Source organism: Salvelinus fontinalis, chromosome 13, assembly GCF_029448725.1.
Source record: "Salvelinus fontinalis isolate EN_2023a chromosome 13, ASM2944872v1, whole genome shotgun sequence".
NCBI classification, from domain to species: Eukaryota; Metazoa; Chordata; class Actinopteri; order Salmoniformes; family Salmonidae; genus Salvelinus; species Salvelinus fontinalis.
Window position 1 is genome coordinate 713,877 of NC_074677.1, and position 62,629 is coordinate 776,505.

The 62,629-nt window shown below is 51.5% G+C and overlaps 1 protein-coding gene across 4 annotated transcripts; it reads left to right on the forward strand.

Annotated features, from left to right (window-relative positions):
• The first annotated feature begins 15,554 nt into the window (after positions 1 to 15,554).
• mis18a (MIS18 kinetochore protein A) lies at positions 15,555 to 58,452 on the forward strand. Of its 4 annotated transcripts, XM_055941368.1 has the most exons (6): positions 15,555 to 15,857; positions 20,335 to 20,404; positions 31,346 to 31,468; positions 32,306 to 32,408; positions 36,674 to 36,794; positions 58,267 to 58,452. In XM_055941368.1, exons 1-5 carry the CDS (start codon positions 15,620 to 15,622, stop codon positions 36,749 to 36,751), a joined length of 612 nt encoding a protein of 203 aa, XP_055797343.1. In that variant the 5' UTR covers positions 15,555 to 15,619; the 3' UTR covers positions 36,752 to 36,794; positions 58,267 to 58,452. The 4 variants fall into 4 exon arrangements, with proteins under 4 accessions (XP_055797343.1, XP_055797342.1, XP_055797344.1 ...); XM_055941367.1 differs by lacking the exon at positions 58,267 to 58,452 and having other exon boundaries at positions 36,674 to 38,719; XM_055941369.1 differs by lacking the exon at positions 58,267 to 58,452 and having other exon boundaries at positions 32,327 to 32,408; positions 36,674 to 38,719.
• Positions 58,453 to 62,629: the final 4,177 nt, after the last annotated feature.

The following is a 62,629-nucleotide window of genomic DNA, read 5'->3' on the forward strand; positions in this document are numbered from 1 at the left end:
TAAACCAAATTCAACATGTTTCATTATTTATTTGAGGCTAAATTGATTTTATTGATGTATTATATTAAGTTAAAATAAGTGTTCATTCAGTATTGTTGTAAATGTCATTATTACAAATAAATTTCAAAAATCGTCCAATTAATCGGTATCGGCTTTTTTTGGTCCTCCAATAATCGGTATCGGCATTGAAAAATCATAATCGGTCGACCTCTAGTTTGGGGAATATGAATCAGGTTAACCGGGTATTTTCAACCATCCTTGCCCGGCTGTTTCCAGTGAACCCTGGATTTTACATACAGACTCGAGGACAATTTACCAATATCCCTTGGCCAGGGTATGTGTGTGTGTGTTATTTTATTGTCCCTTTTGTACTTTAACTATTTGCACATCATTATAACACTGTATATAGACAATTTGACATTTGAAATGTCTTTATTTTTTCTATACTTTTGTGAGTGTAATGTTTACTGTTTATTTTGTATTGTTTATTTCACTTTTGTTTTATCTATTTCACTTGCTTTGGCGATGTTAACATATGACAAACCTATGTTTCCCATGCAGAGTCAGCGCTCTCTCTCTCATTCAATTCAAGGCGCTCTCTCTCATTCAATTCAAGGCGCTCTCTCTCTCATTCAATTCAAGGCGCTCTCTCTCTCATTCAATTCAAGGCGCTCTCTCTCTCATTCAATTCAAGGCGCTCTCTCTCATTCAATTCAAGGAGCTCTCATTCAATTCAAGGCGCTCTCTCTCATTCAATTCAAGGCGCTCTCTCTCATTCAATTCAAGGCGCTCTCTCTCTCATTCAATTCAAGGCGCTCTCATTCAATTCAAGGCGCTCTCTCTCTCATTCAATTCAAGGCGCTCTCTCTCATTCAATTCAAGGAGCTCTCTCTCTCATTCAATTCAAGGCTCTCTCTCATTCAATTCAAAGGGCTCTCTCTCATTCAATTCGTTAATGTAAATAATGAAGAGTGCAGGGCTCAGATTGCAACCCTGGCGAAGGCCCCGCCCCTGGTTAAAGAATTCTGTTATTTTTTTTAACCAATTTTAATGCTGCACGTATTGCCAATATACATTGATTTAGTTATGTCATATGTTTTAACCCTACACCACTTACAGTCCTGTATGCCAAATAGAATGAAATGCTTTTTGGAAGTCGATAAAGCAAGCGTATATTTTATTTATCTATCAGGATGTGTAGGGTGTAATGTAAATATGATCAGTTGTGCGATGTTTTGGTATAAATCCAATTTGGCTTTTACTCAAGACATTGTGCTTATTAAGGAAGTTTAGAACTCTTACATTTATAATACTACAGAAAACCTTCCCCAGGTTACTGTTCACACAAATGCCTCTGTAATTGTTAGGGTCACATTTGTCTCCATTCTTAAAGATTGGGGTTATGAGTCCTTGATGTCAGGGAAATAACCTACACTCAGGATCAAATTAAACAGTTTTAGTATAGCCAATTTAAATGTTGCACTAGTGAGTTTGAGCATCTCATTTAGGATGCCATCAGGTCCGCATGCCTTTTTAAATTTGAGAGCCTGAAGTTTCTTATAGAGCTCCTGGTCAGTAATTGGGGAGTCCAGTGGATTTTGATTGTCCTTTATAGCTTTTTCATTCAACTTCTCATGAATTTGGCGTTCTGCGTTTGTGTCAATTGTAAAATGAGTCGTCCATATGTCACCATTTTGTATCGCTAATTCCTCTTTTTGAAAGTTTTTTAATTTTTTTCCTCCCAATTTTGCCAGAAGTTGTTGGTGTTTATGGACTCCTCAATTAGCATCAGCTGCTTTCTGTTGTACTGGGCTTTTTTGGTTCTGAGTGTAAGTTTATAGAGTTGTAAAGTCTCACAGTAATGAAGGCGTAATTCACCATTATTTGGGTCTCTGTGCTTTTGGTTGGATAGTGTTCTAAGTTTTTTCCTTATAATTTTACAATCTGCATCAAACCAGTTGTCATCTGTGATGTTTTGTTTTTTATCAATTTCAATTGTGCTTCTTTTGCCGTTTGCCTGAATATATAGTTGATGTTTTGTCCTGCTAGATTGATGCCTTCTTTACTGTGAGTGAATGTGCTAACCAGAAAGTTATCTAAGCGTGTTTGGATATTTTGGTTCCAGGTTGCTTTCTGGTATTCTTCTGTGCTGTTTTGGGCCAATCTGTATGAATGTCTGATGTTGTACAGCTTACTGGGCTGTGAATGTCTGGTTGTTTCCAGGTCTGTTCTTTTGAGGAACAACGTAATTTGGCTGTGATCAGACAGAGGTGTTAGTGGCTTGACAGTGAATGAGCTGAGAGAGAAAGGGTCAATGTCTGTGATCCTATAGTCCAGCCCAGCCTCACATTCAATTCGCGCATATATGTACAAAATGTATTTCAGCAGATTTCGTGCGTTTTTGTGCATTTTTGGGGTGGTTCAAGAAGATGGGCTGCCAGGATGATTTAGTGGGTTAGAAGATGTGCTGCCAGGATGATTTAGTGGGTTAGAAGATGTGCTGCCAGGATGATTTAGTGGGTTAGAAGACGGGCTGCTGAGTTTTGAACCATTTGGAGCTTATCGAGGGAGTCTGTGTTAGTGCCGGGGAGTAGTGAGTTGCAATAGTCTATTCAGGAGAAGAAGAAAGCATGGATGAGAGTTTCGGTCGGCAGAACAGGAGAGGGAGGGGGCTGACTGGCGAATTCGCCTAAGTGGAATAATTTGTTTTTTACAGTCTGACGGATGTGGTGGTTGAGGGATAGGCTCTTAAAGTAGACAAACATACATATTTCTGTCCAAATACCTTTCATAATTGCCACATACAACCTTTGGATTGCTGCCATTGAGGTCTGGTTCATCATACCACTGTGAGGACACAGTGCAGTTGACGACAAAATGTTACCCTTCTTCCTCTTGCTGAGGAGTAGCAAAGGGGTACACTCCTAACTTGTAGAACCTATGTACCTGGGATCATTGATGACAAAATAACTTCCAGAAACACAACAAATATCAGTCAAATAATGACATTTAGATTTACAGTCAAATAATGACATTTAGATTTACAGTCAAATGACAACAACAAATAAGTGCATAGGGCAGGAATGCATAAATATGTTTTAGAGGAAAACATAATAAAGCTTACCAGCTTGTTTGCTGCATTAATCAAGGTTGCAAATCTTCCATATTTAATAGTCTTAGTTGCCCATTCATCCGTAGCCTTCATTTTTTGGGCCTCTAACTTCATCTTCAGCTGTATTATTGCGCCACAGAACTTGCACTTCTTTGAGGCTACTCCTATTGATGTTTTACAGCTAGGACACAGCTTACGGCTGGAGCCAGGAGCCATTCTGCATGAAAGGTGGATATGAAAGTGTCAGAAAGAATAGCCCTATACACATCACTTTGACTGATGGAATGCACCAGGGAGGTCCACTCTGGCAATGGGCTTGAATTGACAAGGATAACTACAGATTGTGAGATGAAAAACTATACCAACAATAGCAATTAATAAAGAGAGTTTGGCCAACTAAGGAGCTGACGTTGAGTTCACATTAAACTCCAAGCCCTGACCCTTCTCAAACCCACTAAAGAAGTGCTGTGTGTGTGTTTGAAGGTGACATGGGTTTCAATGACTCAATCATATGGGTCAGATCTGATAATGGACCTCGCCTGGTAATAAAACTAAGCCTGAGGCTTTAACATGCCACACTGTAACTGTAACGGTCCTGACCTGTTTTATGTTGTTTTTTGTATGTGTTTAGGTCAGGGCATGTGTTTTGGGTGGGCAGTCTATGTTATCTGTTTCTATGTTGGTTTTGGTTGCCTGGTATGGCTCTTAATTAGAGGCAGGTGTTTTGCGTTCTCCTCTAATTAAGAGTCATATTTAGGTAGGGTGTTCTCACTGTTTGTGGGTGATTGTCTCCTGTGTCTGTGTCGATGTTACACCATACGGGATTGTTTCGGTTTGTTCGTGCGTTTTTGTAGTAAGTACTTGTTCGTTCGTTCTGCGTGTGTTATATCAGTTCGTCGTACTAAAGTCTGTCTATTTTCGTTTTGTTATTTTATTCAAGTATAGTTTGTTTCGTTTTGTCTTATAAATAAAATTCATCATGTATTCACAACCCGCTGCGCCTTGGCTCGATCACTACTCCTCCTCTTCTTATGAAGAGAGGAACGCCGTTACAGTAACGTAATGTGTCATACTAACTGTTGACTACTATTGTAACCAGGATGTAGGCTACCTGCCATTTTTTTATTTATTTTTATTTCACATTTATTTAACCAGGTAGGCAAATTGAGAACACGTTCTCATTTACAATTGCGACCTGGCCAAGATAAAGCAAAGCAGTTCGACACATACAACAACACATAGTTACACAAGGAATAAACAAACATACAGTCAATAATACAGTGAAAAATAAGTCTACATACAATATGAGCAAGTGAGGTGAGATAAGGGAGGTGAAGGCAAACAAAATATATGTATAAATAAATAAAAATATAAAAAGGCCATGGTGGTGAAGTAAATACAATATAGCAAGTAAAAAAAAAAAGTAGAGATAGTAGAGATAGAAAAAAGTAGAGATAGAAATAATGGGGTGCAAAGGAGCAAAATAAATAAATACAGTAGGTAAAGAGGTAGTTGTTTGGGCTAAATTGTAGATGGGTTATGTACAGGTGCAGTAATCTATGAGCTGCTCTGACAGCTGGTGCTTAAAGCTAGTGAGGGAGATAAGTGTTTCCAGTTTCAGAGATTTTTGTAGTTCGTTCCAGTCATTGGCAGCAGAGAACTGGAAGGAGAGGCGGCCAAAGGAAGAATTGGTTTTGGGGGTGACCAGAGAGATATACCTGCTGGAGCGCGTGCTACAGGTAGGTGCTGCTATGGTGACCAGCGAGCTGAGATAAGGGGGGACTTTACCTAGCAGGGTCTTGTAGATGACCTGGAGCCAGTGGGTTTGACGACGAGTATGAAGCGAGGGCCAGCCAACGAGAGTGTACAGGTCGCAGTGGTGAGTAGTATATGGGGCTTTGGTGACAAAACGGATGGCACTGTGATAGACTGCATCCAATTTATTGAGTAGGTTTTTGAAGGCTATTTTGTAAATGACATCACCGAAGTCGAGTATTGGTAGGATGGTCAGTTTGTTTTACAAGGGTATGTTTGGCAGCATGAGTGAAGGATGCTTTGTTGCGGAATAGGAAGCCAATTCTAGATTTAACTTTGGATTGGAGATGCTTGATGTGAGTCTGGAAGGAGAGTTTACAGTCTAACCAGACACCTAGGTATTTGTAGTTGTCCACATATTCTCAGGTGCACAGTGCAATGAGTGTCGTTAGTTGACAGATTAAACAATACTTGGGCCAGTGGGATTTGGTTGCTTATTTTAAAATACATAGCCTCAGGTGCACAGTGCAATGAGTGTCGTTAGTTGACAGATTAAACAATACTTGGGCCAGTGGGATTTGGTTGCTTATTTTAAAATACAATTTTTGAATAATCTTCTCCAGTTGGTTGGCATTTTAAAACTACAACCTGGTTTGTTTTTGAAAACACAAGAAATGGGAAGAAAGCTGAATTAAAAGAGAAAAAGTTTCCACTTACTTAAAATGCAGCCAGATGGATAGATCAAGAGACCTGTACAAAGAGGATGTATAGAAAGAAAGAGAGAGATAGAGAGACTTAAGGTGTAGATCTGAGTTGTCTGAATAGAAGGGTGGTAGGTGTGAAGGGTCTTTATTTGGAGCTGCAAAGTAAACAGAATAGAACAAGTTTAGAATTGTATTTCACAGCTGTATATGTAGGATACTTATTTTAATTTAAAAAAAAATGTAACTCAGCATTAAAATGTACTTAATTAGTAAGTGGATTATATCACAAAAAATACAGGTGGTGTACAAAAATGTAAAGAATGTGAATGATGGATAACAAGATGACCATTCACTGTGGATGGGAGCATTGCTGTCTGGTAGTCCCAATTCATCCATTGTTTGGAATTGTTTTCTCCACAAGATCTAAAACTGTCTAATTTAGAAAGACTTTGCAAAGACAAGTTGAACTAGCTCTAATAGGCAGGGGTGTCAAACTCATTCCACAGAGGGCCGAGTGTCTGCTGGTTTTTTGGGGGGTTTCATGTCAATGAACACCTGGACAACCTAACCAGGTGAGGGGAGTTCCTTAGTCGTTTGTGACCTTCATTTATCAATCAAGGGTGGAGCAAAAACCTGCAGACACTCAGACCTCCCATGGTAGGAGTTTGACACGTGGATTAAAGTAATTAACCACTCAAACTAGTTTAATCAGGTGTGTAGATGTTGCCCAGAACAAAACCCTGCGCCCACCATTGAACTCCATAGACTGTAGCCTAGCTCGCTAGCTAGCTAAAGCCAGCTGAACTGTTGAGTAGGCCTATAGCTAAGATTTTGATTGAAAACCTTGACAGATCAGTGAAAATGCATAGTGGTTTGAAAAATGTCGTAAAAAATCAATCTCCATAACATTACATACTATCGATTACAACCACATGGTTTATTTGCATACTTCACTTACCGGGAAAGAGAATGATCGCGTGGGAGGATCGGGTACGTTCCAAGTTGTCTTCTTTGTTGAAGTCATGGTGCGCATTTGTGTTGTAGGTCAAATTACACCGATTCTGCACAGAATAAGAATATACATTCAAACTACCTGGAAAAGCGTTTCTAAGATTAATTTAATTTGATATTCTTATATAAACTGAACAACACAGAAAGTAACCTCCCCTGCAGCCGATTGTGTTGACGAGCTGGAACGCGCTCCGCATTACGTTGGCTTGAAGTTGCATATGTACAGTACTGATCTTGGGTCAGTTTTCCGTTATATTCTCGTACGACTCGGGGAGAGAAACCCGCAAGGGTTTTGATCGGCCAACATGTTTTCTGACTGCAATGAGCGCAACACCCAAAAATATTAAGTGAAATCAAGCATAGAAAACAGTATTTGCCATTGATAATGTATTTAAATGTTCCCTGGCAAAGATCCCAAAGAGTGCCATTACTTGGAGTAATCTCTGAACGGTTTCATGTCTGCAGCAAATACATGCATCGGAAGAGTGGAGTGGAAGACTAAATACATTTCTGTCAATGGAAAAATCACCCATAAAATAAATCTGAAGACAGATGCAGATGTAGGCTATGTATGTAGGCTGCTATTACACATACTAATGCCTCGTTCAGGTACTATCGGAGTTCTCGGGGATTCCTAGTTCCGACTGGGAAGTTTCACTTGAATGACCCTCCAAATAGGAATTACAAGAGGGAAATTAGAAAATGATGTGGCCAATCTTATTGGTTTAAGAATTGTTCCGACTTGAAAAGAACTTGAAAACAATAATGTCGGAGTTACGACTTCCCATTGTCCAGTTTCCCAGGAGAATGTGAAGCCAGCATAATACTACATTCAAGTGCTAGTCGGTACTAGGAAACTGACTTGCTAACTGGTTGAACGCGTTAAGTGTAAGCCAACATAATTCATTATTTTTACATGAACCTGTTTAACATGTAATACATGCATTATGAAGAAAATTGTGTAATTTAAGCTCCACGAAATATGAAATGGGTTATGAATAAAATCGTGTATGGTTGCCTACATGAAAAAAAGGCGTTCTGATTACAAGTGCACCCGTATCCAAAGTCTTAAGCGAAATCAAGCACAGAAAACAGCATTGGCATTAATAAAACAATATTTCCCACGAATTAAGTCGCAGGTAAATGTGCATCTTTTCTCAAATTCTGTTCAGCCAGTCTAAAACATATAGGCATACAACGACACATTTTAAAACATGCTTAAACAAAGACAACATTTCTGTATATTCATGACGTTAAATTAGCCATTTAAGAAGAACAAAAAATGAAATATAAATTATCGCGTCTACATGGTTGTTGCAAAGGCTTGTGTCGCCTACTGGTTAAATTCGTGTCTTTTCGTACGAATTAAGTAGCACAGAAATTCGTGTATTTTCAAACGAATTTAACCAGCCCAAAAATGCACAAAAACGCACGAAATCTGCTGAAATACATTTTGTACATATATGCGCGAATTGAATGTGAGGCTGTGATCATATAGTCTACTGTACTGTGGCCAAGAGGTGAGCAGTAGGTGAATCTCCCCAAAGAGTCCCCCCGTAACCTACCATTGACAAAGTACAGACCCAGGCTTCTACAGAGCTGCAACAGATCCCTTCCGTTTTTGTTGACGGTGCTGTCACTGTTGTTTCTATGGGGGAGATTAAGGCAGTTAGAAACAGTATGGCCTGTAATAAAGCTGTCCCCTCGTGTGCTCGTTAGATCAGGTCGTGTTCCTGTGTGCTCGTTAGATCAGGTAGTGTTCCTGTGCACGCATTTGTGTCCCCACTGATGAGCACATTTCCCTGGGCCTGGAAATGGCATGTCTCTTCCTCAAGGGTGGGGAAGATCTCCTCTGAGTAATATGGGGATTCTGAGGGGGGGGATATATATTGCGCAAAGGAACATATTTTTCTGTCAGTACAAGTTCTTTTTTCAGTTTTAATCAAATGTGATATTTACCAATTTTGAGGGGGTCAATTAGATGTTGTAGTTCGGATTTGTACCAAATGATCAGTCCTCCAGAGTCTCTGCCTCTATTGACAGAGCTGTGTTTCTGTGACGGTACAATTACCTCTCTGTAACCTGTGGTACAGTGAGTGACAATGTCAGCCTTACACCATGTCTCCTGCAGAATGATGACGTCAACATCTTTAAGGTTTTTGTTGAACTCCAGTGCTAAACTCTTCAGTCCAAAGGTTGATGAGTTTAGGCCCTGAATGTTCCACATGCTAACTGATAGTGATTTCATGTTCCAAAAGAAAGAATAGCAGTCAGAAATACAGTAACTACTAACTAATAAGTTGTTAAGAGATAAACAGGATAACAGCTAACAATATTCCTTATTCATTGAACAAGTAAATTCTAGTACAATAGGTGTGTGTGTGCGTGTGTTTAGTGCAGATGTATTGGAGGAGCTGTTTAATCTCACTTAATCCTCCAGGTTTCTCCTGGGGTGGTGAGGGGCTGCAGCTTCTCTCTAGGAGTCTCTACAGTCTGTTCTCTGTGCTGCAGCCCCCTCTTGATGACAGACAACTCCTTTACCATCTCCTCCTTTACCTGCACCAGCTCTCTCCTCATGGTGGCCTTTACCTCCTCAAGAGCTGTGGTAAGACTCTCTCCTCATAGTGACCTTTACCTCCTCAAGAGCTGTGGTAAGGCTCTCTCCTCATGGTGACCTTTACCTCCTCAAGAGCTGTGGTAAGGCTCTCTCCTCGTGCTGTGGTAAGGCTCTCTCCTCACGGTGACCTTTACCTCCTCAAGAGCTGTGGTAAGGCTCTCTCCTCACGGTGACCTTTACCTCCTCAAGAGCTGTGGTAAGACTCTCTCCTCGTGCTGTGGTAAGGCTCTCTCCTCACGGTGACCTTTACCTCCTCAAGCGTTGTGGTAAGGCTCTCTCTCAGCTCCTGGACAGAGTTCTTCAGCTGGGTCCTGCACTGGTTGATCTGGTCCTGTAGAAGCTCTGTGTCTGGGCTGGTGGTGGTGTAGCTGGGGGGCTGCTCCTTCAGCTCAGTAACCCATACCTCTATCACAGCCAGCCTGTCTCTCAACAGGCTGATGGTAGTGTGGTCTTGGCTCTGGTGGTTGTAGGCAGGCAGGGAGGAGGATGGTCCTGCTGTTGGGGTGCCTGAGGTGAGGGGAGAGGTCGGGGTGCTGTCCTTTTCTTTTTTGCTTTCCGCTGTCTTCGTTAGGGGGGGGAAGTCCTGCACAACAGAGCTGAGTGCAGCCTCACTGCCCTGGACCATGACAGTGCCGTTCTGATACATATTTACAGTCAGAAACCTGTTTTCCTGGTCCTTATCGCTGTCCTCAAAAATGTGGATTTGCCTTCCCTTGCAGATGCCTTTCTTCGTGGTATAGCTGAAATGCCTGGTTCCATCTGTATGCCAGGCAGTAGTGTGGTCTGTGTAAAATAACAGGTTTGTAACAGTCCTGTTTTGTGAGCAGTCGGCAAACAAAGTTTCTGGGTTCTCCCTCAGAATTCTGTGTTTAAAATGGATTCTTCCCTTCTCTGATTTGATTTCTGCTGGGTATTCAAAAAAAAGGGGGGAAAGTCTCTGTCGCTGCTAGCGCTGCCTCAGTGGCCGTGTTGCTACGGTTACCACCAGTAAACAGTTAGAGCTAGACGGTAAGCTAGTTGACAGATTTGAATTTGGCTAGCTACCACGATGAAGATTGGTCTTTTAACTCACTCTCTGTCAATATTTTCCTCCAGTTAACCCACCGTTCCTAGGCCGTCATTGAAAATAAGAATGTGTTCTTAACTGACTTGCCTTGTTAAATAAAGGTGTAAAAAAAATTATATAAAAAAAATCGGGGTCCAAAAATAGCAATTTCCAATTGTTATGAAAACGTGAAATCGGCCCTAATTAATCGGCCATTCCGATTAATCGGTCGACCTCTAGTTCAGATGTCAGAGTGGGGTGGTGAGCCGTTCTGACCTTGAGCAGTGAGGCACAGTCCATAGTGATCTGTTGATTTATATTGTCCATCAACTGTCCTGGGAAGTCTTTTCAATATTGGTTGTTGGGAACACAGCCTGTGCCCGTTCTGCCACACTTCTCACTGCCCTAGATACATTTTCACCGTTGGCATGAAGGTGGTTTGTGCCAGTGTGGATGATGATGTTGTCGAGGGTGTCAATCCTGGTCTGACTGAGTAGCTGCATTGCACTGTCAGTTGTAGGACACCAGAACTTATACACCTGGTGTCTAGGGAATAATCTTTCCTGGACCAGGAACTGCCCATTTGAGTCAATAAGGATTGTAGTGGTGGGTGAATGTCTGGGTGGAGCAGACTGGTTTTCTGACCTGGTCTGGAACAGACTGGGAGGCTGGTAGGTTGATCTGGGCTGGAGCAGACTGGTTTTCTGACCTGGTCTGAAACAGACTGGGAGGCTGGTAGGTTGACCTGGGCTGGAGCAGACTGGTTTTCTGACCTGGTCTGAAACAGACTGGGAGGCTGGTAGGTTGACCTGGGCTGGAGCAGACAGGCTGGTGCAGTGTCATCAGGCTGTGTGGTGGAGACCATGCTGGTTATGCTGGTCTCAGGCTCTGCCTGTGTTGTACCAAGCTGGTAGACATGTTCTCTAGATGCAGAGGACATAATGACTAGCTGCTGGTTGAGGGCGGTCGATGTACCTCTCTCTCTGCTCAGGCTCCTCTCTCGTTGTGCTCAGATGGTCTCTGAGGTCATCATTTGTCTGACTCAGTTTTTGTCCATTCTGCTTTCTAGTTTAGCAATAGATGCTCTGCTCTCCTCCCTGAACTGTTTCATCTCTTCTTCTAGTTTCTGGACAGTTTCCTCCTCTTGAAGCTTGTTCTCTCTGAGTTCTATGACCTCTGCTTCGACTAGAGAGAGGGTGTTGTGGAAACGTTGCATAGCAGGTGTTCTTGGTGTTGTAGGCCTGTCCTTGGCTCTGTCTGCTGCAGGTGACGTAGGTAGAGGGACACTGAGGGCTTCTTGCTGGGTCACAGAAACCGTTTGGGGGTCTGTTTTTCTCCATCATCTCCCTCCTTGCCTTTCTCCTCAGCTTCTGAGATGAGTTCAGCCTCTACTTTTAGGCTAGCAAACCTATTCTCAAAAGCCTGGAGGCTTGAATCATTGCCTTGCATTAATACAGTTCCATTATTATATACGTTTACTGTTTGATATGTGTTGCTAAGGTCAGCTTCTTCAAAAATGCTGATCTGACATCCTTGGCTGATGCCTCTCTTTTCTTGAGAAAGGGAAATGGTTGCAAATAACCCTTTTCCATGTGTGCCCTCATGTGGTATTAAATATGACATTTGCTCTTGTTTTGCAACTGGTAAGATGTACAAACAGGCATTCATGGTGTAGGGGCTTCCTTTCCTCTTGACCGTAGCCACTGCCCTAGCCTGAAGCGGGGTTGTCTCTATAGGTCTCTATAGGTCTGGTCTCTATAGGTCTGGTCTCTATAGGTCTCTATAGGTCTGGTCTCTATAGGTCTGGTCTCTATAGGTCTGGTCTCTATAGGTCTGGTCTCTATAGGTGTAGGGGCTTCCTTTCCTCTTTACCATGGCCACTGCCCTAGCCTGAAGAGGGTTTGTTCCGTACGCATACAGTCCACACTCAAGGTTTCCAAACGGCCAAAACATTCAATGACATGCAGGGATATGGTGCAACAAAAATGTTTATTCTTCTTATATCTAACAAAAAAATGATTCTCCAATCAACTTAAAGCATAGATTACTTGATATGGAAAATACATAATATGACCTGTCTGTATGTATGTCTGTATGGTCAGAAAACTATATCGCTCCCGTGTCTAGCAAGGACTCCTCCCCCCGAAGGCCCAACTTCCTGCCTTCATCCTAATACACTTAACACAGTACAATGAATGGGAAAGAGGGGCGGCCAACAACTGAGTTAAACTAACAACAAATTAATATATCTCAATCAGTTAAATATAAATCATAAAGGTACGTACCTAATATTTCATCATATACATTAATATTCAATATATTTACACAAATGTACATGGAGCTCAGTATGTTCAGTCTTTTATACAAAAATGTCCAAATCGGCTCTAAAACTTGGTTCTGTCCCATCATCAAACCATGGTTCTGTCCCATCATCAAACCCAAACCTTGGTTCTGTCCCATCATCAAACCCAAACTTGGTTCTGTCCCATCAACAAACCCAAACCATGGTTCTGTCCCATCATCAAACCCAAACCATGGTTCTGTCCCATCAACAAACCTTGGTTCTGTCCCATCAACAAACCATGGTTCTGTCCCATCAACAAACCTTGGTTCTGTCCCATCAACAAACCATGGTTCTGTCCCATCAACAAACCATGGTTCTGTCCAATCAACAAACCATGGTTCTGTCCCATCAACAAACCATGGTTCTGTCCCATCAACAAACCTTGGTTCTGTCCCATCAACAAACCTTGGTTCTGTCCCATCAACAAACCTTGGTTCTGTCCCATCAACAAACCATGGTTCTGTCCCATCAACAAACCATGGTTCTGTCCCATCAACAAACCATGGTTCTGTCCCATCAACAAACCTTGGTTCTGTCCCATCAACAAACCATGGTTCTGTCCCATCAACAAACCATGGTTCTGTCCCATCAACAAACCTTGGTTCTGTCCCATCAACAAACCATGGTTCTGTCCCATCAACAAACCATGGTTCTGTCCCATCAACAAACCATGGTTCTGTCCCATCAACAAACCATGGTTCTGTCCCATCAACAAACCTTGGTTCTGTCCCATCAACAAACCCAAACCATGGTTCTGTCCCATCAACAAACCTTGGTTCTGTCCCATCAACAAACCATGGTTCTGTCCCATCAACAAACCATGGTTCTGTCCCATCAACAAACCATGGTTCTGTCCCATCAACAAACCTTGGTTCTGTCCCATCAACAAACCTTGGTTCTGTCCCATCAACAAACCTTGGTTCTGTCCCATCATCAAACTCAAACCTTGGTTCTGTCCCATCAACAAACCATGGTTCTGTCCCATCAACAAACCATGGTTCTGTCCCATCAACAAACCTTGGTTCTGTCCCATCAACAAACCTTGGTTCTGTCCCATCATCAAACCCAAACCATGGTTCTGTCCCATCAACAAACCTTGGTTCTGTCCCATCAACAAACCCAAACCATGGTTCTGTCCCATCAACAAACCTTGGTTCTGTCCCATCAACAAACCTTGGTTCTGTCCCATCATCAAACCATGGTTCTGTCCCATCAACAAACCCAAACCATGGTTCTGTCCCATCAACAAACCATGGTTCTGTCCCATCATCAAACCATGGTTCTGTCCCATCATCAAACCATGGTTCTGTCCCATCAACAAACCCAAACCTTGGTTCTGTCCCATCAACAAACCCAAACCATGGTTCTGTCCCATCAACAAACCCAAACCATGGTTCTGTCCCATCATCAAACCCAAACCATGGTTCTGTCCCATCATCAAACCCAAACCATGGTTCTGTCCCATCAACAAACCCAAACCTTGGTTCTGTCCCATCAACAAACCCAAACCTTGGTTCTGTCCCATCAACAAACCATGGTTCTGTCCCATCAACAGCTTTCTCCCTTTGGATGTCTGGTGGGTAAACAATTTCCATAGCAACGCTGGTGATGTTGGCTACAATGTTGCAACAGAGTCCTACCTTTTCCAAAACATATGTGTGTCTTGTGTTGTATCTAGTGTCTTTAGAGAACTGCATAGCTGTGTGCTCAATTCTATACACCTGTCAGCAACGGGTGTGGCTGAAATAGCCGAATCCACTAATTTTAAGGGGTGTCCACATACTTTTGTATAAAGAGTGTAGCTTCTTCCCCTTCAGGAGACTGAAAAGATTTGGCATGGGTCCTCAGATCCTCAAAAGGTTTTACAGCTGCACCATCGAGAGCATCCTGATGGGTTGCATCACTACCTGGTATGGCAGGCAGTGATGAATCTCTTCATTCAAAGACACAATCATGGACACTCTTACTGACAGTTGTGGCTGCTTTGCGTGATGTATTGTTCCTTCTTGCCCTTTGTGCTGTTGTCTGTGCCCAATAATGTTTGTACCCTGTTTTGTGTTGCTACCATCTTGTTGTCATGTGTTGCTGCCTTGCTATGTTGTTGTCTTAGGTCTCTCTTTATGTAGTGTTGTGGTGTCTCTTGTCATGTGTTTTGTCCTATATTTAAAAATATATATATATATTTTAATCCCAACTCCCGCAGGAGGCCTTTTTCCTTTTGGTAGGCCGTCATTGTAAATAAGAATTTGTTCTAAACTGACTTGCCTAGTTAAATAAATGTAAAATAAACAAAAATGTAAATTTAAAAACTGCTCGGCCTACAGAGGCACTACAGAGGATAGTGCGTACGTCCCAGTACATCACTGGGGCCAAGCTTCCTGCCATCCAGGACCTCTATAACAGGCGGTGTCAGAGGAAGGCTCTACAATTTGCCAAAGACTCCAGCCATCCTAGTCATAGACTGCTCTCTCTGCTACCACACGGCAAGTGATACAGGAGCGCCAAGTCTAGGTCCAAAAGACTTCTTAAAGCTTCTTCCCCAAGCCATAAGACTCCTGAACAGCTAATCAAATGGCTGCCCAGACTATTTGCCTATTTTACACTGCTGCTACTCTCTGATTATTATATGTACATAGTCACTTTAACTCTACCTACATGTACATATTAACGTTACCTCAATTACCTCGACTAACCGGTGCCCCCCATTGACTCGATACCGGAACCCCCTGTATATAGCCTCATTATTGTATTTTTTTTTGCTTTAGTTTATTTATAAAATATTTTCTTAAAACTGCATTGTTGTTTAAGGGCTTGTAAGTAAGCATTTCACGGTAAGGTCTGTTGTATTCGGGGCATGTGACTGCCGTTAATCCTCATCGAAGAAGAACTGTAATCCCATCTAGTCAAAACCCTTGACAGGATGTTATAAAACTTCCGGCTTTTAAATTTAAAAAAATTAGGCGGGCCGTATGACGTATTTCCTGCATTGTCTGCGACTGTCTGTTGCCAACCCGCTCAAGTTCGAAAAAACATGTCGGGGAGAAAAGCACTTCGCAAAGAGTCAAACGTGACATTTGAAGTCACCGTCGACGGTGGAGCTTATGCTGACTCGACCGTCATTAAGGACAACTCTAAACAAGGGCTGTTAGGAGAAGACGACGATAGCGACCCACCGGTCGTCTTTCTCTGCGGGAGTTGCAAGTTGCCAGTCGGTGACTCGCTGTCTTGGGCTGGGAGTGAAGACGAACAAAGTCAAATACTGCTCAAACGTAAGTTGCTCGCTGACTCTGTCCTAACTAGCTAACTACATTTTAGACTTGGATAGTGTGATAGCCTTGGTTGTGTCAGAATGGAATTCAATACTAGGGTGTCTTGTCACTCATTGTCGTGTTTGTTTTGACAATGAGCAAAAGGAATTGAAAAGTCCCTCGCTGCAACCGCTGTAGACGGGCCCGCCAGGTTTTCTTTTGCGGAGGCTTTCCAGATGGGCGAAGCGACGTTCAAATTGTATTTGTCATCTGCGCCGAATACAACCAGTGTAGACTTTAGCGTGAAATACTTACTAACAGTGGGAGTCCTTTCTCAACAAGGCAGAGTTAAAGCTGCAAAATGCAGACATCGCTCCGTCCGACATTTCCTAGTTAGTACAATTCTAATAGTTTGGCTAATTTCAGTTCGTGACAAAGGATAGTGTGTAGAGAATAATTTGTACCTTAACCACTGTGAAATATATTTTCCTTTATCCAAAAGAATGTTTTTTTAGCCGTTTTGAAACTGGTGTACAAAAGTAAAAGATGCAAAAACGAAAGCTAATCACGGGAAGCATAGAAATAGTGCGCATAGAACCGATCTATCGCTTCTTAGACTTGCTTTTAATAACACATCTGTAATTCTTTTTTTTAATGTGAATTTGTTCTGGTCTCCTTAAAGAAAAGTGACTTTGCAGATAGACATTCCATGAATAGAACTGACATAATTCGTTAGAATCAGAGAGTTATGTTTGTTCTACATAAAATATTTTTGGACCCCCAAGAATGATGTCGGACAAGCCGGGCTGTGTTCAGCAGGAGGAAGGACAAAAAGGTTTGTGCAACTTTCAGATAGAAATGTATTTATTAAGAATCCTCGTTAGCTGCTGCTGCGCAAGGAACATTGTCCGATGTTGAGATGTCTGTTACTTGAACTCTGTGAAGCATTTATTTGGGCTGCAATTTCTGAGGCTGGTAACTCGAATGAATTTATCCTCTGCAGCAGAGGTAACTCTGGGTCTTCCTTTCCTGTGGCGGTCCTCATCAGAGCCAGTTTCATCATAGGGCTTGATGGTTTTTGTGACTGCACTTGTAGAAACTTTCAAAGTAATTTACATTTTCAGGATTAACTGACTTTCATGTCAAAATGTTGTCCGTTCTCCCGCTGAACGCAGCCCGGCATCATCGGATCCTACTCATGTGAAGGTAGCCACAACAGTGGAATTTGCAGTTTCCTTTAAAATAAAAGTCCCTCCACTTTGATTTGTCACATGTGCAGAATACAACGGGTGTGGACTTAAGCATCAAATGCTTGCTTACGAGCCCTTCCCAAGGATGCAACGTTAAAGAGAAATATTAACACATAGAATACACAAGAATGGAGCTATATACAGGGAGTACCAGATTAATACAACTAGTGAATTTATGCCATATTTGGACTAAGTCCTGCTAAACACGGTTAGAATGTTACATAATTTAAAATTACTATAATTTGTTTGACAAACAAACAACTGTTAATCCCACAGTGGATGTATTAGACTGTAATTGCATTGGGGGAATACTTAGTGCCTTTTGAAAGTATTCAGACCCCTTGACTTTTTCCACATTTTGTTACTTTACAGCCTTAATTTAAAATATATTTAAATAAAATATACTCAGCAATCTACACACACTACCCCATAAGGACAAAGTGAAAACAGGTTTTTAGAAATGTTTGCAAATGTATTATAAATTAACAACAGATACCTTATTTACATAAGTCTTATACTCGAAATTGAGCTCAGGTAAATCCTGTTTCCATTGATCATCCTTGATGTTTTTATAAGTTGGAGTCCACCTGTGGTAAATTCAATTGATTGGACATGATTTGGAAATGCACGCAACTGTCTATATAAGGTCCCACAGTTGACAATGCATGTCAGAGTAAAAACCAAGCCATAATGTTGAAGGAATTGTCCGTGGAGATCCGAGACAGGATTGTGTCGAGGCACAGATCTGGGGAAGGATACCAAAACATTTCTGGAGCATTGAAGGTCCCCAAGTACACAGTGGTTTCCATCATTCTTAAATAGAAGAAGCTTGGAACCACCAAGTCTCTTCCTAGAGCTGGACGCCCGGCCAAACTGAGCAGTCAGGGGAGAAGAGCCTTGGTCAGGGAGGTGACCAAGAACCTGATGGTCACGCTGACAGACATCCGGAGTTCATCTGTGGAGATGGTTGTCCTTGGAAGACTCTCCCATCTCTGCAGCACTCCACCAATCAGGCCTTTATGGTAGTGGCCAGACGGAAACCACTCCTCAGTAAAAGGCACATGACAGCCCACTTGGAGTTTACCAAAAGGCACCTAAAGACTCTCAGACCAAGAGAAACAAGATTCTTTGGTCTGATGAAACCAAGATTTAACTCTGGCCTGAATGCCAAGTGTCACGTCTGGAGGAAACCTGGCACCATCGATACAGTGAAGCATGGTGGTGGCAGCATCATGCTGTGGGGATGTATTTCAGCGGCAGGGACTGGGAGACCAGTCACGATCGATGGAAAGATGAACGGAGCAAAGTACAGAGAGATCCTTGATGAAAACCTGCTCCAGAGCGCTCAGGACCTCAGACTGGTGGCGAAGGTTCACCTTCCAACAGGACAACAACCCTAAGCACATAGCTAAAACAATGCAAGCATGGCTTCGGGCCAAGTCTCTGAATGTCCTTGAGTGCCCCAGCCAGAGCCTGGAACCCAATCGAACATCTCTGGAGCGACCTGAAAATAGCTGTGCAGCGACGCTCCCCATCCAACCTGACAGAGCTTGAGAGGATCTGCAGAGAAGAATGAGAGACACTCCACAAATACAGGTGTGCCAAGCTTGTAGCATCATACCCAAGAAAATTTGACGTAATCGCTGCCAAATGTGCTTCAACAAAGTACTGAGTAAAGGGTCTGAAAATTTATGGTAATGTGATATTTACATTTTTATAAATGAACAAAATTCTAAACCTGTTTTTGCTTTGTCATTATTGGGTATTGAGCGAGGGTAAAGCTAGTTACTCACATTTTGGTACAAGGGTGTAACCTAATGTTAAATGTGGAAAAAGTCAAGAGCTCTGAATACTTATGTAAGTAAGGTATTTCTGTTTATTTTTTATACGTGTGTTTAAATGTATAAGAACCTGATTTTGCTTATTCATTATGGGGTATTGTGTGTAGAGTGATGAGGAAAAACATATATTTATTCCATTTTAGAATAAAATTATAACGTAACATAAATGTGGAATAAGTCAAGAGGTCTGAATAGTTTAAGGCACTGTTTATGAACCATACAGCCTTAACCCATTTCATGTGTAAAATCCATAGGTATCAGCCTGCTCAGTAACACCCGCAGAACACTATGTAGAGTTTACACAAATACTATTATTATTATTAATATTAGTGTTTTAGTGCTGTTGCAGGTCTCTGAAACAACTGTGAAATTAGACACATTAGCTCTGAATTTTTCATTACACGTAATACATTGACTGGTGAGCTAATGCAGTGGGTTTAATCTAGTTGGTGACCCCTGCCCTACTCAGTGGGTTAGTTTATCTAGTTGGTGATCCCCGCCCTACTCAGTGGGTTAGTTAATCTAGTTGGTGACCCCTGCCCTATGCAGTGGGTTAGTTAATCTAGTTGGTGATCCCTACCCTATGCAGTGGGTTAGTTAATCCAGTTGGTGACCCCTGACCTATGCATTGGGTTAGTTAATCCAGTTGGTGACCCCTGACCTATGCATTGGGTTAGTTAATCCAGTTGGTGACCCCTGACCTATGCATTGGGTTAGTTAATCCAGTTGGTGACCCCTGACCTATGCATTGGGTTAGTTAATCCAGTTGGTGACCCCTGACCTATGCATTGGGTTAGTTAATCCAGTTGGTGACCCCTGACCTATGCATTGGGTTAGTTAATCCAGTTGGTGACCCCTGACCTACGCAGTGTATGTTAATTGACACTATAGTCTCGCACGTAAAGTTCGACTCGGTTTTGGGATTTCAGTTGAATCATTTATAAAAAACGTATTTACAGTGATACTTTGTATGCCACCCTGTTCCATGTGCCACAGCGAGGGGTACTTGATGGCATTGGAAAGATAACAAACACATCTTCGATCAGGCTTATGTCTAAAGGACAAGACACTGTCTCTGAGGACAAGACACGGTGTCTCTGAGGACAAGACACGGTGTCTCTGAGGACAAGACACGGTGTCTCTGAGGACAAGACACGGTGTCTCTGAGGACAGGACACGGTGTCTCTGAGGACAGGACACGGTGTCTCGGAGGACAGGACACGGTGTCTCGGAGGACAGGACACGGTGTCTCGGAGGACAGGACACGGTGTCTCGGAGGACAGGACACGGTGTCTCGGAGGACAGGACAGATTGATTTCCAATCACTTAGCTACCTAATTTGATAATGTTCCCCAATTTCCCAAAGAGACTGAACAATTCCCTCTGTTTTTTTGTTTTTTTTTGCAGGTGTCAGTGACAATGTTTTGATTGGTAAAGAAACTCACATCTCCGGTACCCGTAAGAAGGATCTAGGCTGGTAAGTCAGAGAGTGTATGTGTGTCTGTCTAGCCGCTAATAACCTCTGCCAAATTCCTCAATGTTTACCTTCATGGTCAACGACAGAAGGTTCTTATTGAATCGATTCTATATTAACCCAGAAGTAAAATCTGGTGTAATTTGCTCAGCTGTGTGATTAACTTCTGTGTTCATACGTGTTAGAAAGGGAGTCTCCACCCTCGCAAAAGGAAACTCTCAACCAAAGCCCTTCGCCCTTCCAATCCATGTGGGCGCACGCCAAGCACTCGAGGAAACTCAGTTTGCACTCGAGGAAACTCAGTTTGCCCAATCCTGCTCGTGCAAATAACCAGTGATTAAAATGTTTTAAATAAAAGAACGTAACTAATGCTGCACGTTATCTCACACGTTCCATTCAGTCCCTGCAGATTCTTCGGTCTATATGCAGATTCGTCGGTCTATATGCAGATTCTTCGGTCTATATGCAGATTCTTCGGTCTATATGCAGATTCTTCGGTCTATATGCAGATTCTTCGGTCTATATGCAGATTCTTCGGTCTATATGCAGATTCGTCGGTCTATATGCAGATTCTTCGGTCTATATGCAGATTCTTCGGTCTATATGCAGATTCTTCGGTCTATATGCAGATTCTTCGGTCTATATGCAGATTCTTCGGTCTATATGCAGATTCTGCCCACATGAGATTACTATTCATCCAATGATGTCATGTGATGTCATGTGATGCACGCAAAAAGAGAAGTACTCAATCTGTACTCAAAGTAATGTTACAAAAATGTATTTAACTCAATTTTTATTAAAAGTAGCCCTCCCAAAAAACGACTGAAGAGAAGGTATGCTAGGGAAAAGTACTAGCTGTGTCACATTGTGATGGACTATAGGGTTAGAATGGTGGAACCCGCTCCCGTGAGGGTTAGAATGGTGGAACCCGCTCCCGCGGGGGTTAGAATGGTGGAACCCGCTCCCGTGAGGGTTAGAATGGTGGAACCCGCTCCCGCGAGGGTTAGAATGGTGGAACCCGCTCCCGTGAGGGTTAGAATGGTGGAACCCGCTCCCGTGAGGGTTAGAATGGTGGAACCCGCTCCCGTGAGGGTTAGAATGGTGGAACCCGCTCCCGTGAGGGTTAGAATGGTGGAACCCGCTCCCGTGAGGGTTAGAATGGTGGAACCCGCTCCCGTGAGGGTTAGAATGGTGGAACCCGCTCCCGTGAGGGTTAGAATGGTGGAACCCGCTCCCGTGAGGGTTAGAATGGTGGAACCCGCTCCCGCGAGGGTTAGAATGGTGGAACCCGCTCCCGCGAGGGTTAGAATGGTGGAACCCGCTCCCGCGAGGGTTAGAATGGTGGAACCCGCTCCCGCGAGGGTTAGAATGGTGGAACCCGCTCCCGCGGGGGTTAGAATGGTGGAACCCGCTCCCGCGGGGGTTAGAATGGTGGAACCCGCTCCCGCGGGGGTTAGAATGGTGGAACCCGCTCCCGCGGGGGTTAGAATGGTGGAACCCGCTCCCGCGGGGGTTAGAATGGTGGAACCCGCTCCCGCGGGGGTTAGAATGGTGGAACCCGCTCCCGCGGGGGTTAGAATGGTGGAACCCGCTCCCGCGGGGGTTAGAATGGTGGAACCCGCTCCCGTGGGGGTTAGAATGGTGGAACCCGCTCCCGTGAGGGTTAGAATGGTGGAACCCGCTCCCGTGAGGGTTAGAATGGTGGAACCCGCTCCCGTGAGGGTTAGAATGGTGGAACCCGCTCCCGTGAGGGTTAGAATGGTGGAACCCGCTCCCGTGAGGGTTAGAATGGTGGAACCCGCTCCCGTGAGGGTTAGAATGGTGGAACCCGCTCCCGTGAGGGTTAGAATGGTGGAACCCGCTCCCGTGAGGGTTAGAATGGTGGAACCCGCTCCCGTGAGGGTTAGAATGGTGGAACCCGCTCCCGTGAGGGTTAGAATGGTGGAACCCGCTCCCGTGAGGGTTAGAATGGTGGAACCCGCTCCCGTGGGGGTTAGAATGGTGGAACCCGCTCCCGCGGGGGTTAGAATGGTGGAACCCGCTCCCGTGAGGGTTAGAATGGTGGAACCCGCTCCCGTGAGGGTTAGACACTAGTTCCTTGCCAGCTACAGTACTATACTAGGCTACCGACTGCTCCAGGGGGGAAAATTCCCCCTCAGTATCCTAACCTGAACCATTAATGGGAGGAAACGTATAATTGGCCCAAGATCAGTGTCTAGGACCAACTTCCACCTAAACCCTGGATGTATTCATTAGTCGCACACCATTTACTCTTAACGCTCTGCAGCTTGACCTAAAAGTTGAGTTCTGTTAACTTCTCTGAGATGTGGGACGCTAACGTCCCACTTGGCCAAAAGCCAGTAAAAATGCAGAACGCCAAATTTAAAATAAATTGCTAAAAATCAAACTTTTATGAAATCACACATGCAATACACCAAATTAAAGCTACACTTGTGAATCCAGCCAACATGTCAGATTTCAAATAGGCTTTTCGGCGAAAGCAAACGATGCTATTATCTGAGGATAGCACCATAGTAAACAAAGAGAGAGAAGCATATTTCAACCCTGCAGGCGCGACACAAAACGCAGAAATAAAAATATAATTCATGCCTTATCTTTGACGAGCTTCTGTTGTTGGCACTCCAATATGTCCCATAAACATCACAAATGGTCCTTTTGTTCGATTAATTCTTTCGATATCCAAAATGTCAATTTATTTGGCACGTTTGATCCAGAAAAACACCGATTCCAACTTGTGCAACGTGACTACAAAATATCTCAATAGTTACCTGTAAACTTAGCCAAAACATTTCAAACTACTTTTGTAATACAACTTTAGGTATTTTTTTAACGTAAATAACCGATTAAAATTGAAGACGGGATGATCTGTGTTCAATACAGGATTAAAACAATCTGTAGAGGCGCATGACCAGAAAGCTAGCTAACAGTACACTTCAAGTTACCCTCCTTCTGGATGGCCGTACTTCTTCATTACACAAAGGAAAAAACCTCCAATTGCTAAAGACTGTTGACATCCAGTGGAAGCGGTAGGAACTGCAAGAAGGTCCCTTAGAAATCTGGATTCCCAATGAAATCTCATAAAGAGTGACCACAAAACAAAATCTGAATGGTTTGTCCTCGGGGTTTCGCCTGCTAAATAAGTTCTGTTATACTCACAGACATGATTCAAACAGTTTGAGACTTCAGAGTGTTTTCTATTCAAATCTATTAATAATATACCTATCTTATCTTCTGGAGATGAGTAGCTTGCACTTGAATTTGGGTATGCTTTTCATCCAAATGTGAAAATGCTGCCCCCTATCCTAGAGAAGTTAATAAGGCTAGGCATCCCCCTAGCGGGACACCTTCCAGTGAAATAATCATAAATTATGGATATTAAACATGTAGGTACATACAAGTGTCTTATATCGGTTGAAAGCTTAAATTCTTGTTAATCTAACTGCACTGTCTGATTTACAATAGCTATTACAACTAAAGCATGCCATGCGATTGTTTGAGGACGGCGCCACACATCAAAATATTTTTCCAACGACACAGGTTTCATAAATTCACAACAGGTGATTTTAAATATTCACTTTTGAAAATCTTCCTCTGATTTGTCATCCAAAGGGTCCCAGCTATAACATGTAGTGTTTTGTTAGATAATATCCTTATTTATATCCCAAAAAGTCAGTTTAGTTGGCGCCATCGATTTGAGTAATCCACTCGTTCAACATCCAGAGAAAGGAAATCCGAAAATCTACCGCTAAACTTTGTTTCAACAAGTCAAAATACACTGCTCAAAAAAATAAAGGGAACACTTAAACAACACAATGTAACTCCAAGTCAATCACACTTCTGTGGACAGGACACATCAGGACCTGCTAAATGAACTAGTGTAGCTCACAGCCATATGGCATAGCCAGATCAGGACCTGCTAAATGAACTAGTGTAGCCCACAGCCATATGGTATTGCCACATCAGGACCTGCTAAATGAACTAGTGTAGCCCACAGCCATATGGTATTGCCACATCAGGACCTGCTAAATGAACTAGTGTAGCCCACAGCCAGATCAGGACCTGCTAAATGAACTAGTGTAGCCCACAGCCATATGGTATTGCCACATCAGGACCTGCTAAATGAACTAGTGTAGCCCACAGCCAGATCAGGACCTGCTAAATGAACTAGTGTAGCCCACAGCCAGATCAGGACCTGCTAAATGAACTAGTGTCGCCCCACAGCCAGATCAGGACCTGCTAAATGAGCTAGTGTAGCCCACAGCCAGATCAGGACCTGCTAAATGAACTAGTGTAGCCCCACAGCCATATGGACTAGCCACATCAGGACCTGCTAAATGAACTAGTGTCGCCCCACAGCCAGATCAGGACCTGCTAAATGAGCTAGTGTAGCCCACAGCCAGATCAGGACCTGCTAAATGAGCTAGTGTAGCCCACAGCCAGATCAGGACCTGCTAAATGAACTAGTGTCGCCCCACAGCCAGATCAGGACCTGCTAAATGAGCTAGTGTAGCCCCACAGCCATATGGACTAGCCACATCAGGACCTGCTAAATGAACTAGTGTAGCCCACAGCCACATGGCATAGCCACATCAGGACCTGCTAAATGAACTAGTGTACCCCACAGTCATATGGAATAGTAGCCACATCAGGACCTGCTAAATGAACTAGTGTAGCCCACAGCCACATGGCATAGCCACATCAGGGCCTGCTAAATGAACTAGTGTACCCCACAGCCATATGGACTAGTAGCCACATCAGGGCCTGCTAAATGAACTAGTGTAGCCCCACAGCCATATGGCATAGCCAGATCAGGACCTGCTAAATGAACTAGTGCAGCCCCACAGCCATATGGCATAGCCACATCAGGACCTGCTAAATGAACTAGTGTAGCCCACAGCCAGATCAGGACCTGCTAAATGAACTAGTGTAGCCCACAGCCACATCAGGGCCTAACATAAGGACAACTCAGAGTATGCTATTCTGGTCTTCTGAAATAGATTACGTTTTCATCCTATCATGTTTCTTTAGACCTGTCTAACGTACATAATGGATTTGTGTGGACTATATTACATGGATTTAGTAGACTTCTTAAAATGTAGATGTTCCACAGGTCTGCATCAGTGGGCTGTGGGCTGTGTGGAAGACAGGAAATGCTAAATGTGTTTATGTTAATTAACGGTCAATTGCCCGAGGGACCAACTGATTAACTTGACAATCACCGGCTGATGAAATTGTGACAGCCCTGCCCCTACCTACTGACCTGTTGTTATTCCCCCTGTTACAGCCTGATAGTCCACCTGACCTGTTGTTATTCCCCTGTTACAGCCTGATAGTCCACCTGTTGTTATTCCCCTTGTTACAGCCTGATAGTCCACCTGTTGTTATTCCCCTGTTACAGCCTGATAGTCCACCTGTTGTTATTCCCCCTGTTACAGCCTGATAGTCCACCTGTTGTTATTCCCCCTGTTACAGCCTGATAGTCCACCTGTTGTTATTCCCCTGTTACAGCCTGATAGTCCACCTGTTGTTATTCCCCTGTTACAGCCTGATAGTCCACCTGTTGTTATTCCCCCTGTTACAGCCTGATAGTCCACCTGTTGTTATTCCCCTGTTACAGCCTGATAGTCCACCTGTTGTTATTCCCCTGTTACAGCCTGATAGTCCACCTGTTGTTATTCCCCCTGTTACAGCCTGATAGTCCACCTGTTGTTATTCCCCTGTTACAGCCTGATAGTCCATCTGACCTGTTGTTATTCCTCCTGTTACAGCCTGATAGTCCACCTGTTGTTATTCCCCTTGTTACAGCCTGATAGTCCACCTGTTGTTATTCCCCTGTTACAGCCTGATAGTCCACCTGTTGTTATTCCCCCTGTTACAGCCTGATAGTCCACCTGTTGTTATTCCCCCTGTTACAGCCTGATAGTCCACCTGTTGTTATTCCCCTGTTACAGCCTGATAGTCCACCTGTTGTTATTCCCCTGTTACAGCCTGATAGTCCACCTGTTGTTATTCCCCCTGTTACAGCCTGATAGTCCACCTGTTGTTATTCCCCTGTTACAGCCTGATAGTCCACCTGTTGTTATTCCCCTGTTACAGCCTGATAGTCCACCTGTTGTTATTCCCCCTGTTACAGCCTGATAGTCCACCTGTTGTTATTCCCCTGTTACAGCCTGATAGTCCATCTGACCTGTTGTTATTCCTCCTGTTACAGCCTGATAGTCCACCTGTTGTTATTCCCCCTGTTACAGCCTGATAGTCCACCTGTTGTTATTCCCCCTGTTACAGCCTGATAGTCCACCTGTTGTTATTCCCCTGTTACAGCCTGATAGTCCATCTAACCTGTTGTTATTCCTCCTGTTACAGCCTGATAGTCCACCTGTTGTTATTCCCCTGTTACAGCCTGATAGTCCACCTGTTGTTATTCCCCCTGTTACAGCCTGATAGTCCACCTGTTGTTATTCCTCCTGTTACAGCCTGATAGTCCACCTGTTGTTATTCCCCCTGTTACAGCCTGATAGTCCACCTGTTGTTATTCCCCTGTTACAGCCTGATAGTCCACCTGACCTGTTGTTATTCCCCCTGTTACAGCCTGATAGTCCACCTGTTGTTATCCCCCTGTTACAGCCTGATAGTCCACCTGTTGTTATTCCCCCTGTTACAGCCTGATAGTCCACCTGTTGTTATTCCCCCTGTTACAGCCTGATAGTCCACCTGTTGTTATTCCCCCTGTTACAGCCTGATAGTCCACCTGACCTGTTGTTATTCCTCCTGTTACAGCCTGATAGTCCACCTGTTGTTATTCCCCCTGTTACAGCCTGATAGTCCACCTGTTGTTATTCCCCCTGTTACAGCCTGATAGTCCACCTGACCTGTTGTTATTCCCCTGTTACAGCCTGATAGTCCACCTGTTGTTATTCCCCCTGTTACAGCCTGATAGTCCACCTGTTGTTATTCCCCTGTTACAGCCTGATAGTCCACCTGTTGTTATTCCCCCTGTTACAGCCTGATAGTCCACCTGTTGTTATTCCCCCTGTTACAGCCTGATAGTCCACCTGTTGTTATTCCCCCTGTTACAGCCTGATAGTCCACCTGTTGTTATTCCCCCTGTTACAGCCTGATAGTCCACCTGTTGTTATTCCCCCTGTTACAGCCTGATAGTCCACCTGTTGTTATTCCCCCTGTTACAGCCTGATAGTCCACCTGTTGTTATTCCCCCTGTTACAGCCTGATAGTCCACCTGTTGTTATTCCCCCTGTTACAGCCTGATAGTCCACCTGTTGTTATTCCCCCTGTTACAGCCTGATAGTCCACCTGTTGTTATTCCCCCTGTTACAGCCTGATAGTCCACCTGACCTGTTGTTATTCCCCCTGTTACAGCCTGATAGTCCACCTGTTGTTATTCCCCTGTTACAGCCTGATAGTCCACCTGTTGTTATTCCCCCTGTTACAGCCTGATAGTCCACCTGTTGTTATTCCCCCTGTTACAGCCTGATAGTCCACCTGACCTGTTGTTATTCCTCCTGTTACAGCCTGATAGTCCACCTGTTGTTATTCCCCCTGTTACAGCCTGATAGTCCACCTGTTGTTATTCCCCCTGTTACAGCCTGATAGTCCACCTGACCTGTTGTTATTCCCCTGTTACAGCCTGATAGTCCACCTGTTGTTATTCCCCCTGTTACAGCCTGATAGTCCACCTGTTGTTATTCCCCTGTTACAGCCTGATAGTCCACCTGTTGTTATTCCCCCTGTTACAGCCTGATAGTCCACCTGTTGTTATTCCTCCTGTTACAGCCTGATAGTCCACCTGTTGTTATTCCCCCTGTTACAGCCTGATAGTCCACCTGTTGTTATTCCCCTGTTACAGCCTGATAGTCCACCTGACCTGTTGTTATTCCCCCTGTTACAGCCTGATAGTCCACCTGTTGTTATCCCCCTGTTACAGCCTGATAGTCCACCTGTTGTTATTCCCCCTGTTACAGCCTGATAGTCCACCTGTTGTTATTCCCCCTGTTACAGCCTGATAGTCCACCTGTTGTTATTCCCCCTGTTACAGCCTGATAGTCCACCTGACCTGTTGTTATTCCTCCTGTTACAGCCTGATAGTCCACCTGTTGTTATTCCCCCTGTTACAGCCTGATAGTCCACCTGTTGTTATTCCCCCTGTTACAGCCTGATAGTCCACCTGACCTGTTGTTATTCCCCTGTTACAGCCTGATAGTCCACCTGTTGTTATTCCCCCTGTTACAGCCTGATAGTCCACCTGTTGTTATTCCCCTGTTACAGCCTGATAGTCCACCTGTTGTTATTCCCCCTGTTACAGCCTGATAGTCCACCTGTTGTTATTCCCCCTGTTACAGCCTGATAGTCCACCTGTTGTTATTCCCCCTGTTACAGCCTGATAGTCCACCTGACCTGTTGTTATTCCCCCTGTTACAGCCTGATAGTCCACCTGTTGTTATTCCCCCTGTTACAGCCTGATAGTCCACCTGTTGTTATTCCCCTGTTACAGCCTGATAGTCCACCTGTTGTTATTCCCCCTGTTACAGCCTGATAGTCCACCTGTTGTTATTCCCCTGTTACAGCCTGATAGTCCACCTGTTGTTATTCCCCCTGTTACAGCCTGATAGTCCACCTGTTGTTATTCCCCTGTTACAGCCTGATAGTCCACCTGTTGTTATTCCCCCTGTTACAGCCTGATAGTCCACCTGTTGTTATTCCCCCTGTTACAGCCTGATAGTCCACCTGTTGTTATTCCCCCTGTTACAGCCTGATAGTCCACCTGTTGTTATTCCCCCTGTTACAGCCTCTTCCTCACTCCCTTCTCTCCTCTCTTCCTCACTCCCTTCTCTCCTCTCTTCCTCACTCCCTTCTCTCCTCTCTTCCTCACTCCCTTCTCTCCTCTCTTCCTCACTCCCTTCTCTCCTCTCTTCCTCACTCCCTTCTCTCCTCTCTTCCTCACTCCCTTCTCTCCTCTCTTCCTCACTCCCTTCTCTCCTCTCTTCCTCACTCCCTTCTCTCCTCTCTTCCTCACTCCCTTCTCTCCTCTCTTCCTCACTCCCTTCTCTCCTCTCTTCCTCACTCCCTTCTCTCCTCTCTTCCTCACTCCCTTCTCTCCTCTCTTCCTCACTCCCTTCTCTCCTCTCTTCCTCACTCCCTTCTCTCCTCTCTTCCTCACTCCCTTCTCTCCTCTCTTCCTCACTCCCTTCTCTCCTCTCTTCCTCACTCCCTTCTCTCCTCTCTTCCTCACTCCCTTCTCTCCTCTCTTCCTCACTCCCTTCTCTCCTCTCTTCCTCACTCCCTTCTCTCCTCTCTTCCTCACTCCCTTCTCTCCTCTCTTCCTCACTCCCTTCTCTCCTCTCTTCCTCACTCCCTTCTCTCCTCTCTTCCTCACTCCCTTCTCTCCTCTCTTCCTCACTCCCTTCTCTCCTCTCTTCCTCACTCCCTTCTCTCCTCTCTTCCTCACTCCCTCCCTTCTCTCCTCTCTTCCTCACTCCCTCCCTTCTCTCCTCTCTTCCTCACTCCCTCCCTTCTCTCCTCTCTTCCTCACTCCCTCCCTTCTCTCCTCTCTTCCTCACTCCCTCCCTTCTCTCCTCTCTTCCTCACTCCCTCCCTTCTCTCCTCTCTTCCTCACTCACTCCCTTCTCTCCTCTCTTCCTCACTCACTCCCTTCTCTCCTCTCTTCCTCACTCACTCCCTTCTCTCCTCTCTTCCTCACTCACTCCCTTCTCTCCTCTCTTCCTCACTCACTCCCTTCTCTCCTCTCTTCCTCTCCTCTCTTCCTCTCTCCCCCTCCCTCCCTTCCTCCCTCCCCCTCCCTCCCTTCCTCCTCTCCTCCTCTGCTCCCCCTCCCTTCTCTCCTCTTCCCTTCTCTCCTCTCCTCTTCCCTTCCTTCTCTCCTCTCCTCTTCCCTCCCTCCTCTGCTCCCCCTCCCTCCCTTCCTCCCTCCCCCTCCCTCCCTTCCTCCTCTCCTCCTCTGCTCCCCCTCCCTTCTCTCCTCTCCTCTTCCCTCCCTTCTCTCCTCTTCCCTTCCCTTCCTTCTCTCCTCTCTTCCTCCCTCCCTTCTCTCCTCTCCTCTTCCCTTCCTTCTCCTCTCCTCTTCCCTCCCTTCTCTCCTCTCCTCTTCCCTCCCTCCTCTCCTCTTCCCTTCTCTCCTCTCCTCTTCCCTTCCCTTCCTTCTCTCCTCTCTTCCTCCCTCCCTTCTCTCCTCTCCTCTTCCCTTCCTTCTCCTCTCCTCTTCCCTTCCCTCCCTTCTCTCCTCTTCCCTCCCTTCTCTCCTCCCCTCCTCCCTCCCTTCTCTCCTCTCCTCTTCCCTCCCTTCTCTCCTCTCCTCTTCCCTTCTCTCCTCTCCTCTTCCCTTCCCTTCCTTCTCTCCTCTCTTCCTCCCTCCCTTCTCTCCTCTCCTCTTCCCTTCCTTCTCCTCTCCTCTTCCCTTCCCTCCCTTCTCTCCTCTTCCCTCCCTTCTCTCCTCCCCTCCTCCCTCCCTTCTCTCCTCTCCTCTTCCCTTCCCTTCCTTCTCTCCTCTCTTCCTCCCTCCCTTCTCTCCTCTCCTCTTCCCTTCCTTCTCCTCTCCTCTTCCCTTCCCTCCCTTCTCTCCTCTTCCCTCCCTTCTCTCCTCTCCTCTTCCCTTCCTTCTCCTCTCCTCTTCCCTTCCTTCTCCTCCCCTCCTCCCTCCCTTCCTTCTCTCCTCCCTCCCTTCCTTCTCTCCTCTCCTCTTCCCTCCCTTCTCTCCTCTCCTCTTCCCTTCCTTCTCTCCTCTCCTCTCCTCTCCACCTGACCTGTTGTTATTCCCCTGTTACAGCCTGATAGTCCACCTGACCTGTTGTTATTCCTCCTGTTACAGCCTGATAGTCCACCTGACCTGTTGTTATTCCCCTGTTACAGCCTGATAGTCCACCTGACCTGTTGTTATTCCTCCTGTTACAGCCTGATAGTCCACCTGACCTGCTGTGGCTGCAGCTCTCTGCTAGGCCTGGTCTACATCTCTACACCCAGGAAACTGGACTACATCAGATCCCTGTTCTGCCTCGATGTGGCTGCCATAGAGAGGTGAGCCATGTAGCGATATGGGGGCAGTCTGAGCAGGACTTGAACCGGTGACTGAAATAGTCGTAGTACTAATTGTGTGGGGGAATTTTAAAATAAACAGTTAAATATTGGTGTTTTTTTTTTTTTACATTTATGCAGCACTGCTTGCCCTGTTTTCATGGCAACGGGCCACAAATCTTGCTGCTGTGATTGGTATTTCACCTGACAGAAATGAGAGTTTATCAATGTTTTTAATTTTTCAAATTCTTTGTAGGTCTGTGTGGAAATATTTATCTAGTGTGATCTCTCTCACCGACGTCATCACACACCATCTCTGACACCCTATGCCAAATCAAATCTCTCTCACCGACGTCATCACACACCATCTCTGACACCCTATGCCAAATCAAATCTCTCACACCGACGTCATCACACACCATCTCTGACACCCTATGCCAAATCAAATCTCTCTCACCGACGTCATCACACACCATCTCTGACACCCTATGCCAAATCAAATCTCTCTCACCGACGTCATCACACACCATCTCTGACACCCTATGCCAAATCAAATCTCTCACACCGACGTCATCACACACCATCTCTGACACCCTATGCCAAATCAAATCTCTCACACCGACGTCATCACACACCATCTCTGACACCCTATGCCAAATCAAATCTCTCACACCGACGTCATCACACACCATCTCTGACACCCTATGCCAAATCAAATCTCTCACACCGACGTCATCACACACCATCTCTGACAATCAAGATGCCAAATCATGTTGCTAGTAGTAACAGCCCTGCTAAAATATTTTAGGATGATTACCAGACAATAGTTTGTCTTTTCAGCTATGTCCTGGGGTCTTCCAGTCAGCAGGTGGCAGCGGTGAGCCCCAAGCTGCAGCCGGTCACTCTGGAGTACAGACAGGCTGTAGAGAGACAACTGGATGAGGTAACCCGAACACTCCTTTAACTGTCATGCTGCCCAATTGGCTCCCTATTCCCTATTTAGTGCACTACTGTTAATCAGGGCTCGATCATGTATGTTTGTTGAAGGTATTACTTGCAATGATCTCATGGGAGTAGATTATTGGTTAAGACACACCCACGTCAAACCACGCCTCTCAAAACACCCACCCATGTCAAGCCACACCTTTTTAGTAAAGGCCTAGCATACCAGACATTTATTTTGAAGTAAAACGTCATATCAGAGTTGTGCCCCATTGATGAGAAGATGGTGTCAGGTGAACATCAAATCGTTTGGTGGAGATTCATGTTAAACTGGGTCTTCGTTAGCCAATAGAGAGAGACCGGGACATAGTAACATGTTAAACTGGGTCTTCGTTAGCCAATAGAGAGACCGGGACATAGTAACATGTTAAACTGGGTCTTCGTTAGCCAATAGAGAGACCGGGACATAGTAACATGTTAAACTGGGTCTTCGTTAGCCAATAGAGAGACCGGGACATAGTAACATGTTAAACTGGGTCTTCGTTAGCCAATAGAGAGAGACCGGGACATAGTAACATGTTAAACTGGGTCTTCGTTAGCCAATAGAGAGACCGGGACATAGTAACATGTTAAACTGGGTCTTCGTTAGCCAATAGAGAGACCGGGACATAGTAACATGTTAAACTGGGTCTTCGTTAGCCAATAGAGAGACCGGGACATAGTAACATGTTAAACTGGGTCTTCGTTAGCCAATAGAGAGAGACCGGGACATAGTAACATGTTAAACTGGGTCTTCGTTAGCCAATAGAGAGAGACCGGGACATAGTAACATGTTAAACTGGGTCTTCGTTAGCCAATAGAGAGAGACCGGGACATAGTAACATGTTAAACTGGGTCTTCGTTAGCCAATAGAGAGACCCGGGACATAGTAACATGTTAAACTGGGGCTTCGTTAGCCAATAGAGAGAGACCGGGACATAGTAACATGTTAAACTGGGTCTTCGTTAGCCAATAGAGAGAGACCGGGACATAGTAACATGTTAAACTGGGTCTTCGTTAGCCAATAGAGAGAGACCGGGACATAGTAACATGTTAAACTGGGTCTTCGTTAGCCAATAGAGAGACCGGGACATAGTAACATGTTAAACTGGGTCTTCGTTAGCCAATAGAGAGAGACCGGGACATAGTAACATGTTAAACTGGGTCTTCGTTAGCCAATAGAGAGAGACCGGGACATAGTAACATGTTAAACTGGGTCTTCGTTAGCCAATAGAGAGACCGGGACATAGTAACATGTTAAACTGGGTCTTCGTTAGCCAATAGAGAGAGACCGGGACATAGTAACATGTTAAACTGGGTCTTCGTTAGCCAATAGAGAGACCGGGACATAGTAACATGTTAAACTGGGGCTTCGTTAGCCAATAGAGAGAGACCGGGACATAGTAACATGTTAAACTGGGTCTTCGTTAGCCAATAGAGAGACCGGGACATAGTAACATGTTAAACTGGGTCTTCGTTAGCCAATAGAGAGACCGGGACATAGTAACATGTTAAACTGGGTCTTCGTTAGCCAATAGAGAGACCGGGACATAGTAACATGTTAAACTGGGTCTTCGTTAGCCAATAGAGAGACCGGGACATAGTAACATGTTAAACTGGGTCTTCGTTAGCCAATAGAGAGACCGGGACATAGTAACATGTTAAACTGGGGCTTCGTTAGCCAATAGAGAGAGACCGGGACATAGTAACATGTTAAACTGGGTCTTCGTTAGCCAATAGAGAGACCGGGACATAGTAACATGTTAAACTGGGTCTTCGTTAGCCAATAGAGAGAGACCGGGACATAGTAACATGTTAAACTGGGTCTTCGTTTGCCAATAGAGAGAGACCGGGACATAGTAACATGTTAAACTGGGTCTTCGTTAGCCAATAGAGAGACCGGGACATAGTAACATGTTAAACTGGGTCTTCGTTAGCCAATAGAGAGACCGGGACATAGTAACATGTTAAACTGGGTCTTCGTTAGCCAATAGAGAGACCGGGACATAGTAACATGTTAAACTGGGTCTTCGTTAGCCAATAGAGAGAGACCGGGACATAGTAACATGTTAAACTGGGTCTTCGTTAGCCAATAGAGAGACCGGGACATAGTAACCTTCCTCCTAACCTTCCCCGTGCCTCACAGTCGTGTGATTCGCTAAAATGAAATGACCAAAATACTTTGCTTAGTACGTCACTCCTATAGAATATTCTAGGGTCACTGTGGAGATCCCAAGCTCATAGGCTGGAGACGATGTTATTGACAAGCCAATCCTCGACGCGAGGTTGATAGAGGAGGAGATGGCACACTGGTACTCTTGTTCTTTGTCTGCTTGGTACTTGTGTTTGTCTTGGATAAAACACACACTAGATGGTGGTGTTGCTCAGGGCTGCCAGACACTCCTCTATACTGTACCAGCAGGAACAATAGAATGTCCTTTTCTGTTTATTTCAGTCTCTCTCTGTCTCGCTCTGTCTGTCTCTGACACTTAGTTTCTTAATGTATTCTCTCTGTGTGGGGGGGGGGGGGGGGGGGGGGGGGGGTCTGACTTAAGGCGTCCTCATGCTTCCCAGCTGATACAGTTCGGTAGCGTTTGTGCATATATTATGACATTAGGTGGGTTTTGGACTCTCTAGGTGGGTTTTGGACTCTCTAGGTGGGTTTTGGACTCTCTAGGTGGGTTTTGGACTCTAGGTTAGGTGGGTTTTGGACTCTAGGTTAGGTGGGTTTTGGACTCTAGGTTAGGTGGGTTTTGTCTGCTGTTTTTGACACACATTTTGTTCTGGAGGCAAATGGAAGTTCGGAAGCCGAGGCCCCTTCGTCAGTGATTGGTCAACAGTGGGGATTCTTCAATCAAGTCTTTGCATGAAAACAAGTCATCTCGTTGAACTCTTTCATAGAATAATACTGCACCAGCTATCTTAGTTTCGATGTCAAATTGTGACCTAAGATCTCTTCAGCAAAAATGTCAATTAATGACCGATTTTTCTCGAATTACAGGATCTTGGATTTAATTATATTTTGAGGAAGTGTTTATCGACTACGTCGTCTCAAAATGGAGAAACAGTACTATTTCCTATTTTTTCAAGCGCGGGTGTTTTAATGCGAACCCACTCGTTAGACAAGACGCCCGCTGAGCTGTAACATGCTGATGCCTTTACTCACACACTTAATGTATTCTGTATTCTGTCTGAGAGGCATTGAGACCATGTTTGAGTTTTTCAACCTTGTAAATTTAACGACTTCTCATCCTCTCCTTCTCTCCCTCCGTTCTCTATCCCCATCTGTCTCTCCTCCCTTCTCTCCTCCTCTGTCCCCCCTCTGCTCCCTCCCTCCCTCTCTTCCTCACTCTTCTCTCTTCCTCCCTCCCTTCTCTCCTCTCCTCCTCTCCTCCCTCCCTTCTCTCCTCTCCTCCTCTCCTCACTCCCTTCTCTCCTCTCCTCTCTTCCTCACTCCCTTCTCTCCTCTCTTCCTCACTCCCTTCTCTCCTCTCTTCCTCACTCCCTTCTCTCCTCTCTTCCTCACTCCCTTCTCTCCTCTCTTCCTCACTCCCTTCTCTCCTCTCTTCCTCACTCCCTTCTCTCCTCTCTTCCTCACTCCCTTCTCTCCTCTCTTCCTCACTCCCTTCTCTCCTCTCTTCCTCACTCCCTTCTCTCCTCTCTTCCTCACTCCCTTCTCTCCTCTCTTCCTCACTCCCTTCTCTCCTCTCTTCCTCACTCCCTTCTCTCCTCTCTTCCTCCTCTCCTCCTCTGTCCCCCCTCCTCCCTCCCTCCTCCCTCCCTCCTCTGCTCCCCCTCCCTCCTCTGCTCCCCCTCCCTCCTCTCCTCTTCCCTTCCTTCTCTCCTCTCCTCTGTCCCCTCCCTCCCCTCCTCCCTTCCTTCTCTTCTCTCCTCTTCCCTCCCTTCTCTCCTCTCCTCTTCCCTCCCTTCTCTCCTCTGTCCCCTCCCTCCCCTCCTCCCTCCCTTCTCTCCTCTCCTCTTCCCTTCCTTCTCTCCTCCCTTCTCTCCTCTCCTCATCCCTCCCTTCTCTCCTCTTCCTTCTCTCCTCTGTCCCCTCCCTCCCCTCCTCCCTCCCTTCTCTCCTCTGTCCCCTCCCTCCCCTCCTCCCTCCCTTCTCTCCTCTGTCCCCTCCCTCCCCTCCCCCTCCCTTCTCTCCTCTGTCCCCTCCCTCCCCTCCTCCCTCCCTTCTCTCCTCCCTCCCTCCTCTTCCCTCCCTCCCCTCTCTAGATTAAGGCAGTGACTCTGTCTATGGGGCAGAGGTTGTTGGTGCTGGAGGGTGACCAGCAGAGTAGAAGTCAGATGTGATGATGCATCGTGGCGGACCACACTACGTCATGGGGGGGACCCGGTGAGGTCTCATACACACAGGACTAAGGAACTCAACCCCCCCCACCCCCCCATTTCTACCTCAATCCCACTTTGCCCCCCCCGACGCTTCACCTTCTCACCCGTTACTCCTCTCCCGCCCTTTGTTAGTTCTGAAGGGGTACAATCAGCCACAACCTGTTTGTTCCACAAGGATTAAACACCTCTAGCACATTAAATGGCACCCTATTCCCTATATAGTGCACTACTTTAGACCAGAGCCCTATGGCACCCTAGTCCCTATATAGTGCACTACTTTAGACCAGAGCCCTATTGGGTTAATTATTGAAATAGGATGCCATTTGTGATGAAGGCATTGTTCCCTCCAAGTGGTTTATGTCATGTTGAGACTGTTCTGTGTGTTAGAACACATAGTTTGGATACTCTGAACTGTTCTGTGTGTTAGAACACATAGATTGGATACTGTGAACTGTTCTGTGTGTTAGAACTCATAGATTGGATACTCTGAACTGTTCTGTGTGTTAGAACTCATAGTTTGGATACTGTGAACTGTTCTCATAGATCATGTGACTCTAAACAAAACATTCATAAGTCAAAACATATCCTGTTGTCTTAAAGAGATGGTTCCATTCTCTTTGTTTATGATGGAATTATATTCAACATGGCAGGTTCCAGGACACAGAGTTAATCTAGTCCTGGAATAAAAAGCATTTTCTGTTATTTTTTAGTACTGGACTAGGTTTAGTCTGTGTTCGAGAAACTGCCCCAAAATGTTGAACCTAATTCCATCATAAATAGCTGGCTAACTCCTTGATCCTGCTTTGTAGTATTCCCCGCTAGCCTAGGCTTGTGTCTGGGGGAACCGGGCCTTCATATCCCCGCTAGGCTTGTGTCTGGTGAAACCAGGCCTTCATATCCCCCACTAGGCTTGTGTCTGGGGAAACCGGGCCTTCATATCCCCCCGCTGGACTAGGCTTGTGTCTGGGGAAACCGGGCCTTCATATCCCCCCGCTGGACTAGGCTTGTGTCTGGGGGAACCGGGCCTTCATATCCCCCCGCTGCACTAGGCTTGTGTCTGGGGGAACCAGGCCTTCATATCCCCCCGCTGCACTAGGCTTGTGTCTGGGGGAACCAGGCCTTCATATCCCCCCGCTGGACTAGGCTTGTGTCTGGGGGAACCAGGCCTTCATATCCCCCCGCTGCACTAGGCTTGTGTCTGGGGGAACCGGGCCTTCATATCCCCCCGCTGCACTAGGCTTGTGTCTGGGGGAACCAGGCCTTCATATCCCCCCGCTGGACTAGGCTTGTGTCTGGGGGAACCGGGCCTTCATATCCCCCCGCTGCACTAGGCTTGTGTCTGGGGGAACCAGGCCTTCATATCCCCCCGCTGCACTAGGCTTGTGTCTGGGGGAACCAGGCCTTCATATCCCCCACTAGGCTTGTGTCTGGGGGAACCAGGCCTTCATATCCCCCCGCTGGACTAGGCTTGTGTCTGGGGGAACCAGGCCTTCATATCCCCCCGCTGCACTAGGCTTGTGTCTGGGGGAACCAGGCCTTCATATCCCCCCGCTGCACTAGGCTTGTGTCTGGGGGAACCAGGCCTTCATATCCCCCCGCTGCACTAGGCTTGTGTCTGGGGGAACCGGGCCTTCATATCCCCCCGCTGCACTAGGCTTGTGTCTGGGGGAACCGGGCCTTCATATCCCCCCGCTGCACTAGGCTTGTGTCTGGGGGAACCGGGCCTTCATATCCCCCCGCTGCACTAGGCTTGTGTCTGGGGGAACCAGGCCTTCATATCCCCCCGCTGCACTAGGCTTGTGTCTGGGGGAACCAGGCCTTCAATTCAGACATCATTCAAGCTATGATTTTACTATTATTTTCCACTTTTATCAGTTATTTGTTGTTCAAATTGATTTATATAAATAAATAAAGTTATATAAAACATGATTCCTTTTGTTTTTGGTATTTGTTTTTTTAAATAGTTGACATTAGAAAGCAGTTCCTCAGGGACAGAAGCAAGCGGGTCGGCGAGAGTCAGGCAGCCAGGGTCGTCTGGTGTTGTTGTTTACATGTTTGCTGTTTATTTACCAACAACAGTCTAATGTGCCTCCCTACACCACAGCCCCCGGAGCTGACCTCCTCATGTCACCCTCACCCCTCCCCTCATTCCACCCTCACCCCTCCCCTCATGTTCCCTCACCCCTCCCCTCATGTTCCCTCACCCCTCTCCTCCTCATGTCACCCCTCCCCTCCTTATGTCACCCCTCCCCTCCATGTCACCCTCACCCCTCCTCATGTCACCCCTCATGTCACCCCTCCTCATGTCACCCCTCCTCATGTCACCCCTCCTCATATCACCCCTCCTCATGTCACCCCTCCTCATGTCACCCCTCCTCATGTCACCCCTCCTCGTGTCACCCCTCCTCGTGTCACCCCTCCTCGTGTCACCCCTCCTCGTGTCACCCCTCCTCGTGTCACCCCTCCTCGTGTCACCCCTCCTCGTGTCACTTCTCCTCGTGTCACCCCTCCTCGTGTCACCCCTCTCCTCCTCATGTCACCCCTCTCCTCCTCATGGCAACCCTCTCCTCCTCATGGCACCCCTCTCCTCCTCATGGCACCCCTCTCCTCCTCATGGCACCCCTCTCCTCCTCATGGCACCCCTCTCCTCCTCATGTCACCCCTCTCCTCCTCATGTCACCCCTCTCCTCCTCATGTCACCCCTCTCCTCCTCATGTCACCCTCACTCTCCTCCTCATGTCACCCTCACTCTCCTCCTCATGTCACCCTCACTCTCCTCCTCATGTCACCCTCACTCTCCTCCTCATGTCACCCTCACTCTCCTCCTCATGTCACCCCTCTCCTCCTCGTGTCACCCCTCTCCTCCTCGTGTCACCCCTCCTCGTGTCACCCCTCCTCATGTCACCCCTCTCCTCCCCGTGTCACCCCTCATGTCACCCCTCTCCTCCCCGTGTCACCCCTCTCCTCCCCGTGTCACCCCTCTCCTCCCCGTGTCACCCCTCTCCTCCCCGTGTCACCCCTCTCCTCCTCGTGTCACCCCTCTCCTCCTCATGTCACCCCTCTCCTCCTCATGTCACCCCTCTCCTCCTCATGGCACCCCTCTCCTCCTCATGGCACCCCTCTCCTCCTCATGGCACCCCTCTCCTCCTCATGTCACCCCTCCCCTCCTCATGTCACCCTCACCCCTCTCCTCCTCATGTCACCCTCACCCCTCTCCTCCCTGTGTCACCCCTCATGTCACCCCTCTCCTCCCCGTGTCACCCCTCTCCTCCCCGTGTCACCCCTCTCCTCCCCGTGTCACCCCTCTCCTCCCCGTGTCACCCCTCTCCTCCCCGTGTCACCCCTCTCCTCCCCGTGTCACCCCTCTCCTCCCCGTGTCACCCCTCTCCTCCCCGTGTCACCCCTCTCCTCCCCGTGTCACCCCTCTCCTCCCCGTGTCACCCCTCTCCTCCCCGTGTCACCCCTCTCCTCCCCGTGTCACCCCTCTCCTCCCCGTGTCACCCCTCTCCTCCCCGTGTCACCCCTCTCCTCCCCGTGTCACCCCTCTCCTCCCCGTGTCACCCCTCTCCTCCCCGTGTCACCCCTCTCCTCCCCGTGTCACCCCTCTCCTCCCCGTGTCACCCCTCTCCTCCCCGTGTCACCCCTCTCCTCCCCGTGTCACCCCTCTCTTCCTCGTGTCACCCCTCTCCTCCTCGTGTCACCCCTCTCCTCCTCGTGTCACCCCTCTCTTCCTCGTGTCACCCCTCTCCTCCTCGTGTCACCCCTCTCCTCCTCGTGTCACCCCTCTCCTCCTCGTGTCACCCCTCTCCTCCTCGTGTCACCCCTCTCCTCCTCGTGTCACCCCTCTCCTCCTCGTGTCACCCCTCTCCTCCTCGTGTCACCCCTCTCCTCCTCGTGTCACCCCTCTCCTCCTCGTGTCACCCCTCTCCTCCTCGTGTCACCCCTCTCCTCCTCGTGTCACCCCTTTCCTCCTCGTGTCACCCCTCTCCTCCTCGTGTCACCCCTTTCCTCCTCGTGTCACCCCTCTCCTCCTCGTGTCACCCCTTTCCTCCTCGTGTCACCCCTCTCCTCCTCGTGTCACCCCTCTCCTCCTCGTGTCACCCCTCTCCTCCTCGTGTCACCCCTCTCCTCCTCGTGTCACCCCTCTCCTCCTCGTGTCACCCCTCTCCTCCTCGTGTCACCCCTCTCCTCCTCGTGTCACCCCTCTCCTCCTCGTGTCACCCCTCTCCTCCTCGTGTCACCCCTCTCCTCCTCGTGTCACCCCTCTCCTCCTCGTGTCACCCCTCTCCTCCTCGTGTCACCCCTCTCCTCCTCGTGTCACCCCTCTCCTCCTCGTGTCACCCCTCTCCTCCTCGTGTCACCCCTCTCCTCCTCGTGTCACCCCTCTCCTCCTCGTGTCACCCCTCTCCTCCTCGTGTCACCCCTCCCCTCCTCGTGTCACCCCTCCCCTCCTCATGTCACCCCTCCCCTCCTCATGTCACCCCTCTCCTCCTCATGTCACCCCTCCCCTCCTCATGTCACCCCTCCCCTCCTCATGTCACCCCTCTCCTCCTCATGTCACCCCTCTCCTCCTCATGTCACCCCTCTCCTCCTCATGTCACCCCTCTCCTCCTCATGTCACCCCTCCTCATGTCACCCCTCTCCTCCTCATGTCACCCCTCCTCATGTCACTCCTCTCCTCCTCGTGTCACCCCTCATGTCACTCCTCTCCTCCCCGTGTCACCCCTCATGTCACCCCTCTCCTCCCCGTGTCACCCCTCATGTCACCCCTCTCCTCCCCGTGTCACCCCTCTCCTCCCCGTGTCACCCCTCTCCTCCCCGTGTCACCCCTCTCCTCCCCGTGTCACCCCTCTCCTCCCCGTGTCACCCCTCTCCTCCCCGTGTCACCCCTCTCCTCCCCGTGTCACCCCTCTCCTCCCCGTGTCACCCCTCTCCTCCCCGTGTCACCCCTCTCCTCCCCGTGTCACCCCTCTCCTCCCCGTGTCACCCCTCTCCTCCCCGTGTCACCCCTCTCCTCCCCGTGTCACCCCTCTCCTCCCCGTGTCACCCCTCTCCTCCCCGTGTCACCCCTCTCCTCCCCGTGTCACCCCTCTCCTCCCCGTGTCACCCCTCTCCTCCCCGTGTCACCCCTCTCCTCCCCGTGTCACCCCTCTCCTCCCCGTGTCACCCCTCTCCTCCCCGTGTCACCCCTCTCCTCCTCGTGTCACCCCTCCTCATGTCACTCCTCATGTCACCCCTCTCCTCCCTGTGTCACCCCTCTCCTCCCTGTGTCACCCCTCATGTCACCCCTCTCCTCCCCGTGTCACCCCTCTCCTCCCCGTGTCACCCCTCTCCTCCCCGTGTCACCCCTCTCCTCCCCGTGTCACCCCTCTCCTCCCCGTGTCACCCCTCTCCTCCCCGTGTCACCCCTCTCCTCCCCGTGTCACCCCTCTCCTCCCCGTGTCACCCCTCTCCTCCCCGTGTCACCCCTCTCCTCCCCGTGTCACCCCTCTCCTCCCCGTGTCACCCCTCTCCTCCCCGTGTCACCCCTCTCCTCCCCGTGTCACCCCTCTCCTCCCCGTGTCACCCCTCTCCTCCCCGTGTCACCCCTCTCCTCCCCGTGTCACCCCTCTCCTCCCCGTGTCACCCCTCTCCTCCCCGTGTCACCCCTCTCCTCCCCGTGTCACCCCTCTCCTCCCCGTGTCACCCCTCTCCTCCCCGTGTCACCCCTCTCCTCCCCGTGTCACCCCTCTCCTCCCCGTGTCACCCCTCTCCTCCCCGTGTCACCCCTCTCCTCCCCGTGTCACCCCTCTCCTCCCCGTGTCACCCCTCCCCGTGTCACCCCTCCCCGTGTCACCCCTCCCCGTGTCACCCCTCCCCGTGTCACCCCTCCCCGTGTCACCCCTCCCCGTGTCACCCCTCCCCGTGTCACCCCTCCCCGTGTCACCCCTCCCCGTGTCACCCCTCCCCGTGTCACCCCTCCCCGTGTCACCCCTCCCCGTGTCACCCCTCCCCGTGTCACCCCTCCCCGTGTCACCCCTCCCCGTGTCACTCCTCCCCGTGTCACCCCTCTCCTCCCCGTGTCACTCCTCCCCGTGTCACTCCTCCCCGTGTCACCCCTCTCCTCCCCGTGTCACCCCTCCCCGTGTCACCCCTCTCCTCCCCGTGTCACTCCTCCCCGTGTCACCCCTCCCCGTGTCACCCCTCTCCTCCCCGTGTCACTCCTCCCCGTGTCACCCCTCCCCGTGTCACCCCTCTCCTCCCCGTGTCACCCCTCTCCTCCCCGTGTCACCCCTCTCCTCCCCGTGTCACCCCTCTCCTCCCCGTGTCACCCCTCCCCGTGTCACCCCTCCCCGTGTCACTCCTCCCCGTGTCACCCCTCCCCGTGTCACTCCTCCCCGTGTCACCCCTCCCCGTGTCACCCCTCTCCTCCCCGTGTCACCCCTCCCCGTGTCACCCCTCCCCGTGTCACCCCTCTCCTCCCCGTGTCACTCCTCCCCGTGTCACCCCTCTCCTCCCCGTGTCACCCCTCTCCTCCCCGTGTCACCCCTCCCCTCCCCGTGTCACCCCTCCCCTCCCCGTGTCACCCCTCCCCTCCCCGTGTCACCCCTCTCCTCCCCGTGTCACCCCTCTCCTCCCCGTGTCACCCCTCTCCTCCCCGTGTCACCCCTCTCCTCCCCGTGTCACCCCTCTCCTCCCCGTGTCACCCCTCTCCTCCCCGTGTCACCCCTCTCCTCCCCGTGTCACCCCTCTCCTCCCCGTGTCACCCCTCTCCTCCCCGTGTCACCCCTCTCCTCCCCGTGTCACCCCTCTCCTCCCCGTGTCACCCCTCTCCTCCCCGTGTCACCCCTCTCCTCCCCGTGTCACCCCTCTCCTCCCCGTGTCACCCCTCTCCTCCCCGTGTCACCCCTCTCCTCCCCGTGTCACCCCTCTCCTCCCCGTGTCACCCCTCTCCTCCCCGTGTCACCCCTCTCCTCCCCGTGTCACCCCTCTCCTCCCCGTGTCACCCCTCTCCTCCCCGTGTCACCCCTCTCCTCCCCGTGTCACCCCTCTCCTCCCCGTGTCACCCCTCTCCTCCCCGTGTCACCCCTCTCCTCCCCGTGTCACCCCTCTCCTCCCCGTGTCACCCCTCTCCTCCCCGTGTCACCCCTCTCCTCCCCGTGTCACCCCTCTCCTCCCCGTGTCACCCCTCTCCTCCCCGTGTCACCCCTCTCCTCCCCGTGTCACCCCTCTCCTCCCCGTGTCACCCCTCTCCTCCCCGTGTCACCCCTCTCCTCCCCGTGTCACCCCTCTCCTCCCCGTGTCACCCCTCTCCTCCCCGTGTCACCCCTCTCCTCCCCGTGTCACCCCTCTCCTCCCCGTGTCACCCCTCTCCTCCCCGTGTCACCCCTCTCCTCCCCGTGTCACCCCTCTCCTCCCCGTGTCACCCCTCTCCTCCCCGTGTCACCCCTCTCCTCCCCGTGTCACCCCTCTCCTCCCCGTGTCACCCCTCTCCTCCCCGTGTCACCCCTCTCCTCCCCGTGTCACCCCTCTCCTCCCCGTGTCACCCCTCTCCTCCCCGTGTCACCCCTCTCCTCCCCGTGTCACCCCTCTCCTCCCCGTGTCACCCCTCTCCTCCCCGTGTCACCCCTCTCCTCCCCGTGTCACCCCTCTCCTCCCCGTGTCACCCCTCTCCTCCCCGTGTCACCCCTCTCCTCCCCGTGTCACCCCTCCCCTCCTCGTGTCACCCCTCCCCTCCTCGTGTCACCCCTCCCCTCCTCGTGTCACCCCTCCCCTCCTCGTGTCACCCTCACCCCTCTCCTCGTGTCACCCCTCCCCTCCTCGTGTCACCCCTCCCCTCCTCGTGTCACCCCTCCCCTCCTCGTGTCACCCCTCCCCTCCTCGTGTCACCCCTCCCCTCCTCGTGTCACCCTCACCCCTCTCCTCGTGTCACCCCTCCCCTCCTCGTGTCACCCCTCCCCTCCTCGTCTCACCCCTCCCCTCCTCGTCTCACCCTCACCCCTCTCCTCGTGTCACCCTCACCCCTCTCCTCGTGTCACCCTCACCCCTCTCCTCGTGTCACCCTCACCCCTCTCCTCGTGTCACCCTCACCCCTCTCCTCGTGTCACCCTCACCCCTCTCCTCGTGTCACCCTCACCCCTCTCCTCGTGTCACCCTCACCCCTCTCCTCGTGTCACCCCTCCCCTCCTCATGTCACCCCTCCTCGTGTCACCCCTCCTCGTGTCACCCCTCCCCTCCTCGTGTCACCCCTCCTCGTGTCACCCCTCCTCGTGTCACCCCTCCTCGTGTCACCCCTCCCCTCCTCGTGTCACCCCTCCCCTCCTCGTGTCACCCCTCCCCTCCTCGTGTCACCCCTCCCCTCCTCGTGTCACCCTCACCCCTCTCCTCGTGTCACCCTCACCCCTCTCCTCGTGTCACCCTCACCCCTCTCCTCGTGTCACCCTCACCCCTCTCCTCGTGTCACCCTCACCCCTCTCCTCGTGTCACCCTCACCCCTCTCCTCGTGTCACCCTCACCCCTCTCCTCGTGTCACCCTCACCCCTCTCCTCGTGTCACCCTCACCCCTCTCCTCGTGTCACCCTCACCCCTCTCCTCGTGTCACCCTCACCCCTCTCCTCGTGTCACCCTCACCCCTCTCCTCGTGTCACCCTCACCCCTCTCCTCGTGTCACCCTCACCCCTCTCCTCGTGTCACCCCTCCCCTCCTCGTGTCACCCCTCCCCTCCTCGTGTCACCCCTCCCCTCCCCGTGTCACCCCTCTCCTCCCCGTGTCACCCCTCTCCTCCCCGTGTCACCCCTCTCCTCCCCGTGTCACCCCTCTCCTCCCCGTGTCACCCCTCTCCTCCCCGTGTCACCCCTCTCCTCCCCGTGTCACCCCTCTCCTCCCCGTGTCACCCCTCTCCTCCCCGTGTCACCCCTCTCCTCCCCGTGTCACCCCTCTCCTCCCCGTGTCACCCCTCTCCTCCCCGTGTCACCCCTCTCCTCCCCGTGTCACCCCTCTCCTCCCCGTGTCACCCCTCCCCGTGTCACCCCTCCCCGTGTCACCCCTCCCCGTGTCACCCCTCCCCGTGTCACCCCTCCCCGTGTCACCCCTCCCCGTGTCACCCCTCCCCGTGTCACCCCTCCCCGTGTCACCCCTCCCCGTGTCACCCCTCCCCGTGTCACCCCTCCCCGTGTCACCCCTCCCCGTGTCACCCCTCCCCGTGTCACCCCTCCCCGTGTCACCCCTCCCCGTGTCACCCCTCCCCGTGTCACCCCTCCCCGTGTCACCCCTCCCCGTGTCACCCCTCCCCGTGTCACTCCTCCCCGTGTCACCCCTCCCCGTGTCACTCCTCCCCGTGTCACTCCTCCCCGTGTCACCCCTCCCCGTGTCACCCCTCCCCGTGTCACCCCTCTCCTCCCCGTGTCACCCCTCTCCTCCCCGTGTCACCCCTCTCCTCCCCGTGTCACCCCTCTCCTCCCCGTGTCACCCCTCCCCGTGTCACCCCTCCCCGTGTCACTCCTCCCCGTGTCACCCCTCCCCGTGTCACTCCTCCCCGTGTCACCCCTCCCCGTGTCACCCCTCTCCTCCCCGTGTCACCCCTCCCCGTGTCACCCCTCCCCGTGTCACCCCTCTCCTCCCCGTGTCACTCCTCCCCGTGTCACCCCTCTCCTCCCCGTGTCACCCCTCTCCTCCCCGTGTCACCCCTCCCCTCCCCGTGTCACCCCTCTCCTCCCCGTGTCACCCCTCTCCTCCCCGTGTCACCCCTCTCCTCCCCGTGTCACCCCTCCCCGTGTCACCCCTCCCCGTGTCACCCCTCTCCTCCCCGTGTCACTCCTCCCCGTGTCACCCCTCTCCTCCCCGTGTCACCCCTCTCCTCCCCGTGTCACCCCTCCCCTCCCCGTGTCACCCCTCTCCTCCCCGTGTCACCCCTCTCCTCCCCGTGTCACCCCTCTCCTCCCCGTGTCACCCCTCTCCTCCCCGTGTCACCCCTCTCCTCCCCGTGTCACCCCTCTCCTCCCCGTGTCACCCCTCTCCTCCCCGTGTCACCCCTCTCCTCCCCGTGTCACCCCTCTCCTCCCCGTGTCACCCCTCTCCTCCCCGTGTCACCCCTCTCCTCCCCGTGTCACCCCTCTCCTCCCCGTGTCACCCCTCTCCTCCCCGTGTCACCCCTCTCCTCCCCGTGTCACCCCTCTCCTCCCCGTGTCACCCCTCTCCTCCCCGTGTCACCCCTCTCCTCCCCGTGTCACCCCTCTCCTCCCCGTGTCACCCCTCTCCTCCCCGTGTCACCCCTCTCCTCCCCGTGTCACCCCTCTCCTCCCCGTGTCACCCCTCTCCTCCCCGTGTCACCCCTCTCCTCCCCGTGTCACCCCTCTCCTCCCCGTGTCACCCCTCTCCTCCCCGTGTCACCCCTCTCCTCCCCGTGTCACCCCTCTCCTCCCCGTGTCACCCCTCTCCTCCCCGTGTCACCCCTCTCCTCCCCGTGTCACCCCTCTCCTCCCCGTGTCACCCCTCTCCTCCCCGTGTCACCCCTCTCCTCCCCGTGTCACCCCTCTCCTCCCCGTGTCACCCCTCTCCTCCCCGTGTCACCCCTCTCCTCCCCGTGTCACCCCTCTCCTCCCCGTGTCACCCCTCTCCTCCCCGTGTCACCCCTCTCCTCCCCGTGTCACCCCTCTCCTCCCCGTGTCACCCCTCTCCTCCCCGTGTCACCCCTCTCCTCCCCGTGTCACCCCTCTCCTCCCCGTGTCACCCCTCTCCTCCCCGTGTCACCCCTCTCCTCCCCGTGTCACCCCTCTCCTCCCCGTGTCACCCCTCTCCTCCCCGTGTCACCCCTCTCCTCCCCGTGTCACCCCTCTCCTCCCCGTGTCACCCCTCTCCTCCCCGTGTCACCCCTCTCCTCCCCGTGTCACCCCTCTCCTCCCCGTGTCACCCCTCTCCTCCCCGTGTCACCCCTCTCCTCCCCGTGTCACCCCTCTCCTCCCCGTGTCACCCCTCTCCTCCCCGTGTCACCCCTCTCCTCCCCGTGTCACCCCTCTCCTCCCCGTGTCACCCCTCTCCTCCCCGTGTCACCCCTCTCCTCCCCGTGTCACCCCTCTCCTCCCCGTGTCACCCCTCTCCTCCCCGTGTCACCCCTCTCCTCCCCGTGTCACCCCTCTCCTCCCCGTGTCACCCCTCTCCTCCCCGTGTCACCCCTCTCCTCCCCGTGTCACCCCTCTCCTCCCCGTGTCACCCCTCTCCTCCCCGTGTCACCCCTCTCCTCCCCGTGTCACCCCTCTCCTCCCCGTGTCACCCCTCTCCTCCCCGTGTCACCCCTCTCCTCCCCGTGTCACCCCTCTCCTCCCCGTGTCACCCCTCTCCTCCCCGTGTCACCCCTCTCCTCCCCGTGTCACCCCTCTCCTCCCCGTGTCACCCCTCTCCTCCCCGTGTCACCCCTCTCCTCCCCGTGTCACCCCTCTCCTCCCCGTGTCACCCCTCTCCTCCCCGTGTCACCCCTCTCCTCCCCGTGTCACCCCTCTCCTCCCCGTGTCACCCCTCTCCTCCCCGTGTCACCCCTCTCCTCCCCGTGTCACCCCTCTCCTCCCCGTGTCACCCCTCTCCTCCCCGTGTCACCCCTCTCCTCCCCGTGTCACCCCTCTCCTCCCCGTGTCACCCCTCCCCTCCCCGTGTCACCCCTCCCCTCCCCGTGTCACCCCTCCCCTCCCCGTGTCACCCCTCCCCTCCTCGTGTCACCCCTCCCCTCCTCGTGTCACCCTCACCCCTCTCCTCGTGTCACCCCTCCCCTCCTCGTGTCACCCCTCCCCTCCTCGTGTCACCCCTCCCCTCCTCGTGTCACCCCTCCCCTCCTCGTGTCACCCCTCCCCTCCTCGTGTCACCCTCACCCCTCTCCTCGTGTCACCCCTCCCCTCCTCGTGTCACCCCTCCCCTCCTCGTCTCACCCCTCCCCTCCTCGTCTCACCCTCACCCCTCTCCTCGTGTCACCCTCACCCCTCTCCTCGTGTCACCCTCACCCCTCTCCTCGTGTCACCCTCACCCCTCTCCTCGTGTCACCCTCACCCCTCTCCTCGTGTCACCCTCACCCCTCTCCTCGTGTCACCCTCACCCCTCTCCTCGTGTCACCCTCACCCCTCTCCTCGTGTCACCCTCACCCCTCTCCTCGTGTCACCCTCACCCCTCTCCTCGTGTCACCCCTCCCCTCCTCGTGTCACCCCTCCTCATGTCACCCCTCCTCATGTCACCCCTCCCCTCCTCGTGTCACCCCTCCTCGTGTCACCCCTCCTCGTGTCACCCCTCCTCGTGTCACCCCTCCTCGTGTCACCCCTCCCCTCCTCGTGTCACCCCTCCCCTCCTCGTGTCACCCCTCCCCTCCTCGTGTCACCCTCACCCCTCTCCTCGTGTCACCCTCACCCCTCTCCTCGTGTCACCCTCACCCCTCTCCTCGTGTCACCCTCACCCCTCTCCTCGTGTCACCCTCACCCCTCTCCTCGTGTCACCCTCACCCCTCTCCTCGTGTCACCCTCACCCCTCTCCTCGTGTCACCCTCACCCCTCTCCTCGTGTCACCCTCACCCCTCTCCTCGTGTCACCCTCACCCCTCTCCTCGTGTCACCCTCACCCCTCTCCTCGTGTCACCCTCACCCCTCTCCTCGTGTCACCCTCACCCCTCTCCTCGTGTCACCCTCACCCCTCTCCTCGTGTCACCCTCACCCCTCTCCTCGTGTCACCCTCACCCCTCTCCTCGTGTCACCCTCACCCCTCTCCTCGTGTCACCCTCACCCCTCTCCTCGTGTCACCCTCACCCCTCTCCTCGTGTCACCCTCACCCCTCTCCTCGTGTCACCCCTCCCCTCCTCTCGTCACCCCTCCCCTCCTCGTGTCACCCCTCCCCTCCTCGTGTCACCCCTCCCCTCCTCGTGTCACCCCTCACCTCCTCGTGTCACCCCTCCCCTCCTCGTGTCACCCCTCCCCTCCTCGTGTCACCCCTCCCCTCCTCGTGTCACCCCTCCCCTCCTCGTGTCACCCCTCCCCTCCTCGTGTCACCCCTCTCCTCCTCGTGTCACCCCTCTCCTCCTCGTGTCACCCCTCTCCTCCTCGTGTCACCCCTCTCCTCCTCGTGTCACCCCTCTCCTCCTCGTGTCACCCCTCTCCTCCTCGTGTCACCCCTCTCCTCCTCGTGTCACCCCTCTCCTCCTCGTGTCACCCCTCTCCTCCTCGTGTCACCCCTCTCCTCCTCGTGTCACCCCTCTCCTCCTCGTGTCACCCCTCTCCTCCTCGTGTCACCCCTCTCCTCCTCGTGTCACCCCTCTCCTCCTCGTGTCACCCCTCTCCTCCTCGTGTCACCCCTCTCCTCCTCGTGTCACCCCTCTCCTCCTCGTGTCACCCCTCTCCTCCTCGTGTCACCCCTCTCCTCCTCGTGTCACCCCTCTCCTCCTCGTGTCACCCCTCTCCTCCTCGTGTCACCCCTCTCCTCCTCGTGTCACCCCTCTCCTCCTCGTGTCACCCCTCTCCTCCTCGTGTCACCCCTCTCCTCCTCGTGTCACCCCTCTCTTCCTCGTGTCACACCTCTCTTCCTCGTGTCACCTCTCCTCCTCGTGTCACCTCTCTTCCTCGTGTCACCTCTCTTCCTCGTGTCACCTCTCTTCCTCGTGTCACCTCTCTTCCTCGTGTCACCTCTCTTCCTCGTGTCACCTCTCTTCCTCGTGTCACACCTCTCTTCCTCGTGTCACCTCTCTTCCTCGTGTCACCTCTCTTCCTCGTGTCACCTCTCTTCCTCGTGTCACCTCTCTTCCTCGTGTCACCTCTCTTCCTCGTGTCACCTCTCTTCCTCGTGTCACCTCTCTTCCTCGTGTCACCTCTCTTCCTCGTGTCACCTCTCTTCCTCGTGTCACCTCTCTTCCTCGTGTCACCTCTCTTCCTCGTGTCACCTCTCTTCCTCGTGTCACCTCTCTTCCTCGTGTCACCTCTCTTCCTCGTGTCACCTCTCTTCCTCGTGTCACCTCTCTTCCTCGTGTCACCTCTCTTCCTCGTGTCACCTCTCTTCCTCGTGTCACCTCTCTTCCTCGTGTCACCTCTCTTCCTCGTGTCACCTCTCTTCCTCGTGTCACCTCTCTTCCTCGTGTCACCTCTCTTCCTCGTGTCACACCTCTCTTCCTCGTGTCACACCTCTCTTCCTCGTGTCACCCCTCTCTTCCTCGTGTCACCCCTCTCTTCCTCGTGTCACCCCTCTCTTCCTCGTGTCACCCCTCTCTTCCTCGTGTCACCCCTCTCTTCCTCGTGTCACCCCTCTCTTCCTCGTGTCTCCCCTCTCTTCCTCGTGTCTCCCCTCTCTTCCTCGTGTCTCCCCTCTCTTCCTCGTGTCTCCCCTCTCTTCCTCGTGTCTCCCCTCTCTTCCTCGTGTCTCCCCTCTCTTCCTCGTGTCTCCCCTCTCTTCCTCGTGTCTCCCCTCTCTTCCTCGTGTCTCCCCTCTCTTCCTCGTGTCTCCCCTCTCTTCCTCGTGTCTCCCCTCTCCTCATGTCACCCCTCCCCTCCTCATGTCACACCTCCCCTCCTCATGTCACCCCTCCCCTCCTCATGTCACCCTCACCCCTCTCCTCATGTCACCCTCACCCCTCTCCTCATGTCACCCCTCATGTCACCCCTCCCCTCCTCATGTCACCCTCACACCTCTCCTCATGTCACCCTCACCCCTCTCCTCATGTCACCCCTCCCCTCCTCATGTCACCCCTCCCCTCCTCATGTCACCCCTCCTCATGTCACCCCTCCTCATGTCACCCCTCCTCATGTCACCCCTCCTCATGTCACCCCTCCTCATGTCACCCCTCCTCATGTCACCCCTCCTCGTGTCACCCCTCCCCTCCTCGTGTCACCCCTCCCCTCCTCGTGTCACCCCTCCCCTCCTCGTGTCACCCCTCCCCTCCTCGTGTCACCCCTCCCCTCCTCGTGTCACCTCTCTTCCTCGTGTCACCTCTCTTCCTCGTGTCACCTCTCTTCCTCGTGTCACCTCTCTTCCTCGTGTCACCTCTCTTCCTCGTGTCACCCCTCTCTTCCTCGTGTCACCCCTCTCTTCCTCGTGTCTCCCCTCTCTTCCTCGTGTCACCCCTCCTCGTGTCACCCCTCCTCGTGTCACCCCTCCTCGTGTCACCCCTCCTCGTGTCACCCCTCCCCTCATGTCACCCCTCCCCTCCTCATGTCACACCTCCCCTCCTCATGTCACCCCTCCCCTCCTCATGTCACCCTCACCCCTCTCCTCATGTCACCCTCACCCCTCTCCTCATGTCACCCCTCATGTCACCCCTCCCCTCCTCATGTCACCCTCACACCTCTCCTCATGTCACCCTCACCCCTCTCCTCATGTCACCCCTCCCCTCCTCATGTCACCCCTCCCCTCCTCATGTCACCCCTCCTCATGTCACCCCTCCTCATGTCACCCCTCCTCATGTCACCCCTCCTCATGTCACCCCTCCTCATGTCACCCCTCCTCATGTCACCCCTCCTCATGTCACCCCTCCTCGTGTCACCCCTCCCCTCCTCGTGTCACCCCTCCCCTCCTCGTGTCACCCCTCCCCTCCTCGTGTCACCCCTCCCCTCCTCGTGTCACCCCTCCCCTCCTCGTGTCACCTCTCTTCCTCGTGTCACCTCTCTTCCTCGTGTCACCTCTCTTCCTCGTGTCACCTCTCTTCCTCGTGTCACCTCTCTTCCTCGTGTCACCCCTCTCTTCCTCGTGTCACCCCTCTCTTCCTCGTGTCTCCCCTCTCTTCCTCGTGTCACCCCTCCTCGTGTCACCCCTCCTCGTGTCACCCCTCCTCGTGTCACCCCTCCTCGTGTCACCCCTCCCCGTGTCACCCCTCCCCTCATGTCACCCCTCCCCTCCTCATGTCACACCTCCCCTCCTCATGTCACCCCTCCCCTCCTCATGTCACCCTCACCCCTCTCCTCATGTCACCCTCACCCCTCTCCTCATGTCACCCCTCATGTCACCCCTCCCCTCCTCATGTCACCCTCACCCCTCTCCTCATGTCACCCCTCTCCTCATGTCACCCCTCCCCTCCTCGTGTCACCCCTCCCCTCCTCATGTCACCCCTCCCCTCCTCATGTCACCCCTCCTCATGTCACCCCTCCTCATGTCACCCCTCCTCATGTCACCCCTCCTCATGTCACCCCTCCTCATGTCACCCCTCCTCATGTCACCCCTCCTCATGTCACCCCTCCTCATGTCACCCCTCCCCTCCTCGTGTCACCCCTCCCCTCCTCGTGTCACCCCTCCCCTCCTCGTGTCACCCCTCCCCTCCTCGTGTCACCCCTCCCCTCCTCGTGTCACCCCTCCCCTCCTCGTGTCACCCCTCCCCTCCTCGTGTCACCCCTCCCCTCCTCGTGTCACCCCTCCCCTCCTCGTGTCACCCCTCCCCTCCTCGTGTCACCCCTCCCCTCCTCGTGTCACCCCTCCCCTCCTCGTGTCACCCCTCCCCTCCTCGTGTCACCCCTCCCCTCCTCGTGTCACCCCTCCCCTCCTCGTGTCACCCCTCCCCTCCTCGTGTCACCCCTCTCCTCCTCGTGTCACCCCTCTCCTCCTCGTGTCACCCCTCCCCTCCTCGTGTCACCCCTCCCCTCCTCGTGTCACCCCTCCTCGTGTCACCCCTCCTCGTGTCACCCCTCCTCGTGTCACCCCTCCTCGTGTCACCCCTCCTCGTGTCAAACCCTCCTCGTGTCACCCCTCCTCGTGTCACCCCTCCCCTCCTCGTGTCACCCCTCCTCGTGTCACCCCTCCCCTCCTCGTGTCACCCCTCCTCGTGTCACCCCTCCCCTCCTCGTGTCACCCCTCCCCTCCTCGTGTCACCCTCACCCCTCTCCTCGTGTCACCCTCACCCCTCTCCTCGTGTCACCCTCACCCCTCTCCTCGTGTCACCCTCACCCCTCTCCTCGTGTCACCCTCACCCCTCTCCTCGTGTCACCCTCACCCCTCTCCTCGTGTCACCCTCACCCCTCTCCTCGTGTCACCCTCACCCCTCTCCTCGTGTCACCCTCACCCCTCTCCTCGTGTCACCCTCACCCCTCTCCTCGTGTCACCCTCACCCCTCTCCTCGTGTCACCCTCACCCCTCTCCTCGTGTCACCCCTCCCCTCCTCGTGTCACCCCTCCCCTCCTCGTGTCACCCCTCCCCTCCTCGTGTCACCCCTCCCCTCCTCGTGTCACCCCTCCCCTCCTCGTGTCACCCCTCCCCTCCTCGTGTCACCCCTCCCCTCCTCGTGTCACCCCTCCCCTCCTCGTGTCACCCCTCCCCTCCTCGTGTCACCCCTCCCCTCCTCGTGTCACCCCTCCCCTCCTCGTGTCACCCCTCTCCTCCTCGTGTCACCCCTCTCCTCCTCGTGTCACCCCTCTCCTCCTCGTGTCACCCCTCTCCTCCTCGTGTCACCCCTCTCCTCCTCGTGTCACCCCTCTCCTCCTCGTGTCACCCCTCTCCTCCTCGTGTCACCCCTCTCCTCCTCGTGTCACCCCTCTCCTCCTCGTGTCACCCCTCTCCTCCTCGTGTCACCCCTCTCCTCCTCGTGTCACCCCTCTCCTCCTCGTGTCACCCCTCTCCTCCTCGTGTCACCCCTCTCCTCCTCGTGTCACCCCTCCTCCTCGTGTCACCCCTCTCTTCCTCGTGTCACCCCTCTCTTCCTCGTGTCACCCCTCTCTTCCTCGTGTCACCTCTTTTCCTCGTGTCACCTCTCTTCCTCGTGTCACCTCTCTTCCTCGTGTCACCTCTCTTCCTCGTGTCACCTCTCTTCCTCGTGTCACCTCTCTTCCTCGTGTCACCTCTCTTCCTCGTGTCACCTCTCTTCCTCGTGTCACCTCTCTTCCTCGTGTCACCTCTCTTCCTCGTGTCACCTCTCTTCCTCGTGTCACCCCTCTCTTCCTCGTGTCACCCCTCTCTTCCTCGTGTCACCCCTCTCTTCCTCGTGTCACCCCTCTCTTCCTCGTGTCACCCCTCTCTTCCTCGTGTCACCCCTCTCTTCCTCGTGTCACCCCTCTCTTCCTCGTGTCACCCCTCTCTTCCCCGTGTCACCCCTCTCTTCCTCGTGTCACCCCTCTCTTCCCCGTGTCACCCCTCTCTTCCCCGTGTCACCCCTCTCTTCCCCGTGTCACCCCTCTCTTCCCCGTGTCACCCCTCTCTTCCCCGTGTCACCCCTCTCTTCCCCGTGTCACCCCTCTCTTCCCCGTGTCACCCCTCTCTTCCCCGTGTCACCCCTCTCCTCCCCGTGTCACCCCTCTCCTCCCCGTGTCACCCCTCTCCTCCCCGTGTCACCCCTCTCCTCCCCGTGTCACCCCTCTCCTCCCCGTGTCACCCCTCCCCTCCCCGTGTCACCCCTCCCCTCCTCGTGTCACCCCTCTCCTCCTCGTGTCACCCTCACCTCCCTCCTCGTGTCACCCTCACCTCCCTCCTCGTGTCACCCCTCTCCTCCTCGTGTCACCCCTCCCCTCCTCGTGTCACCCCTCCCCTCCTCGTGTCACCCCTCCCCTCCTCGTGTCACCCTCACCCCTCTCCTCCTCGTGTCACCCTCACCCCTCTCTTCCTCGTGTCACCCCTCTCTTCCTCGTGTCACCCCTCTCTTCCTCGTGTCACCCCTCTCTTCCTCGTGTCACCCCTCTCTTCCTCGTGTCACCCCTCTCTTCCCCGTGTCACCCCTCTCTTCCCCGTGTCACCCCTCTCTTCCCCGTGTCACCCCTCTCTTCCCCGTGTCACCCCTCTCTTCCCCGTGTCACCCCTCTCTTCCCCGTGTCACCCCTCTCCTCCCCGTGTCACCCCTCTCCTCCCCGTGTCACCCCTCTCCTCCCCGTGTCACCCCTCTCCTCCCCGTGTCACCCCTCTCCTCCCCGTGTCACCCCTCTCTTCCCCGTGTCACCCCTCTCTTCCCCGTGTCACCCCTCTCTTCCTCGTGTCACCCCTCTCTTCCCCGTGTCACCCCTCTCTTCCCCGTGTCACCCCTCTCTTCCCCGTGTCACCCCTCTCTTCCCCGTGTCACCCCTCTCTTCCCCGTGTCACCCCTCTCTTCCCCGTGTCACCCCTCTCTTCCCCGTGTCACCCCTCTCTTCCCCGTGTCACCCCTCTCTTCCCCGTGTCACCCCTCTCTTCCCCGTGTCACCCCTCTCTTCCCCGTGTCACCCCTCTCCTCCCCGTGTCACCCCTCTCTTCCTCGTGTCACCCCTCTCTTCCTCGTGTCACCCCTCTCTTCCTCGTGTCACCCCTCTCTTCCTCGTGTCACCCCTCTCTTCCTCGTGTCACCCCTCTCTTCCCCGTGTCACCCCTCTCCTCCACGTGTCACCCCTCTCTTCCCCGTGTCACCCCTCTCCTCCCCGTGTCACCCCTCTCTTCCCCGTGTCACCCCTCTCTTCCCCGTGTCACCCCTCTCCTCCCCGTGTCACCCCTCTCCTCCTCGTGTCACCCTCACCCACCACGTGGTTTCAGTGTGCTGCCATAACAACAGCTAGATTCTAGAGGATGACGTGGTGGTCCAACCAGCTGTATTCGCCCGTATCCAGGGGCAGGTTGCTATGGTAAAAAAGGAGCGCGCGTGCTGTGTGTTTTTGCTAAGCGCCTGTTACCGTCTCGCCAGCCGTTTCCAAGGTGAAAGAGAGCCAGTAGGGGGAGGAGTCTGGTCTGTCTCACCGAGCCTAACGGCCTAATCCCCGTGGGGGTGTGAGATGGGGCTTTTAACCCCTCCTTTACTCCCCTCTCCATTCCTCAAGCTCTCATCACTCTATCGCCGGGTAAAAACACAACATTATCTGGCCGGCCGCGTGGTCTTTGTTCCCAGCGGGAGAGCTATTCTGGTTCTGCTCCCACCGTAGTGGCTGAGCTGTCTGGGGAGAGGGGAGCTGGTTCTGCTCCTCCAGTAGAGGCTGAACTGTCTGGGAAGAGGGGGGCTGGTTCTGCTCCCCAGTAGAGGCTGAACTGTCTGGGGAGAGGGGCGCTGGTTCTGCTCCCCAGTAGAGGCTGAACTGTCTGGGAAGAGGGGGGCTGGTTCTGCTCCTCCGGTAGAGGCTGAGCTGTCTGGGGAGAGGGGAGCTGGTTCTGCTCCCTAGTAGACTGAGCTGTCTGGGGAGAGGGGCGCTGGTTCTGCTCCCCAGTAGAGGCTGAACTGTCTGGGAAGCGGGGGGCTGGTTCTGCTCCTCCGGTAGAGGCTGAGCTGTCTGGGGAGAGGGGAGCTGGTTCTGCTCCCTAGTAGACTGAGCTGTCTGGGGAGAGGGGCGCTGGTTCTGCTCCCCAGTAGAGGCTGAACTGTCTGGGAAGAGGGGGGCTGGTTCTGCTCCTCCGGTAGAGGCTGAGCTGTCTGGGGAGAGGGGAGCTGGTTCTGCTCCCCCAGTAGAGGCTGAGCTGTCTGGGGAGAGGGGAGCTGGTTCTGCTCCCCCAGTAGAGGCTGAGCTGTCTGGGGAGAGGGGAGCTGGGGAGAGGGGAGCTGGTTCTGCTCCTCCGGTAGAGGCTGAGCTGTCTGGGGAGAGGGGAGCTGGTTCTGCTCCCCCAGTAGAGGCTGAGCTGTCTGGGGAGAGGGGAGCTGGTTCTGCTCCCCCAGTAGAGGCTGAGCTGTCTGGGGAGAGGGGAGCTGGTTCTGCTCCCCCAGTAGAGGCTGAGCTGTCTGGGGAGAGGGGAGCTGGTTCTGCTCCCCCAGTAGAGGCTGAGCTGTCTGGGGAGAGGGGAGCTGGTTCTGCTCCCCCAGTAGAGGCTGAGCTGTCTGGGGAGAGGGGAGCTGGTTCTGCTCCCTAGTAGAGGCTGAGCTGTCTGGGGAGAGGGGAGCTGGTTCTGCTCCCCCAGTAGAGGCTGAACTGTCTGGGGAGAGGGGAGCTGGGGAGAGGGGAGCTGGTTCTGCTCCTCCGGTAGAGGCTGAGCTGTCTGGGGAGAGGGGAGCTGGTTCTGCTCCCCCAGTAGAGGCTGAGCTGTCTGGGGAGAGGGGAGCTGGTTCTGCTCCCCCAGTAGAGGCTGAGCTGTCTGGGGAGAGGGGAGCTGGTTCTGCTCCCCCAGTAGAGGCTGAGCTGTCTGGGGAGAGGGGAGCTGGTTCTGCTCCCCCAGTAGAGGCTGAGCTGTCTGGGGAGAGGGGAGCTGGTTCTGCTCCTCCGGTAGAGGCTGAGCTGTCTGGGGAGAGGGGAGCTGGTTCTGCTCCCCCAGTAGAGGCTGAGCTGTCTGGGGAGAGGGGAGCTGGTTCTGCTCCCCCAGTAGAGGCTGAGCTGTCTGGGGAGAGGGGAGCTGGTTCTGCTCCTCCAGTAGAGGCTGAACTGTCTGGGGAGAGGGGAGCTGGTTCTGCTCCTCCAGTAGAGGCTGAACTGTCTGGGGAGAGGGGAGCTGGTTCTGCTCCTCCAGTAGAGGCTGAGCTGTCTGGGGAGAGGAGCTAGTGGAGGGAGCTGGATGTGATCTGTTATGACCTCATAGGCCATTAGGGAGTAATATCTTCATCTCCCTGGTTGGTGCTTTTGTTTGTTTTGATGCATCGAATGGGGAATATTATGAAACTGTTTAAACACTTATTTATTTTTTGACCTCCTGTTTCAGGAAGTGATGTCACTGAGTACTGTCCATTGTATATACCTCCACCTGGGATATGGATGCCTGATGAAGACTTAAGGGTGGAAACGTTAATAAATATCACCTGAACAGTAGTGTGTGTGGCATTTTCCTTTCTGTTTTTGTTTGTCATGATTTGAAGGCCAATTATCTGTGTGTGTGTGTGTGTGTGTGTGTGTGTGTGAGAGAGAGAGACACCTCAACAACAACCTAAGGGAAAAAATCCTCTGCATTATCATTAACAGCAGACTCATACATTTCCTCAGTGAAATGTATGAGTCTGTGCTGAGTAAAAGTCAAAATGGATTTTTACCAAACTACTTGTACGACAGACCATGTATTCAACCTGCACACCCTAATTGACAAACAAACCAAAACGAAGACAGTCTTCTCATGCTTTGACTTCAAAAAAAATCTTTTGACTGAATTTGAAATGAGTCTGCTATACAAATTGATGGAATGTGGTGTTGGGGAGGAAAAACAGGACATAAAATCCATGTACACAAACAAGTGTCCGGTTAAAATTGTTAAACACGTGTCTTTCCACATGGCCGTGGGGTGAGACAGGGATGCAGCTTGAGACCCACCCTCTTCAACATTTATATCAATGAATTGACGAGGGCACTAGAACAGTCTGCAGCACACGGCCTCACCCTACTAGAGTCTGAAGTCAAATGTCTACCTTTTTTGCTGATGATCTGGTATTTGTCACCAACCAAGTTCAACAACGGCTCAGCTGCGAAGTGGCAGGCCGCAAGCTCACAGAACGGGACTGCGGAGCGATGAAGTTTAAATTTAAAAAAAAAACACGTCCTCTGTTGCAACACTCACTACCGAGTTCCAAACTGCCTCTGGAAGCAACGTCAGCGTAATAACTGTTAATCAGGATCTTCATGAAAGGGGTTTCCGTGGCCGAGCAGCCGCACACAAGCCTAAGATCACCATGTGCAATGCCAAGCGTCGGCGGGAGTGGTGTAAAGCTCGCCGCCATTGGACTCTGGAGCAGTGGAAACGCGTTCTCTGGTGTGATGAATCACGCTTCACCATCTGGCAGCTCGACGGGCAAATCTGGGTTTGGCGGATGCCAGGAGAACGCTACCTGCCCCAATGCATAGTGCCAACTGTAAAGTTTGGTGGAGGAGGAATAATGGTCTGGGGCTGTTTTTCATGGTTCAGGCCCCTTAGTTCCAGTGAAGGGAAATCTTAACAGTACAACATACAATTACATTCTAGACGATTCTGTGCTTCCATGTTTGTGGCAACAGTTTGGGGAAGGCCCTTTACTGTTTCAGCATGACAATGCCCCCGTGCACAAAGAGAGAAATGGTTTATCGAGATCGGTGTGGAAGAACTTGACTGGTCTGCACAGAGCCCTAACCTCAACCCCATCGAACACCTTTGAGTTGATTTGAAACCCTGACTGCGAGTCAGGCCTAATCCCCCAACATCAGTGCCCGACCACACTAATGCTCTTTTGACTGAATGGAAGCCAGTCCCCACAGCAATGTTCCAACATCTAGTGGAACGCCTTCCCAGAAGAGTGGAGGCTGTTATAGCAGCAATGTTCCAACATCTAGTAGAAAGCCTTCCCAGAAGAGTGGAGGCTGTTATAGCAGCAATGTTCCAACATCTAGTGGAAAGCCTTCCCAGAAGAGTGGAGGCTGTTATATCAGCAATGTTCCAACATCTAGTGGAAAGCCTTCCCAGAAGAGTGGAGGCTGTTATAGCAGCAATGTTCCAACATCTAGTGGAAAGCCTTCCCAGAAGAGTGGAGGCTGTTATAGCAGCAATGTTCCAACATCTAGTGGAAAGCCTTCCCAGAAGAGTAGAGGCTGTTACAGCAGCAATGTTCCAACATCTAGTGGAAAGCCTTCCCAGAAGAGTGGAGGCTGTTATAGCAGCAATGTTCCAACATCTAGTGGAACGCCTTCCCAGAAGAGTGGAGGCTGTTATGGCAGCAATTTTCCAACATCTAGTGGAACGCCTTCCCAGAAGAGTGGAGGCTGTTATAGCAGCAATGTTCCAACATCTAGTGGAAAGCCTTCCCAGAAGAGTGGAGACTGTTATAGCAGCAATGTTCCAACATCTAGTGGAAAGCCTTCCCAGAAGAGTGGAGGCTGTTATAGCAGCAACGGGGGGACAACTCCATATTAATGGCCACGATTTTGGAATGAGATGTTCGATGAACAGGTGTCCACATTTGGCAATGTGGTGTATTTCCCTCAGAATACACAGACCCACAAATAATTTGAAACCACACAAATTTGATAAACTCCCATATCTACTGGGTGAAATACCACAGTGATAAACTCCCATATCTACTGGGTGAAATACCACAGTGTGATAAACTCCCATATCTACTGGGTGAAATACCACAGTGTGATAAACTCCCATATCTACTGGGTGAAATACCACAGTGATAAACTCCCATATCTACTGGGTGAAATACCACAGTGTGATAAACTCCCATATCTACTGGGTGAAATACCACAGTGATAAACTCCAATATCTACTGGGTGAAATACCACAGTGTGATAAACTCCCATATCTACTGGGGTGAAATACCACAGTGATAAACTCCCATATCTACTGGGTGAAATACCACAGTGATAAACTCCCATATCTACTGGGTGAAATACCACAGTGATAAACTCCCATATCTACTGGGTGAAATACCACAGTGTGATAAACTCCCATATCTACTGGGTGAAATACCACAGTGATAAACTCCCATATCTACTGGGTGAAATACCACAGTGTGATAAACTCCCATATCTACTGGGTGAAATACCACAGTGATAAACTCCCATATCTACTGGGTGAAATACCACAGTGTGATAAACTCCCATATCTACTGGGTGAAATACCACAGTGATAAACTCCCATATCTACTGGGTGAAATACCACAGTGTGATAAACTCCCATATCTACTGGGTGAAATACCACAGTGATAAACTCCCATATCTACTGGGTGAAATACCACAGTGATAAACTCCCATATCTACTGGGGTGAAATACCACAGTGATAAACTCCCATATCTACTGGGTGAAATACCACAGTGATAAACTCCCATATCTACTGGGTGAAATACCACAGTGATAAACTCCCATATCTACTGGGTGAAATACCACAGTGTGATAAACTCCCATATCTACTGGGTGAAATACCACAGTGTGATAAACTCCCATATCTACTGGGTGAAATACCACAGTGATAAACTCCCATATCTACTGGGTGAAATACCACAGTGTGATAAACTCCCATATCTACTGGGGTGAAATACCACAGTGATAAACTCCCATATCTACTGGGTGAAATACCACAGTGATAAACTCCCATATCTACTGGGTGAAATACCACAGTGATAAACTCCCATATCTACTGGGTGAAATACCACAGTGATAAACTCCCATATCTACTGGGTGAAATACCACAGTGTGATAAACTCCCATATCTACTGGGTGAAATACCACAGTGATAAACTCCAATATCTACTGGGTGAAATACCACAGTGTGATAAACTCCCATATCTACTGGGGTGAAATACCACAGTGATAAACTCCCATATCTACTGGGTGAAATACCACAGTGATAAACTCCCATATCTACTGGGTGAAATACCACAGTGATAAACTCCCATATCTACTGGGTGAAATACCACAGTGTGATAAACTCCCATATCTACTGGGTGAAATACCACAGTGATAAACTCCCATATCTACTGGGTGAAATACCACAGTGATAAACTCCCATATCTACTGGGTGAAATACCACAGTGTGATAAACTCCCATATCTACTGGGTGAAATACCACAGTGATAAACTCCCATATCTACTGGGTGAAATACCACAGTGATAAACTCCAATATCTACTGGGTGAAATACCACAGTGTGATAAACTCCCATATCTACTGGGGTGAAATACCACAGTGATAAACTCCCATATCTACTGGGTGAAATACCACAGTGATAAACTCCCATATCTACTGGGTGAAATACCACAGTGTGCATCATAGCAGCAAGATTTGTGACCTGTTGACACAAGAAAAGGGCAACCAGTGAAGAACAAACACCATTGTAAATACAACCCATATTTATGCTTATTCTCTTTTGTACTTTAACTATTTGCACATCGTTACAACACTGTATAAAGACATAATATGACATTTGAAATCTCTTTTCTTTTGTAACTTCTGTGAGTGTAATGTTTAATGTTAATTTGTTTATTTCACTTTTTGTATATTATCTACCTCACTTGTTTTGGTAATGTTAACATATGTTTCCCGTGCCAATAAAGCCCTTTCAATTAGAATTGGAGAGAAGGAGCTGTTTGGCTGGTTCAATTGCACTG

Bases quoted from the DNA above. Each gene is read 5' to 3' on its own strand.
- mis18a (XM_055941368.1), top strand. From the start codon at position 15,620: ATGTCGGGGAGAAAAGCACTTCGCAAAGAGTCAAACGTGACATTTGAA. The intron at 15,858-20,334 runs GTAAGTTGCTCG...TTTTTTTTGCAG, and splicing joins AAGTCAAATACTGCTCAAAC to GTGTCAGTGACAATGTTTTG. The intron at 31,469-32,305 runs GTGAGCCATGTA...TTGTCTTTTCAG, and splicing joins GATGTGGCTGCCATAGAGAG to CTATGTCCTGGGGTCTTCCA.